The sequence below is a fragment of the Erpetoichthys calabaricus genome, chromosome 1 (assembly GCF_900747795.2).
Source record: "Erpetoichthys calabaricus chromosome 1, fErpCal1.3, whole genome shotgun sequence".
Taxonomy (NCBI): domain Eukaryota; kingdom Metazoa; phylum Chordata; class Cladistia; order Polypteriformes; family Polypteridae; genus Erpetoichthys; species Erpetoichthys calabaricus.
This window is the reverse complement of record NC_041394.2, coordinates 327,666,748-327,738,836: the sequence shown is the minus strand read 5'-3', so window position 1 is coordinate 327,738,836 and position 72,089 is coordinate 327,666,748. Positions and strand designations below refer to the sequence as shown.

The 72,089-nt window shown below is 40.0% G+C and overlaps 2 protein-coding genes across 4 annotated transcripts; one reads left to right on the top strand and one right to left on the bottom strand.

Annotated features, from left to right (window-relative positions):
- Positions 1–11,923: 11,923 nt before the first annotated feature.
- Positions 11,924–21,319, top strand: LOC127527632 (zinc finger protein 157-like). Of its 2 annotated transcripts, none has more exons than XM_051926832.1 (3): positions 11,924–12,026; positions 15,325–15,753; positions 19,200–21,319. In XM_051926832.1, exons 2-3 carry the CDS (start codon positions 15,351–15,353, stop codon positions 20,039–20,041), a joined length of 1,245 nt encoding a protein of 414 aa, XP_051782792.1. In that variant the 5' UTR covers positions 11,924–12,026; positions 15,325–15,350; the 3' UTR covers positions 20,042–21,319. The 2 variants fall into 2 exon arrangements, with proteins under 2 accessions (XP_051782792.1, XP_051782789.1); XM_051926829.1 differs by having other exon boundaries at positions 11,958–12,026; positions 15,304–15,753.
- A 20,668-nt stretch (positions 21,320–41,987) lies between these two features.
- LOC114666404 (zinc finger protein OZF-like) lies at positions 41,988–69,205 on the bottom strand. 2 transcript variants are annotated; one of them, XM_028821264.2, is made up of 4 exons: positions 69,138–69,197; positions 66,899–66,988; positions 66,256–66,723; positions 41,988–44,398 (listed from the first exon to the last, which is right to left on the bottom strand). In XM_028821264.2, the coding sequence occupies exons 3-4, from the start codon at positions 66,644–66,646 to the stop codon at positions 43,269–43,271; spliced, it is 1,521 nt and encodes a 506-aa protein (XP_028677097.1). In that variant the 5' UTR covers positions 66,647–66,723; positions 66,899–66,988; positions 69,138–69,197; the 3' UTR covers positions 41,988–43,268. The 2 variants fall into 2 exon arrangements, with proteins under 2 accessions (XP_028677097.1, XP_028677088.1); XM_028821255.2 differs by lacking the exon at positions 66,899–66,988 and having other exon boundaries at positions 69,138–69,205.
- Between the last annotated feature and the right edge of the window lie 2,884 nt (positions 69,206–72,089).

Below are 72,089 nucleotides of genomic sequence, written 5' to 3'. Positions count from 1 at the left end.
TTCTTTCGATGCAGCACTTTGACACATGCGCTGAATGCGTCTACGTGCATTGTGTCGGTCCATTTGGGCACGTTCCCGTTATCCTTTCCGAATCGTTTTGTACCCGTGACCGTGTATTCATGACTTGTTTCTTTCTCAGCATGCGAAATATGGATAAGTAATAAGGAGGATCGCACTCACTGTTAATATGTATCCTTTTCTGCAGTTGAACGTTTAATAGTGCTTTATTGAAAGGACATCCACTTATGCTGCCTAGTGTGAAGGTGTCGACGTTCACTTTAGAATATGTGGCTTTGGGTGTCACTTCTTATGGATGTGTGGGGGGGATTGTTGTTGCGCGAGCGTCTTCTTTCTTTTTGTGTTCCTGTGACTTGTTTGAATCCCCCTCTTTGTGTGTGTCCCGTCCCTTGCTTGTAGGGTCTGTGGGGTGGTTTTGTGTTCTTTTTTTTTGTCTTCCATAGGCTTGTTGAATCCCCCTCTTGGTGCGTGTCCCGTCCCGTCCCGTGCCTGTCGGGTGGGGGGGGGGGGGGGGGGGGGGTTAGTGTGTGGTGGTGCCTTGCTGTTGTGCGCTCGTATGTTCTTTTTTTTTGGTGTGTCTAGTTTCGTGTGCAATGTGTTTCGTGCTTTCCCCGCGTTTGACTACTTTTTTATGTGCCTTTTCCTTTTTTCGGTGCGTGCTCACTCCTAGTTTCTGTGGTCTTGTCCGCCTCTCGCGGCCCCTCATCCGCCTTTGTCGCCCTCTTTTGTCCGCCTTTCTCCGCCTCTCGCGGACTCTTTTTGCGCCTGCGCCTCTCGCGGACCCTCATCCGCCTCTCTCGCCCTCTTTTGTCCGCCTTTCTCGGCTCCTCAGCCGACTCTCGCGGACTCTTTTTGCGCCTGCGCAGTACGTCTTGGAAGTAAGACATTATTAATTGGTTAGTGGCTTATAAGCAAAGGGGGTATCAGCCTTCATTATATTTAGAATATTCTTGAAGACCAAAGAAGCATTTTGGTCTGAATTATATCAAGAGACACCTGTATGTTAAATAATAATTCATTACATTTATATAGCGCTTTTCTCAATACTCAAAGCGCTATCCACACAGGGAGGAACCGGGAAGCGAACCCACAATCTTCCACAGTCTCCTTACTGCAAAGCAGTAGCACTACCACTGCACCACCTGTGAGGACATGTTGTTAGTGTCAGAGATGGTAAGTCTCTGTGCGGAGTAACAGCATCACTTATATGGTACTTATGTGTATGGAATACTATGTAGAATACTATAGAGTGACTGTCAGTTAGGCATCAATCAGATGTAGTTGTGTGAATAGGATCTGTGTGTGTGTGTGCGTGTGTGTGTGTGTGGTAAGAGTAAGGTGCAAGAGTAGACCAATCTAGTAACAAACATGACAAGTCATTTCTCACTCATCCGTCAATAACACAACGGGGTAGAAAAATACTATTGACAGAAATTAATACTGTCCCAGCAGCTCATCTTTATTATGTTCTATAACAAGGAAGAAGTGCTATATATTAAACGAAAATGAGTATTCTTCTTTGGAAACAAACTCTTTGGCAAAGTGCTTCCTAAAGACATCTTAAAATACACTCTGCCTGTTTTCATTGAATACAAAAGGTGAGTTATTCCAAATAAATTGAGGGCCTACAGTCTCAATTAGAAATTATAAGTAGAAATATTACATAGATTACACAATCAGGAGTCAGAAACTTGACTGAACATCTTAAGGAAAAGGACTAAGAGTTTAAACTGGACTCATCCAAACTCTTCAGAATAAAAGTGTGTTACACAAGTGTGCATTGGAGACGGTTTATGGGCTCAAATATAAGTGTTTCTCAGCTGAGTCAGAGGTCGGTGCTCTCCTTTAATGCATTCTCCTTTTCTCCCTCTGTAGACCATCAGAAGCATAGACATAGAATTGCTAGACACCTCATGACCAGCAGCATCGTACGTCAACGTCGCCACCATATTGCGAATGGCACTGCTGTGGAGTGAAGTAATGGATAAAGATGCCTCACGCATGTGCTGCTTGGGATTGTACAAACCGCTGTACGCTCCAAACCAGATCACAGGGATTACATTTCATAGGTAAAGATGAACAATTGTTTTGGTTATATTTGGCCATTAGAAAATCCCATTTTATAATCTTAATTATAGCTATGCCAAGCTAAGCTAGCAAAGCTATGCATTTATGTGCTCAAGTGAGCCTCCAAACAACGTTTTGGCTAAACGTATTTAGTCACTAACTATGTAGATTGTTGTTAGCTGTTAACATTTCTCAAACTTTGAAAGTTTCCCAAAGCAATCCACCTGAGGAAGCAGTGGGAGGTAGCCCTAGACGGGATTTTGAGAAAGCTGTCCTGTGATGTGTGCCGTGCTAGTTTGGTAACAGATGCTGTACTGGCATCACATTATCAAAGCTACCACTTGCTCACATTAAAAAACAAAGGAGATGTGAGGATTCCTTCTGAAGGTACAGTCAAGGTGGTCAAAGTAGCTGAGCGTGTTATCCGACAGTCGACATTAGGGCAAGCTGTCAGTGTATCTTTGATCAATCAGTTTGTTCTGGCTGAGATTGGTTCAGATGATGTGTTTTTTCTCAAGGAGCACATTGAGGAAACACAGTTTGAAATTGACAACCATCATTTTATACTCCTGTCTTTAGTTGTGTCTCTCTTCCACAAAGTAAGGCTGCACCATATTGCCAGGCTGAATACTCTCAAGTTATAGGATCTAAGTGAGCAAGAAGGAGTGTAAGTCTGTAGGAGATCAGTGAGGTAAGGGGGAGCAAGACTGTGGAGAGCTTTAAATGTTAAGAGCAGTATTTAGTATTGTATTCTGTAGTTAACAGGGAGCCAGTGAAGTTGAGAGAGAATAGGTGTAATATGTTCAGTGGATTTAGAACAGCAAGTTATTATCCTGGCAGCAGAATTTGGAAGTTGTAAGCGATGGACAAGTTTTTGTGGGATGCCAGAAAGAATAGCATTACAGTAATCTATACGTGAGGTGACTCGGGCATTAACCAATACTTCAGTACTGTGTTGCATAAGAACAGGACAAAGTTTAGAAATGTTTTGGAGATGGAAGAAGGTAGTCCAAGAAATGTTACTTATATGGGAGGAATTATTTAATAATAATAATATTATTATTATTATTATTATTATTATTTAATAATTGCCATTATTAGTGTATAAATGGATATAAATAATTGCATTTAAATGATTTGCCAAAATCTGTTGTATGTAAGTGATACTGTTTTAAACGTTATTGTTTTTTCATCAGAAAACCACATCTACCTGTATTAGTTTTAATGGCACTTCTGCCACTCCCAATATGGCAGATGCACTGACGTATCGTGTCAACTGGGCAGCACAGTAAATGCGGTGTCTATCTATATACAGTATGTCTATGATCAGAAGAGCCCAACTCCTAATGTCTTAATTTCCACCTCCCAAGACATTCCAACCTCATGATGTCATTTCCGGTTCCGATCCCTTCAAGATCCCGCCTCTTCCTGTCTTTTTACTATAAATCCACCATCTTTAAACATCATGTCAATTCCGTTTTGAACTCCGTCTGCAAAGACCTGTTGCTATTTCGTATAACTTTTTTTTTCAAGTATACTGGGACAACTCCCCAAACTTTTTTGCTTGTTTTAGCACCTTTTACAATTGTCAACGTGGTTCTTCAGAGCAGTGCCACATAGGAATCATTTTTGGATTTCCAAAAAGACCATCCACAGGAAAGACAGAACCTTTATTTATTTAGATCCATAACAGCTTCTTTACAGTAAATAGGTGATAACAGATTTGTGAAATACCAATGAGTTCATAATTTTAAAAAGACTCTTACTGCATACAATTAAACAGACCAAATTCAGATTTCCTTGATCTTTGAGTATGCTGCTAGTAGCCTATAACACATTAAAATTTCTGTTTTGACCACACATTACGAACCTTTTCAAGGTCCTAAGAACCAATTTCACATACAAAGAAACTTTCTGAGAATGAAATAGTTCTGTAATGGTTCTACAAGGAACCCACACAACTAAGCAAAATGCAGTTTTAAAACAAGAATTTTAAAGAGTGTTTCTGCACAAACAGAAAGTGTGCAGAAGCTACTAAGAATGCTCTTAGGATGTTGAGTTATTTCACGTCTACAGAGTCTAAAGTACAAAACAAGGGTGCTTATGATTTACCTACACACTGAATTTTTAAGATATTATCTGAAATATTGTGTCTCCGTGTTACAAAAATGGACATTTCAGTGCTAGAGAAAATCCTGAGAGGTCTTGGCCTCTTCCCAAAGGCCAAGGTGGGTAAAGCCTGGGACAGAGGAAGGCATTACTTAATTCAGAGAGAACTATTGAAATGTGTAGAGGATGGTGGAGCTCAAGCAGCAAGGAGAATGGGCAACATAGGAGAGTGCTTTGCCATGAGCAGTCACCTGCCACTCTTAAAAATGCTGGTTTTTGAATGCCATTTTATGGTTCTTTACTGGGTTGTGTGGTTCCTCATAGAATTATTGCTTGACAAAGCACCATTTCATTCTGGGACGGGTTCTTTGTATATGAAGTTGGGTCTTTGTGCCTTGAAAAATGTCCTAATATGTAGAAAAAAAATCTAAAATGTTTAATATAATAGAGCACCTAGAATGACACCAACAGGTTATTAATAAAACCTGAATTTGGCCTGGATTATTGTAAGGAGCAGCATAACCCATCAGTATTTCACAGATATGTTACCATCTATTCCTGATTATCTACTGTATTGAGCCTGTTATGAATCTAGATAAATAAAAGGCTCTTTCTGGAACCTTCATCTGGATGGGTATTTTGAAAGCCAAAAATGGCTCCCCTATGGCATAGCTCTGAAGAACCACTTGGCACTTTTATTTAAAACAGTGTGGTCGAACTTTAGTCTGGCAGGCTGTCTTCTACCAAGTCTGTTTCCCAGTTAATACTATATATGACACCTTACTGACTACAGCTAACCTTCATGTCTGGGCCAAGAGTATATTGCCCTTCTGCCATCTATGCACCGGGAGAGGATCCTTGGGGCACCTTCTGAGCAATTGCTCAAAATCCTTTGCCGGTGGTATCATGACTAGATGCTGAAGGCAGTTGTGTATCACACTGACACAGCCATCAATGACACTAATTATTTCCATCAGTATCCCTTTTGTCAAGGCTGGCCAAAAGGCCCACTCAAAGTCAAAAATAAGGTTTGGCCTCCTAAACAACTGACAGCTGAGAGTGGATTTGGGCAAGCAGTTGAGGTTTTCAGAAAATATCACAAACAGACAGTGTACATTGTTTTTGTACACTGTCCGTTTCTGGATAAACACACTCTTTAAAATACTTGTTCTAAAATGGCACTTATAACTCTTCACCTGGACATGATTATGTTCTCAGAGGCCACCTAGCAAATGGTCATGGTGAAGCTCTTGGAGGAAATCAATGGGCAGAAACGTGAAACATTTAGAAGATAAAAGGGTGCACGGTGAGCTCATTGATGGCAGCAGTCAGAAATGTGCAGGGTGCTCACTGTACAAAGCCTTACTGTTGATGGGCATCACGGAGGAGGTCATGAGGAAGGCCAGATGATCCGCTAGTGAAGCCAGCTGGCTCTAGTATTAAGAGGGAAGGTCCTTGGTCAGTTGCTGCTGGTTTTTATTACATGCAATAGAAAAGTTTTTGTTTTATTAAAACACCTCAGCTACATTAATGACAGCATTTACCACATTTTATACACACACACAAGTCTTGCACATATAATTAAAACTTTCACTACTCTTTGTATCAATTTGAGGTTCATGAGAGCCAGAGACTCGCCCAGCAAGATGGAAAATAACCTTGGGCCAGATCAACAGTTTATCACAATGCACACACCCACACCGGGCCAAAGGAAAGAAAATGGCTTATCTAAAGTATGCCAAACTTTTACAGTGCCATGCTGAACAAAAACCTTTCAGAGAGAGGTAATCCAGTTATAAACACAGCGTTACTACAAGATTATGTAAAGAGAAGGGCCCATGATTTAAAAAATCAGTGTACACAACCTCTTATTATTTGGCTAAAGGACTACTGGTACTCAATGAGCCATGTGTGCAAGCAAATGTGAAAAAAAGGCATCGTGGCCATATTGGCTTCAATGTTTAGCAATATCACAAAGTCAGAACAACCAACACATAACATATATTCTAAATTCCTTGTATTATTATGTACATTTCTTCTGCTCTGTGGTACTAATCCCAGCTTGATGTTGTCTGTTTGCTGCTTCTCCAAATGCTAACAATGTTTTTTCCTCTCATATTCCAAAGACATGCAGATAAAATTAACTGTCAACTATGGATGAGGCAGGTGTGTGTCTGAGTGTGCCCAGTCATGAACTGGAACCATTTCTTTTTTTTTTTTTTTATATTTTTATTTTATTAATTTTCATTGTAATCATTCCATACAAATAGATCAATTTATAACCCAACAAAATTGAAGACAAATCAAACCCCACCCCTGAGAAGGAGAGCTTAGCCAAAGGAGAATTGCTTTAGGCTTTTTAATAAGACAACAATAAACAAAAGAAAGGGAGAAATAAATATATATGTAAATAAGAGATGGAGAAGGGGATTAAATGCGGTAATAGTTAATTCTCTTATTCTAAAATAATATTGATTTACTGCCAGGTTTTGAAAAAATTTTGTACAGATCCTCTAACTGAGAATTTGATTTTTTCCAATTTCAAATAATATAAAACATCGGTTTCCCACTGACTTATCAAAGGAGAATTAGGATTCTTCCAATTTAACAGAATAAGTCTGCGTGCCAAAAGTGTAGTGAATGCAATCACCGTTTGCTTGTCCTTCTCCACTTCAAGTCCGTCTGGAAGAACACCAAACACAGCTGTTAGTGGGTTAGGAGGGATTGTGACCCCAAGGTGGTCTGAAAGTCACTTAAAAATTTTGGTCCAAAATGATGTTAGTTGGGTGCAGGCCCAGAACATGTGACCCAGTGAGGCAGGAGCTTGGTTGCAGCGTTCGCAGGTTGGATCCTGCCCTGGAAACATTTTGGACAGTTTTAAGCGAGACAGATGAGCTCGATATATAATTTTTAGTTGAATAATTCTATGCTTTGCGCATATAGAACTCAAGTGAATTCTCTGCTTGCTACCTTCCACTCCTTTTCTGATATATTGATTAAGAGATCTTTTTTCCAATGTCCTTTTGGATCTTTGAAAGGTAGGGACTCTAATAAGATTTTATATATTGCGGAAATGGTGTTTAATTCCTCGAAACTGAGCAGTATATTTTCCAGCATTGTGGATGGTGCGAGGTGGGGGAAATCGGGTAATTTCTGTTTAACAAAATTTCTAATTTGAAGATAGTGAAAGAAATGTGTAGCTGGGAGGTTGAATTTTGAATGCAATTGTTCAAAAGATGTAAATATGTTGTCTATATAAAGATCTCTGAGCATTTTAATCCCAAAACTTTTCCAGGTATTAAAAACTGGATATACTTGCGAAGGTTGAAAGAGGTGGTTCTCTTGCAGCAGTGCCACCGATAAAAGATTTTCCATCTTAAAATGCTTTCTAATTTGGTTCCATATTCTGAGTGAGTAAAGCACAATTGGGTTATTAGTATATTTGCGATGACTTACATTTATTGGAGAGCAGAGCAGGGAATATAAAGAAGTACTACAGGATTTTACTTCTATTGCGGACCAAGCCTGTGTATGTTCATTTATTTGTGTCCAGGTTTTTATGGCTTGTATGTTTGCTGCCCAGTAATAAAACTGAAAATTAGGTAAAGCCATGCCACCTTCTGCCTGAGGTCTTTGTAGGGTCGCTCTTCGGATACGTGGGTGTTTTGAGTTCCAAATGAATGAGGTTATTGTTGAATCTAACTGTTTAAAAAATGATTTATTGATATATTGGAATGTTTTGAAATAAAAAGAGAAGCTTAGGAAGGATATTCATCTTAACAATGTTAATTCTTCCGGCTAGAGTGAGATGAAGGGTTAACCATCTATGCAAGTCTTTCTTAATTTTTTCCATACAGACGGCAACATTTTGTTGATAAAGAGCTTTATGTTTACTTGTGATATTTACCCCTAGGTATTTAAACTGATCTGCTATGGTAAAAGGTAGGGTGTCTAATCTAATATTATATGCTCGTGAATTCACTGAAAAGAGTATACTTTTATTCAGATTAATTCTAAGACCAGATATCTTTTGAAATGCTGTTAGTGCTGTTAAAACAGCAGGGCAGTGTTTTCTGGGTCTGATATATATAAGACCATATCATCTGCATATAGAGAAATTTTCTGTTCCAGTCCTTCTCTGACAATCCCCTTTATCTGATAAGAATTTCGGCAGTGAACCGCCAGTGGTTCAATAGCGATTGCAAACAACAGTGGCGACAAGGGACATCTTTGTCTGGTACCACGTTCTAGTTTAAAGTAGTCTGAGCAAATGTTATTAATACAAACTGAAGCTTCTGGATTGGTATACAGTAGTTTGATCCATGCACAAATATTCGGCCAAACCCAAATTTCTCCAATGCAGTGAAAAGGTAGTTCCACTCAATCATATCAAATGCTTTTTCTGCGTCTAATGATAGTAATATCTCTGGGGTGTTTGATTTTGCTGGTGAATATATAACATTAAACAAGCGTCGGAGATTGGGAGATAGGTGTCGGCCTTTAATAAATCCTGTTTGATCCTGTGATATTACCGAGGGCAGCACTTTCTCCATCCTTCTAGCTAGAATTTTTGAGAGTATCTTAACATCATTATTCAGGAGTGAAATTGGTCTGTATGATGCACATTGTAACAAGTCCTTATTTTGTTTAGGAAAGACGGTGATTAATGTTTGTCAAAATGTTTGAGGTACTGGAACCATTTCTAAGTTTGGTTCCTACCTTGTGCCCAGCTCTGCAGGGATAGGCTCTGACCATCTCAACCCTGAGAGAGCTAGAAAATGGATGGGGTGATTGTTAGTTTAAACCAGAGTCTGTCATAAATCATCTACACTAAGCAGGTACCAGAGCCCTGCAGTTTCCTCAATTACATGTTGTCTGGATGCTCAGTCTGTCATTAACTGGTTCTAATCAGCATTATTGAGTTTTTGATGCTTTGTATTATTTGTCAGCTTTGAGAACTAATGCTATTTTTACCATGGGAAGTTTCTTGCCTTAGATCCCAGGCTGGTATGATGGGCTTCAACCCCAAACCGTGACCCTAAAGGCGATTCAGCAGATCGAATACTAATTGAATTTGGTAGTGTGGGCCACCAGGGGGCATACAGCTGCCCCAACACAACACAAACAGGCCAAGAAGCAAGTCCATGACACAGCACACATTTATTTTTCTATGTGGGAAATGCTTTCTCTTGTTTCCCACCTCCGAGCACAGCCACAATAAGCACAGTCCACAGCACTTTCTTTTCCTTCTCCTCTCTCTCTTTCTCTCTCTTTTTGACTCCACTCCTCCTGGCAAGCTTTGTCTTCTCCCACCCGACTCTGGCTCCCGGTCTAGTGTGCACTATATAAATGCAAATAATAATAATAATAATTATTATTATAGTGTCTGCTAGCTCCTTTCATAGGTCACCCAGAGGTGCTCCAGGTGCTCGTTGACCTACTTCCGGCATCAATTCCAGGTATGGAAGAAGTGCTGAAATCAAGGACTCAGCAGTAGCTGCAGCACCCCCTGGTGGCACCCATGAACCCCAACAGGGCTGCACTAAACTCTAACTCCTATGGAGCCCTGTGGGAGTCTGGGGCACTGCTGCAACTCAGTGGGGCTGCTACCTAGTGCTCCGGGGGAGGTAATACTCTGGATTTGCTCCCTCCTCCTGTCTTTCCATTGTAGAGGTGTCCCAGCCATATGCCACTGTAGATAACATTCTTTGTAACACCAAAAATAAATAAGTAAATAATCTGAAATACATTTCAGGCTTGTAGCCATTTTAGCTGGTCTGGTGTGTGATGCTCATATCCTTTAAAATTACTACATATATAATAAAACAGCTGTCTGCACTTCACTCTGTTGTTTTAAGTACCTATAATTGGTATTGGTTTTAATTTACTTTCCAATCATTTTAATCATCCTTATATGACTGGAGACCACTATGCCCTCCTGAAGACAGTGTTACAGCACTCCACTTCCCCTGCTTTGTTCCAAGACTGCAACATGTGGCGATAGAGGGGTTGGGAGCATGCATTGAGAGTGCGTTTGCTGCACCCACCACATGACAGACTACTTCACCACACTGTTTTTTATGGTGGCTGGAGTGCCAATCCTGCCACACACACCCAAATTTTCCCTGTGAGTTGGAGGACCTTCTTGCAGGGCTGGATGCAGGTTAACTTCATACCCAGGATGGAGTAATTGCCGGTTAAGGACCTTGCTCAGGGGCCCAATGGACTGGAGTCGCTTCTGGTGTTTACGGGATTCAAACCGGCAACCTTCCGATTGCCAGCACAGATCCTTAGCCTCAGAAGCACCAGTCTGCCCCAACCTGTGGAGATGTGAGGCAAATTTTGAAGATTTATCTTGTCAATATACACAACGTGGTTTTAAGAGAATACATGATACAAAAGTAAAGTAAAATTATAAAAGGATTTAGTAAGCTGGATACCAGCTGTTATTTTCTTTTTTCTTTTTAATTAAATGGGGCCCTCTCTCCCTCTCGCTCCAAGTGCCATGTCCGATGCAGATGTTGGTGATCACAGTCTTCCACCTGACTCTTTCCCTTGCCATATTGAAAATCTCATTACAACTCCTGTTGCTCCCAAACCATCTCATTGTGCTTCTCTGCCTTCCTCTCATTCTCTTCCCATTGATTTTACCCAGAAATGCAACACTTTCAATGTCTCCAGCTCTGATGATGTGTCACAGATATTTTAGTTGTTTTTTCTTTGTCTCACTTAGTAAATATCTTTCAACCTGTGCTTTCTTTAATGCTCCTTCATTTGTTGAAGTGGGAGTGAGAGTAGAAAAAAAAGTGAAGGGACTAGTGTTGAATTGCAAGAAATTGTATGGTGTTTACAAATGAGAAAGTTGGTCCAGAATGTCATTTGAAAGTAAAATCTGAAAGCGTCAAGCAAGTGAATCACTTTTGTTACTTTGGTGGCATATTAATACGAGGTGGAGGATGTGATCAAGAAATCAAAAGGAGGATTGCTATGGCAAAAACGCTTTACACAGTTAAAACATATACTTATGAACCAAAGCATAACAATAAAAACAAAGATGAACATTCTAAGGTGTTATGTTTGATCAATCTTAATGTATGCTTGTGAAACACAGACTGTGAGCAAAATAATGGAAGGTAGAATAAAGAGCTCTGAGGTGTAGTTTTATAAAAGAATGATACACATTTTGTGGACAGAAAAAGTAAGAAAAATTAAGGGAGATTACTTTTACTTATTTGGCTGTTGTTTGTATCAAAGATGACTAACAAAATTTTAGATCCACTTAACTACATTTCTTTTGTTTTACCAACTGGCAGTTGAAATGAGTTCCTCATAATCACACAGTCAGTATCAGTACTGGATTTAAACACACATCCTCAGCGTTTAAAGTCCAAAGGTTTAACCACTAAACCGCACTGGCCGCACGTATGAAAACAAACCAAAAAAAAAACAACAAACAAACAAAAAATGTTTTCATCACACAGAGCGCCACGGACCTATGCAATAAATTACCAAATGTGATAGAAAACAGTACTTTGGTGAACACCAAATCTTTAACTGTGTAAAACTAAGGCTAAATGATCCGTTCTCATCACATTTGTTCTTATATTTAACAACTGTGTGCTGTCACTGGGTTACACAATTTGACATATTGATCTTCAGACTAGTAACAGCAATATGACTTCTGTTTTTCTGGCTTTGTGGGAGACTTTTATTTTGACACATTCCGAACCTTCTTGTCAAGCAGTTTTTTTCCTTGTTTCTCGCTTCACGCTGCGACTCCAGCAAACGAGGAAGTGTGAGCGGTTAGCACCTGACGTTGGACCTGCAAGCAGGTGAGTATCGTACAATTATAGAGAGCTACTGGACTAAACAACATGTTCGCTGCATAAAGAAGCCACCGGCGGGATAGACTCGAATACGATCAGCGAGTAGCACCTGAACCCCGTCTCTGTTTCTGCTGTGTGGGAATTTTTCCTCGGGTGAGTGTCCATATTGCCCACGTGTCCGCGCTACTCACTGGTCTTGGGCTGTGATCAATTCAGATATATTCGGAAGCAGCACTTGTGTGTCTGGGCGCTTTTTTTTAAGCGTCGGGATCCCCGACCGCCGCTCCTGAATATAAGATACCAAAGTCCGCTGCTAGTTCGGCAGGTTTTGTTTGCACAGGCGACATTGACATTTGGAGAGCACATGCAGTCAAACTACACATTACATGTCAACAGTCGGATACGATGTTTTGTCCTCTGTGTAGTGATTTGTGTCGTTAACGGCCATCGCACAGGGGAAATGTGCACGTTTTGTTTGCGTGTGACCTTTGCCCAACCCAGCGCGGGACCTCTAGTCGTTTCAGTGGCACACTGCTGGATCTTGAGTACGACATGGAACAAACTCATGTTTTAGAGCGCCTTCATTCTGCGAGTCTGTATCCTAGAAATATTGCCAATCCCTGTCCCTGCTGATTTGCTTTTGTTTTATTGTGCAAACCTCCTGGACGTTTCTCAATGCATACGTCATCAACGTGCGCACTGTCGGGCTACTGTTTATTTTCGTAACCAGGCAACCCAACTTTGGTTGCACTTTTTTTTTCCCCTCACACTATGTAAGTAACCTGGACAAGCGATTGCGGAGAACATTTTGATATGGCTGAAAAAGATACCGATTAGAGTGCAACATCAATAGATGCCCATCTTTGGAACTGTCTAGAAAATGGGTTGTATGGTGCATTATGGGATAACCTGGGAAAATAAAGAGCATTTGTGTTGCAGACCATCCTGTTATTTACAGTTTAAAGCATTGTAAAATAAAAGAACATGCATTAGACAGAGCAGCGGTGTTTTTAGCAGCTCAACAATATTACTGAAGTTGTAGGAATGAGCTAGATCTCTAATACAACAAAATGTAAATGCATCAGTTACTATAGTGAGAGAGGAATGGCCGACCTATGAAATATACATTATTATGAATGTTAATTAAATATTACTAACAATATTCAAATGTAAAAAATTTCTTTTGAATTACCCAGTCTGATGTTGTAAAGTTCAGCAGTTTACTAGTAAAGCATTATAGGAATACATTTGTGCAAGTGTTGTAGCCTGTAGTCAGCGCCCTATACATACGTTGTTAATTTGATGTACAGTGCGTCCGGAAAGTATTCACAGCGCATCACTTTTTCCACCTTTTGTTAAGTTACAGCCTTATTCCAAAATGGATTAAATTCATTTTTTTCCTCAGAATTCTACACACAACATCCCATAATGACAACGTGAAAAAAGTTTACTTGAGATTTTTGCAAATTTATTAAAAATAAAAAAATTGAGAAAGCATGTGTACATAAGTATTCACAGCCTTTGCTCATTAATTTGTCGATGCACCTTTGGCAGCAATTACAGCCTCAAGCCTTTTTGAATATGATGCCACAAGCTTGGCACACCTATCCTTGGCCAGTTTCGCCCATTCCTCTTTGCAGCACCTCTCAAGCTCCATCAGGTTGGATGGGAAGCGTCGGTGCACAGTCATTTTAAGATCTCTCCAGAGATGTTCAATTGGATTCAAGTCTGGGATCTGACTGGGCCACTCAAGGACATTCACAGAGTTGTCCTGAAGCCACTCCTTTGATATCTTGGCTGTGTGCTTAGGGTCGTTGTCCTGCTGAAAGATGAACCGTCACCCCAGTCTGAGGTCAAGAGCGTTCTGGAGCAGGTTTTCATCCAGGATGTCTCTGTACATTGCTGCAGTCATTTTTCCTTTTATCCTGACTAGTCTCCCAGTCCCTGCCGCTGAAAAACATCCCCACAGCATGATGCTGCCACCACCATGCTTCACTGTAGGGATGGTATTGGCCTGGTGATGAGCGGTGCCTGGTTTCCTCCAAACGTGATGCCTGGCACTCACACCAAAGAGTTCAATCTTTGTCTCATCAGACCAGAGAATTTTCTTTCTCATGGTCTGAGAGTCCTTCAGGTGCCTTTTGGCAAACTCCAGGCGGGCTGCCATGTGCCTTTTACTAAGGAGTGGCTTCCGTCTGGCCACTCTACCATACAGGCGTGATTGGTGGATTGCTGCAGAGATGGTAGTCCTTCTGGAAGGTTCTCCTCTCTCCACAGAGGACCTCTGGAGCTCTGACAGAGTGACCATCGGGTTCTTGGTCACCTCCCTGACTAAGGCCCTTCTCCCCCGATCGCTCAGTTTAGATGGTCGGCTAGCTCTACGAAGAGTCCTGGTGGTTTCGAACTTCTTCCACTTACGGATGATGGAGGCCACTGTGCTCATTGGGACCTTCAAAGCAGCAGAAATTTTTCTGTAACCTTCCCCAGATTTGTACCTTGAGACAATCCTGTCTCGTGGTCTACAGACGATTCCTTTGACTTCATGCTTGGTTTGTGCTCTGAGATGAACTGTCAACTGTGGGACCTTATATAGACAGGTGTGTGCCTTTCCAAATCATGTCCAATCAACTGAATTTACCACAGGTGGACTCCAATTAAGCTGCAGAAACATCTCAAGGATGATCAGGGGAAACAGGATGCACCTGAGCTCAATTTTGAGTTTCATGGCAAAGGCTGTGAATACTTAATGTACATGTGCTTTCTCAATTTTTTTATTTTTAATAAATTTGCAAAAACCTCAAGTAAACTTTTTTCACGTTGACATTATGGGGTGTTGTGTGTAGAATTCTGAGGAAAAAAATGAATTTAATCCATTTTGGAATAAGGCTGTAACATAACAAAATGTGGAAACAGTGATGCGCTGTGAATACTTTCCAGATGCACTGTAAATGTACTATTTCTTTAGTTCCAAGTTTGCAACATAGAGTAAACAGAAAAAAATGCATATCACATGGACATAACGTATTAAGTGCATGTGAAGTGCAGACATGCTGGACTTTCCCTGTAGGAGTTGATCTTCTACCAGTGTTTTGTGATGGCTGTCCATGCCCCTTAAGACATTTTCATTCCTGATTGCTGGGCATGAAGAAGATGAAATGCTGTGCAAGTGCTCTAATGTGGCTTCTGTTACCTAATATGACTTGGCTTTTTTATATCTTTTCAGAGGACAAAATAAAAGTTGAAAGTCAAATGTGTTCACTTTTGTGTACCCTTCTAATTTCAGTCATTTCTGGTATTTCTATAGAAAAAAAGAGGACGGTGCTATTTCAGATGTATGGAATGGAGATGCACCAGGCTGTTCAAGAGCGTTTTAAAAAGGAAATTAAATGTGAAAAAGAGGACGCCTCAGAGGGTGAGATTAAAGAAGAGGAATGGGAGAATACAACAGCCCTGCTTTTCATGGATACCATAGAGAAAAGAATCCTCAACATCAAAAAAGAGGATGAGAAATGGGAATGTTTCAGCTTTAAAGAAGAGACTGAGCACAAGTATGACAGCACTGAAATGTATCAACATAACTTTCCAAGCAGTGTCAAGAAAGAAGACTTTAAACTGGAGCCTCTCTCTGCAGACGGGTTAGGCTACACTCCAAGTGGACCCTGCTTCCTCCACGATCATTTTCTCCATGTGAAATCGGAACAATTGGAGTCTTACATGAAGAGCACTGAAGAAGGTGGGTGCTAAAACAAATAATCAGTGAAAGCCTTGGGGCTAAAGGGATCCTTCAAAAAAAGGCTTGCTTTCAGCTGAGAAGTGAAGCAAGGTTTTTTGAACTGAACAAAACCATTGACTTGAGATGATTTCTGTGTTTTTGTTCCTTTGTTGAGTGCAGGGTCAGATTAAAGTTTTTTGAGGCACCAGGACACAAGCATCTTTGGTGTCTCCCCACCCAGTCCCAATTCAGAATGACATAAACAGATGGTGTATCTCTTATAGTAATTTACAGTCAATAGGTGTAGACTGGTGGCTTATTACAAAATCTGAAGACCATGGCTGAGTTCACAGTACATTATCTAAGCTACCAAACCTTTTTAAGTTTATTAGAACATTAGAATCATCTAGATTGTGAATTTCCCCTTGGGATTAATAAAGTATCTATCTATCTAGATGAGAACAGGCCATTCAGCCAAACAAAGCTTGCCAGTCCTATCCACTTAATTCTTCTAAAATAACATTAAATCGAGTTTTGAAAGTCCCTAAAGTCCTACTATACAACATACTACTTGGCAGCTTATTCTGAGTGTCTATAGTTCTCAATGTAAAGAAAAATTTCCTAATGTTTGTGTAAAATTTACCCCTAACAAGTTTCCAACTGTGTTCTTGATGAACTCATTTTAAAATAACAGTCTTGATCCACTGGACTAATTCCCTTCATAATTTTAAACACTTCAATCATGCCTTCTCTCCTTTTGTTTAAACTGTAAAGGCTCAGCTCTTTTAATCTTCTCTCATAACTCATCCCCTGTAGCCCTGGAATCAGCCCAGTCGCTCTTTTCTTGACCTTTTCTAGCACTGCTATGTCCTTTTTGTAGCCTGGAGAGCAAAACTGCACACAGTACTCCATATGAGGCCTCACCAGTGTGTTATAAAGCTTCAGCAGAACCTCCTGTGACTTGTACTCCACATGTCAGGGCGCTATATAACCTGACATTCTGTTAGCCTTCTTAATGGCTTCTGAAGACCGTCTGGAAGTCGATAGCGTAGAGTCCACTACGACTTCTATGTTCTTCTCATAAGGTGTACTCTCGATTTTCCAACTGCCCATTGTGTATTCAAACCTCACATTTTTACTTTCTATATGTAATACTTTACATTTACTGACATTAAATTTCATCTGCCACAAATCTGCCCAAGCCTGTATGCTATCCAAGTCCTTCTGTAATGATATAACGGATTCCAAATTATCTGCTAATCCACCTATTTTGGTATCACCTGCAAACTTAACCAGTTTGTTACTTATATTACTATCTAAATCATTTATATAAAAAATAGCAGCGGCCCTAGCACTGACCCCTGCTGGACACCACTCTTAACATCCGCCAGTTCTGATGAGGTTCCTCACACCATCACCCTCTGCTTCCTGTGTCTGAGCCAATTCTGCACCCATCTACACACATCACCCTGAACTCCCACTTTTTTTAGTTTGTTGCCCAACCTCTCATGTGGCACCTTATCAAATGCTTTCTGAAAGTCCAGATAAATAATATCATCTGCTCCACTTTGATTGTATCCTTTTGTTGCCTCTTCATAGAATTCCAGCATGTTAGTAAAACACGACCTCCCTGTTCTGAACCCATGCTGACTGTTCCTAATAACTTCTGTCCTTGCCAGGTGTTGCTCGATCTTATCTTAATAATTCCTTCCATTAATTTTCCTGTGATGCATGTTAAGCTTACTGGCCTATAGTTGCTTGGATCTGCCCTGTCACCCTTTTTATATAATGGGATGATATTTGCCATTTTCCAGTCCTTCGGAGTCTCTCCAGTGCTCAATGACTTCCTAAAAATATGTGTCAAGGGTTTATATCTGTACTCACTAGCCTCCTTAAGAACTAGAGGATAAATATTATCTGGTCCTTGTGATTTGTTTGATTTCAGCCTATTTAATCTGAACAGCACTTCTCCCTCTACAATTAACAAATCCCTCAGTACCTCCTTAGTAGTCCTGTTTACTGCTGGGAGGTTATCCACTTGCTCACCTCAGACAAAATGTAAGTTTCGGCCATCTGCTATTTCATTGTTGAAAAGTTGAAAATTATAGACATAGAACATCTGTCAATTATGGGACATGCCACAGAGACATTAGTAAAAGAAAAAAAATGAAAATACAGAAAACTGGACATCAACAGTTTTCAGCCTTGTTATTTTTATGTGTGATTTAAATAACTGAAAAGGCAAAAGTAAACATTTACATTATGCAAACAGAACATCTATATGAAGGCATCATTGAAGGTGTTCTTTTGTGTTCAGTTTCTATATGATAGAATTAAAACTGGGAGAATAAATTGTAAATTGGTTCATTTTCTAATTCAAGTTAAATACAAACCGAGGTGTATCTTGAAAGCTGAGCTACAAAGCAAACCGTAAGTGGGGATCAGTTACACCGCTACTACACCTCACCATCTTAAAACTGAACTTGCCAATGTAAGTCTGCTTAAGTGATCAAGTAGAAAGCTGTCGGTGTCACTCACACTGTCAGAAATGGCTGCAAGTACGGATGTCACAAGAACTGATATTTCGGTACCAAGTTAATACCAAACTTCTGAAAATGTAACGCACCAGCTTTTTTTTTTTTTATAGAACTAGGTAGTACTAAATGGGAGTTGGTACTGCGTGAAAACTGCATGTAAAAAATGTCTCATGATGGTAGTGACAATCAGAGCACCGCAACACATTAGAAAGAAAATAGCAGCGGTCAAGCCTAGAAATGCTTTCTGTTCGAGGCAGGAGAATGTTAGTGCACAATCTACTGTAGTCTTTTGTTATTGGCACATTTATCTCATTAAGGAAATAGTTCAGAAATAGATTTCTGCCTGCTTTGAGAACAAAATAACGTGACTGATCAGATGAGGTGTAATTGTTCAGCTTGTTGTGTCAGAATTATGGTGAGATGAATCGCTGTTTAATGCTGTGTCGCACACCGTGCCTTAAAATGACAAGAGGCTTCACATTCATTCTCTAATAGCATCAATCCACAGATGTCCATCCATTTTCTTAACCCACTTCTTCAGGGCAGGGATGCAGGGCAGCTGAAGCTTATCCTTGAAAGCACCAGACGCAAGGCAGGAGCAACATCTGGATAGGACACTTGGCCTTTGCCGTAAAAACACACGCACACACGGACCAATTTAGAAACCCCAATTCACTTAATCTATGAGAGGAAACCCACACAGCCACAGGGAGAACATGTAAACCCCACGCAGGGAGCACCTGAGACATGAACTCTGGTGTCCATATTGTGAGGCACACCCAATCTCTCATGAACAAAATGAAAACTAGTTTCCAGTTTTCTAGTGCCGTTGTGGAGAGTCACCTCTTTTCAAGTAACCTTCTACAGTGCTCTCCCTTACTTACTAAAAAAAATATATTTTGATTAAATTCTGTTTTTGTTTTTTGGCAGATGTACAGAAGAGGAGCAGCATCTCCCCATCTTTTTTTGCTCACATGCCAGAACAGATACTGCCTGATGGAAATATGAAAGAATCAATATCTGGATCAGAAAATTTGATCCTGGCCAATTCGCAGAGCACTCCACTGATGATTGTGGGTCCAACAAAGATTGACACCATCAACACTGAGCAAGTGCATCATGCAAAATCAGCAAGACTGCAGGTCTGTCAGAAGAAGAAGAAAAGCTTGAAAGGCAAATCTTATCATAAAGATCATGAGGAGAGTACAAATATGAAAGGCAAATCAATTCCCAAATATTGTCAGGGGAGTTCTAATAGACCAAGGCCATACTGCTGCACTGAATGTGGTAGTCGTTTCACCGAGAGGAAGAATCTTCTGCAACACAGAAAAACTCATACCGGAGAGAAGCCGCATTGCTGTTCTGTATGTGGCCAACGATTCTCTCGCAAGAGAAATCTTCAAAGACACACACGGATTCACACAGGGGAGCGGCCATACTGCTGTTCCGAATGTGGTAAACAGTTCATTGACCGACACAGCCTTCAGAGCCACACTAGAATTCACACTGGAGAAAAGCCATATTGCTGTTCAGAATGCGGCAGACAATTCACCGTCAAGAGTACTCTTCGGAGACACAGAAGGACTCACAGTGGTGAGAAGCCATACTGCTGCTCCGAATGTGGCAAACGATTCACTAACAAGAGCTCTCTTCATATACATAACAGACATCATAATGGAGACAGGCCATACTTCTGTGCAGAATGTGGCAAATGTTACACTAACAACAGTGAACTTAAGGTACATATGAGAGTTCATATTGTACAAAAGTGAACGTCCAAAGCCATAGCAAAGGTACCTGCTTCTATCACTGGAGAATCCGCAAAAACGACAAGCTCTCCGCACCAGAGAGACTCTGCTGACCAGACTGCATAGCATAAAGTAAGGAGGCTGTAGCCATTAGGGACACATTGATGCCAACAGCTCAGTAAAAGGGGAGAATACAATACAATACAATACAGTTTATTTTTGTATAGCCCAAAATCATAAAGGAAGTGCCGCAATGGGCTTTAACAGGCCCTGCCTCTTGACAGACCCCCAGCCTTGACTCTCTAAGAAGACAAGGAAAAACTCCCAAAAAAACCTAGTAGGGAAAAATGGAAGAAACCTTCGGAAAGGCAGTTCAAAGAGAGACCCCTTTCCAGGCAGGTTGGGCGTGCAGTGGGTGTCAAAAGAAGGGGGTCAATACAATACAATGCAGTACACAGAACAGAACAATTTCTCAATATAGTAAGAAATAAAAAATATAAATTTTAGAAGTACAGAGCAGAATTTAACAGCAGATGATATATCCCATAATAAGATTTGGATTTGTATAGAGTCCTGGAGACCTCATCCTTCAAGCTGCCTCCCCCATTTGGCCATTCCACGGCTGAAACAGTGCTGGGCCAGCCAATCCGATGAAAGGACCCCTCTTTCCCACGATTCCCGCGATCCTCTATCTGGGATGACTTTTCCTTAGGCAGGCAAAACAACTTGGCAGGTGGGCCATGGCACCAAGTGCCACATTTGAGTACCGAGAAGAAAAACAGAATAAGTGAGGGTTAGTATACAATTATAACTGTCATGTTACTTATGTTTAAGTGCTAATGACTAACAACAGAGATGCAGTCTGTACAGTTAATCAGCAGCTCTAGTCAGGATATGCTAAACTGAAGTAGTGAGTCTTCAGCCGGGATTTAAAAGCTGAGACCGAAGGGGCATCTCTTATAGTAGCAGGCAGACCATTCCACAGTTTAGGGACCCTGTAACTAAAAGCTCGACCTCCCACTGTTATTTTATTAATCCTTGGAGTCATAAGCAGACCGGCATCTTGAGATCTTAATGTGCGCTCAGGTTTGTAAGTCATGATAAGTTCAGACAAGTAAGCCGGACCTCGACCATTTAATGCTTTATATGTTAAAAGAAGGATTTTGAAATCTGCCCTAAACTTAACCGGGAGCCAGTGTAAGGATTTAAGAACTGGAGTTATGTGTTCGTATTTTCTTGTTCTTGTAATAATTCTCGCAGCCGCATTTTGGATTAACTGGAGGCTGTATAAAGAACAGTTTGAACATCCAGTGAACACCGCATTGCAGTAGTCAATCCTACTAGAGATAAATGCATGAATTAGTTTCTCAGAATCCTGTTTATTTAAAAAGCGCCTTAATTTCCTAACATTTTTAAGATGGAAGAAACATGTTTTGGACAACTTTGTAATATGCGCTTTAAATGACATGCTAGAGTCAAAGATAACTCCTAGATTGCGGGCTGATTCAGTAAAATTGACTGGGATTCCCACTGAGTTAAATGATGACAAAATATTGTTGTGATCAGCATCATTCCCTCCAACAATTAACATCTCTGTTTTATCTGTATTTAAAGAAAAGTAGTTCTCATTCATCCACTCCTTAAATTCGCTAACACAACTAATTAAAGACAACATTGGAGAAACTTCATTTGATTTAAATGAAAGGTATAACTGGGTGTCATCTGCATACGAGTGAAAATTAACATTATGTTTCCTAATGAGAGATCCCAGTGGAAGCATGTACAGTGAAAACAGTAAAGGTCCCAGTACTGAGCCCTGCGGGACACCATATTGAACTTCTGTGTATAATGATGGAGTACTGTCAGCACATTTCTGTACATATTGGAATCGATTTGATAAGTAAGAACTAAACCAAGCGAGCACGGTGCCTGTAAGCCCAACATCATTTTCTAGTCTGTGCAGTAAAATAGAATGGTCGATGGTGTCAAATGCTGCACTTAAGTCCAACAACATAATTACAGTGGAGTTTCCTTCATCGGAGGATATCAGAATGTCATTTACAACCCGTGTTAGTGCCGTTTCTGTACTATGACCAGTGCGAAAACCAGACTGGAATTTCTCAAATAAATTGTAATGCGTAAGGTGTGTCTGAAGCTGACTGGCGACTACTTTTTCTAGTATTTTAGAGAGAAACGATAAATTTGAAATAGGCCTATAATTATTTAGTATATGTAGGTCAAGGTCTGACTTTTTAAGTAATGGTTTAATGACTGACACTTTTAGTGCATCAGGTACTGTGCCATGCAATAATGAACTATTGATAATGTTTAGGATAGGCGCTGCAAGAACATCCATTGCACTTTTTACTAGTTTTGTTGGCACTGGATCTAGGGAACAAGTAGTGGGCTTCATTTTAGAAATTAAATTTAAGACTTCCTGCTCAGTTACAGGATTAAAATTACTAAAGTGCTGAGTGCAATGTGAGACAGGGTCTGCTAAGCTAGTATTTGGTTTGTACTGTGATGCAGAGATCTGGGATCTTATATTTTTAATTTTCTCATTGAAGAAGTTAATAAAGTCTGTACTGCTGATGTCTGTTGGTATTTTGCACTGTTGATCTGAATTTCCATTTGTTAATTTAGCCACTGTTCTAAACAGTGCCCGAGGATTTTTATTATTGTTATCTATTAATGTAGAATAGTATTCTGACCGAGCTTTAAAGAGGGCTTTTTTATATTTATTAACACTCTCTGTCCATGCAATTTGAAAGACCTGTAGCTTTGTTGTTCTCCATCTGCGTTCCAGTTTTCGACACTCTAATTTAAGAGCTCGAGTGTTTTCATTAAACCAGGGAGAGTTTCTATGTGCTTTGATCACTTTTGTTTTAAGGGGAGCCACTGTGTCCAGAGCATCTCTCAAGGTCACATTATATTGTGATGTTAGCTGATCTAAATAGTTTTCCGTGGTTACATTTGATGTTAACTGATCTAAATGGTTTTCCACAATTACACTCGACTTACTCAAAGTATCTATAAATTTTGAAGCAGAATTACAATCTAGATGTCGCACTGTCTTTGTTTTAATCTGTGAGTGTGTTGGCAAGGGCAGGACTAAATCAAATGTAATTAAGTAGTGATCAGAAATAACTTCATTTAATGGAGTAATAATTAAATTTTGAATTTCAACTTTGTAAGTTATAATTAAATCTAATGTGTGGTTATGATTATGAGTTGGACCTTTGACATTCTGACAAAATCCTACTGAATTTAACAAATAAGTAAAACATTTGCTAAAAGTGTCAGTTTCCACATCAACGTGTACATTAAAATCTCCCATCAGTACTACGTGATCATAATTTATAGCCAAGTCAGATAAAAGGTTGCTAAATTCAGACATGAACAATGTATATGGCCCTGGCGGTCTGTAGACTAGCACTATAATTGTGTTGGAATCTGTTTTAATATTTAAAATGAATGCTTCAAAGGATGTAAAGTTGCCTAAATTTTTAGAAGTGATTTGCATTTTGTTACAATGAATTATTCCAAGGCCTCCTCCTCGACCTGAATCTCTAGACTTATGAAGGAACGAGTATCCATCTGGTGACGCCTCAGCTAGGGGGACAGTGTCACATTTACTAAGCCAGGTTTCGGTGAGAAGACACAGATCAGATTTTGTACTTAATATAATATCATTTACCAAAACAGCTTTAGTGCCAAGAGAGTGAATGTTCAATAAGCAGCATTTAAAATTGTATACTTCTTTCTGAATTGGTGATATACTTTTTGTTTTAATTTGTAGTAAATTTCTATTACAGATGCCCCTGGTGGAGGGTCTGGTTTTATCCCTTGGTCTAATTATACACCTTATTTTTTGGTTATCAATTAATTTAAGGTTTGTATCAAGACTAAATTTACTGGATGCCCCAAGACAAGGATTATGGGTAACATCTTCAGGATAGTAACAGGTGGGATAAACAACAGCCTGTGATTTAAGATCACATGACTGCGGCCTGGATGGTGCTCTAATCAGTCAACCAGGCAGTTTTGCTGCCATATTTTGGGATAATACATAAGATCCCCTCCAGTTAGGATGAAGACCATCTCTTCTGAAAAATCCAGGCCTTTCCCAAAAATCATCCCAATTGTTCACAAACGCTATGCTTTTGTTTGCACACCAGGTTTCTAGCCAGCAGTGAAGGGAATGCAATCTGCTATAAATCACATCCCCTCTATATAATCTTGGTAAGGGGCCAGATACAACTAAATTCCGACATTTTCTTTTAGCTTTGATGCATAGAGAGATGAAGTTCCTCTTTAATACCTCAGATTGCTGTGAATAAATATCATTAGTGCCGACATGCAGCAATAAGGTAGATACTTCATCGTCGGCGACACGGTCCAATGCGGCCTCTATGCCAGAAATCTTGGCCCCTGCGAGGCACTTAACATGAACTGCTGGTTTAACATAGTTTGGAATTCTAACATTCCACACTATGGAATCGCCAATTATGAGCACTTTCTTATTCTCAGTTTCCACAGGCGCGCTGCGGAGTGCTGAGAATCTGTTCTGGGTCCGAATTGGTGACCTGGGTGCCGGGGGACTACATTTTGGATTCTTAGACCCCCGTCTTACTGTTACCCACTCGCTCTGTGGCTGAAATGGTGCTGCTGACTTTGGCCGTGCACTGACTACAGTGGGGCCAGGAGAGACTGAAGCCGAATCAGAAGTAGCTGAATTGTCTGAACAAACCGAGTCGATCCAATTTTCAGTTTGCCTAATCGCTATTAGATTCCTAACGCGGTCCTCCAATTCGCGTATTTTCCCGAACAACTCTAAATTAACTAAACACTTTTGGCAGGTGAAGCTGTCTACACTGTCGGCCGGAAAACCTGAACTGTACATGCTGCAGGACACACAACATATAAACGTGCCCTCAACGGGCAGAGAGCAGATAGAACTTACGTTTAGTAGTGATGTCATCTTCTCCGTTTTCTGTAGTATACTTAAGTGCTTTCTGCTTCAGAGACTGTCGGCTTCAAGTTTCTCACTGCCGGTTATTTAATAAAAATAATAATAATTCATTACATTTATATAGCGCTTTTCTCAGTATTCAAAGCGCTATCCACACAGGGAGGAACCGGGAAGCGAACCCACAATCTTCCACAGTCTCCTTACTGCAAAGCAGCAGCACTACCACTGCACCACCTGTGAGGACCTATTTCTTCTGGTCAGCTGCCGGCTTTACTTCCGATGAACTTGCTCGGGTGTTTGCGAAGGGTTACGTGCCTGTGGGAGATGCCGCTGTTCTGTGCTTCTGCTCGGTGCTTCCGCTCGCACCACCCGAGGAAAGTACAGAGATTTGGAAAATTAAGGACTGTTTTCTGGATGCATTGAAGATGAACATGTCTCTCTGGTGCTGCAGACCCCATGTCCGAAGTGATCCAAGATATAAAAATATAAGGCCAAAACGTGAAGGCACAAAAGCTACAGGAGGGTACCACCAAACTCACCACTGAAAGAGTAGGCAAGAAAGCCTTAGTAGAACCTTACAGACAAGTTTAATTTAGTGCTAGTAATTTTAAAAAGTGAGATAATTGAAAAGATATTTATTTTAAAATGGTCGTGGAATAAGAGCCCGTCCAATTTTCTGATAATTTTGAGCCTAAAATATACACAGTTATTGGCACCCTGATAACGATTAGTGAAATGGGTTGCACATAAAATCAAATTTTGGTGAATTACCTACATCTCCCACTTGAAAAAAATGAGAAAAATCTAACCTTTAATTGAATTAAATTCTGAAAATAAATAATCCCTCATCCAGAAATGATTATTTTTAACCAAACCATGATTATTGACCCACCGTGAAATTCTTACAAATTGTTACTGAAGCACTCTTCCACCTATTTCTTACTCTATTAAGATGATGAGAGTGTCTTAAAATGTATAGGAAGTAATCCATCATTTCCTGTTTCATTGGGGTATAAATATAAGGTGGCATGGAGGTCCAGTTCTCTTATTCATTCTTCAGCACGGCAACACACAATTCAATAGAGAGAAAAGTCGGCTGACCTTTATAGATCTGGGAGTGGCTGTAAAAATAACTGCTCACATGAAAAGGCCTGTTATCTACAGTAAGGCCAATAATTAGAAAGTTAAAAGCAACTAGAGCTGATACAATCGTGCCAGGAAAATGACCCCCACACACAGTGGGCAGGATGGCCAGAGAGGTACAAAAATCCCCAATGATCACTGTTGGAGAAATGCAGAGAAAAGTAACAAATTGTGCTCACCAAGTCTCCAAAACTACCAACAGATTATTTGGAAGGAATGCCAGAAAAAGGGCCTTTCCTGTTATTGAATCACAAATGTAAGAATAAGCAGCTTGTTAAATGCTACTGGAACTTTGATGGGTGTACCATGTTCTATAATCTGCTTGTCAGCAAACACTCCAAGTAGGTTTGGCATAAAAAAGAAGGATAGCTATACTGTAAAGAACCTGATCCCCACTGTCATCTATGGTGGGCATTTTGTGATGTTGTAGGGAAGGCCCTGTGAACCTTTTTAGGGTACACAGCAACATGGACTTCATGAAATACCAGGAGACTTTAAATTTAAACTTTGTTGCCTTTGCCAAGAAACGAAAAGCAGGTCGTCTTTGGATCTTACAGCAGGACAAGGGTCCAAAACCTATGACCAAAGCAACACAAAAATGGTGAAAGAAACCCAAAATCAAGCTTCTGTCATGACTGTCTCAGTCCCCAGACCTAAACCTAAACGTGTGGTGGTAGTCTGAAGAGAGGAGGGCACAAGAGGGGACTCTGTAAAGAGCACTGGGCTCTGATTCCTTGCCCTGTATTCTCCATATTTATAAGAAGATTCAGTGCATTAAATGTGGAGGTGCCAATAATCATTGCATGTGTGGTTTTCTTAAAAATAATTATAATTTTCGTGATGCGGAATTCTTTTTTTTTCTCAGAATATATTTAGTTCAATTAAAGGTCAGATTTCTCTCATTTTTTTTCAGTGTGAGATTAAAGTAATTCACCTAAAATTGATTATTTTTTTATTATCTTTACCATGGATGCAAATAATTTCATTTCTATCACAGAAATAAGCAGAGCTAGATATTGTTATTAAAACAGTCTGTGTGTTTTATGTTGAATTGTTTCTATTGATTGGACAGTAATAAGGGCATCAATTGCTTGGAATGACTGGGGAGATTTACAAATGTTAAAACATATTAATACAAATATTAAACTGAGGATAACTGGCAGTGTGCTTGGTGTGTGTTTGTGTGTATCCTGCGGTGGGTTGGCACCCTGCCTGGGATTGGTTCCTGCCTTGTGCCCTGTGTTGGCTGGGATTGGCTCCAGCAGACCCCCGTGACCCCGTGTTCGGATTCAGCGGGATGGAAAATGGATGGATTTTTTTTTTGTTGTTTTACACTGTGGTATAATTCTTACACATTTTTTAAAGTTGCCTTGTTCTATGAGGTTTTCTGTATATTTTATTTGTAATCAATTGTTAATAAATCCTTCTGTCGATCACTCATGTTTCTTTACTCTCTTTTCTGTTGTAGGTTAAATTCACTTTTTGTATGAATTTTGCTTTTTCCAAAAAGCTAAAAGTTGATAAATTGACCGTGACTTAGCTAGAACGTTAAAACAATCTGGACGAGAACTGGCCCAACAAAGCTCGCCAGTCCTAGCCACTTCATTTGTCTAAAATAACAGCAAGTCGAGTTTTGAAAGTCCCTAACTCACACTACTTGATAGTTTATTCCAAGAGTCTATCGTTCTTTGTGTAAAGACAAACTTCCTAATGTTTGTGTGAAATTTACCCTTAACAAGTTTCCAGCTGTGTCCCCATGTTCTTGATGAACTCATTTTAAAATAACAGAACACAGGGACACAGTTGGAAACTTGTTAAAAAGGGTAAATGGGAGCCAGGTTTGATAAGCATGGCTGAAGTTTTAAAGTAGTGAAAGAGAGAGATTTGGGAGCCACCAAGCTGGGCCCCATAGTAAGTCCAAGGTAAGCAGGACGATCAAACCAGTTAGAGAGAAACCCCACCCTCTGACCCATCACAGATATGAGGGGCCTGATCAGTAGACAGGCCTAAGGAACAGGGGTCTGACCCTCAATACTTGATTGGTTTTGGGGGACTGAATTTATTTAAATAATAGCAAATCCAGAGGAAAATGTCAAAGGGAGAGACCACCATGATGTTAATTAGTCTTTAGTGCTTCTTCTTCTTTTTGGTGATCAAATATGTATGGAATAAAATTCAACAAAGAAATAAGACATTTTCAAAATGTTTGTAGGATTAAATAAATGACAACACATAACCCCTGAGTGGTGCCCTCAGATCTTTAGCACTTGTAGTAACACAACAGTAATTTGAAATCGAAGATTAAATGGGAATCCTCTAGGCTGAGTTATTTGACTATTTTGACCAGCGGGGGGAAAAAAAAGAGGACTGACAATATGTTGACAAAGAGAATTCAGGAGACGGAGGAGGACAGATTGTGTCCATTTAATTAATTTTATAGTAAAACAGTTTTTAAAGGTTAGAATTATCCAGATGGGGCATTTCCAAGGATGAAAAAACTGATACTTTATGTTCAAGGTATGTACAGAAATAGGGGAGACTTGTGCTAGCAAGCGGTTCAAAGGGGAGACTGAGGAGTAGGACGTCCCTGTCTGGTGTCTTAAGTAGTCAGGAATGGCCAAGGCGTGACTGTGATCAATAGAATTATGGCTGCTGGGGTGAAGTTCATATGTTTTAATCATGTTGATGAAACTTTCACCAAAGCCCATTTAGTTCATAACCATCCATTCATGCAAGCTTTCTCCACATCGAGCGAGAGGAGAGAAGTAACAGCCTCACCTAGCGCTTGTACCAAATGATGGATGTTGCCTGCAGAGTAAAAGCAGTGAAAGGAGCCAGTCTGGTCTGGGTGAATTAATTGGTAAATGACTTGTTGGAACCTCTTAGTTAAAGGCTGCACTTTTTTGTGATCAGTTTCTTTATTAAATGGGTAAAACAACCAAATACAGATAAAGAGTGTACACAAAATATAAGTTATAATATGAAATAACCACCCACCTCAGTACCCACCCCAACCCATTTTGCCCTTCAAACTAATACATCTGTTGATTTAGCTAAAGAAGCCCACACTGGCAAGCGAGAAAGGCAGCCAAGCCAAATGGTCCCCAGAGTCCTTAAGGTGCTTTCCTGATCAGCAGTGTTGGCCACTCGAGATCCAGTTCTGCACAACTTCCACCCAGTGCTGCCACTTCCTAATGTTAACCTCTTGCTGTTGATGGATGACTCTTAATAGTGTTAAGACAAGATTTTGGAAAGCTAAGAACAATAGAGTTTATGAATTTCCAACAGGTTATTAAGGTGGATTTAGCAGCAACAGAGTCAAAGGAGAATTTGTGAATGTGCCGGATTGTCACAGGCTCAGAATTTTTCACTACATAGTCCCTCCACGGAGATCCTTTTGTAAATGATGCAAAAACTCCAATGTGGATGGAAACATGGTAGAGTGGATGTAGCCACATATACTGAGGTGTATCTCATTTGATTAGGGTTTGGGAGTCCACAAGATAAAAGCATTTGAGTTCATGAGAGAAACAGGGGGATAGCTGGAGAAATCCACTGGGTCCAAAGCTGGGCCATGGGGAAGCTGGATCCTATCCCAGCCAGCATTGGGCACAAGGCAGGACCAATCCTGGGCAGGGTACCAGCCCATCACAGGGTTAACACACACACACAGGCAATTTAACATTGACAGTCCATTTAACATGCATAATTCTTTGCATTTATATAGCGCTTTTCTCACTACTGAAAGCGCTCAGCAATTGCATGTTAAGGGCCTTGCTCAAGGGCCCAGCAGAGCAGTCCCTATTGGCATTTACAGGATTCGAACCGGCAACCTTCCGATTGCCAGTGCAGATCCCTAGCCTCAGAGCCATGTCTTTGGACTGTGGTAGGATCAACCTCCAAAGGTCATGAAAAAAGACAATTTCCCCTCAGGGATAAATAAAGTATTTGAAAAACAAAAAATCACCTGGTAGAAACTCATGCAGAAACGGAGAGAACATGCCAACATCATGATGGAAGCACCATGCAGGGACTTCAACTCCAGTGTCCTTGTTGCGAGGCTTCAGTACCACCACCACACCACCGTGTTACCCCTCTTTACTATGCTTGCTCTGAATTAAATGCTTGCTCCTGTAAAGGGCAGAATTTGTAATTCACTGAACCTGGGCACGTTATTATGCATCCAATTCTAAGTCCAATGCATTTTTAGCCTTTAGAATTAATGAGAAATAAGGTTGATCCATATCGACTAATAAAGAGAAGGCGGGTATCTTCAATAATCACTTACCTTTCGTTAATAATGGTTTTTAGAATTGTATTCGCACATTTTCACTGAAAACCCCAGCCCCTCCTTTGGTGATTTAAATTCTAAAGAAATGATCTTTTTCCATGTTAATTGGAGAGAATGTCACTACAATATCTTTTATTGAGCAGAAGGATTACCTTAATTTGATGGAAGATTATCATAATTCGCCTGTTCTTGATGGTTTGTTTCGTTGTGGAAACATCTCACGTCCGCTTATTTGCAGATGCCTAATTCAGATATCTCGTCATCTAAATAACATCCCTCAATAAGCTCATTTATGAACTCCAACTTTCTTAATCAGGTTAAGAATCAGCGAGTTTAGAAAATGGATGGATGTTAGTAATGAGCATGTTATAATCCAGGTATGCCACTTACGTATCGCATATGTGAATGCGGCTGTTGGTTATGTATTTATTTAAGCCACATTCAGGACTGTATAGTAAACAGAAGTTAAATTGCCAGCCCGTAGTCCGAGAACGATGCAGGTGTAACAGGAGACGACTTTTAGTTGTTCCTTTTTCATCAGCGAATCAGAATGCATCGCGGAGAAACGTCACTGAGAGAGAGATGCGGGCGGGGTCAAATAAACAAAAGTGAAAGATGCATGCGCAGTTGTGGTGCCGCGCGAGTCTGGACAGATATAAAGCTCTGCTGTTGCCGTGACGTGAAGTTGTTGTATTGATAGTCCATATATTAGTTTCGGTGTTTTGGGATCGTGTTGAATGTACAGCGATCCCTCGCTATATCGCGCTTCGCCTTTCACGGCTTCACTCCATCGCGGATTTTATATGTAAGCATATTTAAATATATATCGCGGATTTTTCGCTGCTTCGTGGGTTTCTGCGGACAATGGGTCTTTTAATTTCTGGTACATGCTTCCTCAGTTGGTTTGCCCAGTTGATTTCATACGAGGGATGCTATTGGCAGATGGCTGAGAAGCTACCCAACTTACTTTTCTCTTTCTCTTGTGCTGACTTTCTCTGATCCTGACGTAGGGGGATTGAGCAGGGGGGCTGTTTGCACACCTAGACGATACGGACGCTCGTCTAAAAATGCTGAAAGATTATCTTCACGTTGCTATCTTTTGTGCAGCTGCTTCCTGAAACGAAATGCTGCACAGTGCTTCGCATACTTAAAAGCTCGAAGGGCACGTATTGATTTTTGACTGAAAAACAAACTCTGTGTCTCTCTATCTCTCTCTCTCTGCTCCTGACGGAGGGGGTGTGAGCTGCCGCCTTCAACAGCTTTGTGCCGTGGTGCTTCTCATACTTAAAAGCCAAACAGCCCTATTGATTTGTTTGCTAGAGATTGTTTTCTCTATCTCTGTGACATTCTGTGCTCCTGACACGCACTCCTTTGAAGAGGAAGATATGTTTGCATTCTTTTAATTGTGAGACGGAACTGTCATCTCTCTCTTGTCATGGAGCACAGTTTAAACTTTTGAAAAAGAGACAAATGTTTGTTTGCAGTGTTTGAATAACGTTCCTGTCTCTCTACAACCTCCTGTGTTTCTGCGCAAATCTGTGACCCAAGCATGACAATATAAAAATAACCATATAAACATATGGTTTCTACTTCGCGGATTTTCTTATTTCGCGGGTGGCTCTGGAACGCAACTCCCGCGATGGAGGAGGGATTACTGTACAGCGACCTGCCGGATATACTGAGCCGCCTTGGAAGATGTGTTGGGACGTATGAGCGTAGCAGTCAAGAGCGCGGAGTTGGCTGTTGTCCTCTTCGTCTGGCAAGGGGAGAAATGAAAAGATGTGGACGTACCTGGGTAGCTGTTAAGCATTTGTTTGCAGAGCCAGGACTTCGTGATGTCAGTGAAGATTTAGGACGGAATACAAACACGCGGATATGGAGCAACCTCGAACTTTGAAATGCTATGTGGGCAGTTTGCAAAAAAAAAAAAAAAAAAAAAAAAAAACAACTGTCAGATCATATTGAAGCAACCTTAGGTATAAAGTTAATGCCATAAACAATGTGGTCACGTTTCACACAAAATCCGCGCACTGTTCTCGTCTTCTTTTTTTAGTGGCAGTTTTCGCACGTTGTGGTACATTGTTATCATTTTCTGTATTAGCGCGCACTGCTGTTCTTGCGGCCCGTTCTTTACAAGCAGCGGCGTGCAGGAGTGGGCGTGGCTCCGTGAGAGTCATGGTGTGCCCTGTCACTCAGAGCTCAGTTTTCAGCGCTCAAATCAACTAAAAAAAGCAATGTGCTGACGTTCAAACAATGCAGTCTTCTGGTTTGCTATTTTAATAAGGAAGCTGCAATAATTATAATGACAATAATAACAGGAGTTACTATTACCCAGTTTGGGATCGTTTGATTCTAGAGAAAAAGAAGAAGGAAAACATATTGTTCAGATAATATGGACTGCAAAGGATAAACATCCACTATGATATTTTCAGTTTGGTTCTTTTGATCTGGCATGATGTATGTACACTGGATGGTGGGTCAGTTGGAAAAAGAAAAACAACAATTTAAATTAAGTTTGGAATCTTAGGCAATAAAATATGAAGAGTTTCAGGGGTGGAATATTTTCTAAAGTACTGCATAGATTTAGTGCTCCTGAGTCCCTTTTTTTTAACAATGTGAGCTGGTCTGGGGTCTTGGTTACACAAACAAGATAACATCTAAAATGTCTGGTTTTTTTATATTAAATTTTTCTTAATTAAATATGCAGACTTATAATAGAGGGCGGCACGGTGGCGCAGTGGGTAGCGCTGCTGCCTCGCAGTTGGGAGACCTGGGGACCTGGGTTCGCTTCCCGGGTCCTCCCTGCGTGGAGTTTGCATGTTCTCCCCGTGTCTGCGTGGGTTTCCTCCAGGCGCTCCGGTTTCCTCCCACAGTCCAAAGACATGCTGGTTAGGTGGATTGGCGATTCTAAATTGGTCCTAGTGTGTGCTTGGTGTGTGGGTGTGTTTGTGTGTGTCCTGCGGTGGGTTGGCACCCTGCCCAGGATTGTTTCCTGCCTTGTGCCCTGTGTTGGCTGGGATTGGCTCCAGCAGACCCCCGTGACCCTGTGTTCGGATACAGCGGGTTGGAAAATGGATGGATGGATGGATGGACTTATAATAGAGTAAATTAAACATGACCATGAAAACGATAATACAAACATACATAGAAACAACCATCCCACCACCCCAGATAGCTGAAGTTCACTTACAAATAGTGAAATTAAATTGACTAAATACATTTTGTTGATCAATAAGACATACCAGTCCATCACAAGGTCCAAACATCCAAATGATATCCGTTATAATTTTGACCACTCTAGCATTATACTTTGCAATGGCAAACAGTCAGATTACCATTTTGTCAGATTTTGCATACGTACCGCAATTATTACACCCCCTTTAAAAACTTTGCGTAGCCCCCTGTTGCTCCAAGTTTTCTTCTTTAACTGCTTAATGAGGTTGGAGAATGCATGACAAGAGATCTGAGATCATTCAGCCAAGTGGAAGTTCTTAAGATCCTTCACATTCTGAGGCCCACTCCTTTTTAATCCATCCCTCAGGTTTAGATCAGGCGGCTGTGACGGCCATGGCATAACCTTGACTTTGTGGTCAAAACCATTTTTATGTTGATTTTGATGGTTGTCCTGCTGGAAGATCCAGATACAGTCCAATTTAAACTTCCTGACAGTGGATGCCAGGTTTAGATTTAATACCTGCTGCTACTTTATGCAGTCCATGATACTGTGTATCCTAACAACATCTCCTGGGCTTTTGGCAGAATCGCAGCTCCACAATATGAACGATCCGCCACCATACTTCATAGAGGGGATTAGGTACTTTTTTTTTTTTACATTCCCACTATGTTAAGCCCACCTCTGATGCTAAAAAGCCAATGTTTTGGCTCATCTGACCATTGAACTCAGTCCCATTGAAAGCTCCAGTATTGAGCTTGATGACAGCAGAAAGCTTTTCCTCGTGTCCCTCTCAAACAGCTTGAAGTTATGTAGGTGGCATCTGATGGTCATTTTGGATACTTTCTGACCCCAAGATCAACCTGAAATCTGTATCTGTGATCCCTTTGGCCATTCAAACTTACTCCGCATGAGTTGAATATAGACACACGTCCTCTTTCAAGCCAATCTTAACATATCTGGTTGCTTTATTAAATATCTAATGTATTTTTCTGTTAGTTGAAATTTTCATTTTCAGCTTTTTCTTATAGCCACTTCCTGATTTGTGCAGCTCATCAACCTTTTGTTTCACATCACTACTCTGTTCCTGGGTTATTTACTTTATAATAGAATCTGGCCCGTGTGTCACTTCCTATTTATACCCCAGTGAAACAGGAAGTCATGAATGACCACATAAGTGTTCCTACTCATTCAGATGTACTTGAAAGTGCAAAATATCAACATGAATAAATAAATAAATCCCTTGGTGAATGTTAGCAGGTTTCACTCCCACTGCCTAAAAAAAAAAAAGGTTTCACTATGGTGTGTTGTTGAGCAGTGGTGCAATCTTGCAGCGGAGCATCCGTGTTCATTTGGCATTGGCTTCAAATACACTAATGGCAGAATGCGGCGCTGTGCATATCCGAACTACTCAGAAGCCATCATGAATGTGTTCTGTTGTGTCAGCTTCTATCGATTGTAGTAACTGCATGCTTTTCAAGTTGCCTTTTTGAATTACCCTCGTATTTCACTTAGATTTAACTCATATGACTTTCTGGTGTGCCAGTAATTGTGGCATACCTATATTTGAGAACAATATTTAGTGCAAGATGACATTTTTTTTTCTCCTTTCAATTATAGGTTTAATGTTTGTTAAAATTTTGAAAAGGAGAAAAACAATAAGGACATTCATTTCATAACTGATCAAGGCTGCCAATGTTAGTAGTGATCACAGTATATAAAAAGAGCCTTTTATCAGGTACCTTTGAGTGAAGTGCAGACTGCCATATGAAAACCTGAAATTAAAACGAAATAACTAGATAAGTAGTAAACATTTATCAGCATAAATAATAATATGAATCTTCTTCTTCCTCTTTCGGCTGCTCCCGTTAAGGGTTGCCACAGCGGATCATCTTCTACCATATCGTCCTGTCTTCTGCATCTTACCCTGTCACACACATCACCTGCATGTCCTCTCTCACCACATCCATAAACCTCCTCTTAGGCCTTCCTCTTTTCCTCTTGCCTGGCATCTCTATCCTTAGCATCCTTCTCCCAATATACTCAGTATCTCTCCTCTGCACATGTTCAAACCAACACAATCTCACCTCTCTGACTTTGTCTCCCAACCGTCCAATATGAGCTGACCCTCTAATGTCCTCATTTCTAATCCTGTCCATCCTCGTCACACCCAATGCAAATCTTAGCATCATTAACTCTGCTACCTCCAGCTCGGTCTCCTGCTTTCTGGTCAGTGCCACCGTCTTCCAAAACCATATAACATAGCTGGTCTAACTGCTGTCCTATACAATACAATTTATTTTTGTTATCGCCCAAAATCACACAAGAAGTGCCGCAATGGGCTTTAACAGGCCCTGTCTCTTGACAGCCCCCCAGCCTTGACTCTCTAAGAAGACCTGGAAAACTCCCAAAAAACCCTTGAAAAGAAAACATAGAAGAAACCTTGGGAAAGGCAGCTCAAAAAGAGAACCCTATCCAGGTAGGTTGGGCGTACGGTGGGTGTCAAAAAGAAGGAGGTCAATACAATATAGACCTTCCCTTTCACTCTTGCTGATATCCATCTGTCACAAATCACTCCTGACACTCTTCTCCACCCATTCCACCCTGCCCGCACTCTCTTTTTCACATCTTCCACAATCCCATTACTCTGTACTATTGATCCCAAGAATTTAAACTCATCCACCTTCACCAACTCTGCTCCCTGCATCCTCACCATTCCACTGACCTCCCTCTCATTTACACACATGTATTCTGTCTTGTTCCTACTGACCTTCATTGCTCTCCTCTCTAGAGCATATCTTCACCTCTCCAGGGTCTCTTCAACCTGCTCCCTACTCTCGCTACAGATTACAATGTCATCAGCAAACATCATAGTCCATGGGCACTCCTGTCTAATCTCGTCTGTCAGCCTGTCCATCACCATTGCAAATAAGAAAGGGCTCAGAGCCGATCCCTGATGTAATCCCACCTCCAACTTGAATGCATCCGTCACTCCTACCGCAGACCTCACCACGGTCACACTTCCCTCATACATATCCTGTACAACTCTTACGTACTTCTCTGCCACTCCTGACTTCCTCATACAATACCACAACTCCTCTTGAGACACCCTGTCATACGCTTTCTCCAAGTCCACAAAGACGCAATGCAACTCCTTCTGGCCTTCTCTGTACTTCTCCGTCAACACCCTCAGCGCAAACATCGCATCTGTGGTGCTCTTTCTTGGCATGAAACCAAACTGCTGCTCACTAATCATCACCTCACTTCTTAACCTAGCATGAAGTTATGGGGAAAGAGTAGTGGAAGCTATGTCTCATCAATTTTATCCCCCTGTAGTTACTGCAGTCCTGCACATCCCCCTTATTCTTAAATATCGGCACCAGTACACTTCTTCTCCACTCTTCAGGCATCCTCTCACTTTCCAAGATTCCATTAAACAATCTGCTTAAAAACTCCACTGCCATAAATAATAATAATAATAATCAACATACAAAAAACACAGCAAAGGAAGGTGTTTAATGTATAAGAATTACACAGCATACAGAAAGGTGCAATCATAAGCCATGTAAACAAAACATGTAAATACAAAACAAGACTAAGCACTAACCTCACATGCTAAAGAGTTTATGAGGCAGCGGAGGAGAATCATGACAACCGTCCTTAGTCTTAAGTTAATGTGTCAGCGTGTAATTTGCATTACATTCACTAAATCATTCCATACAACTGGCGGTGGAATGACAGAGTTTGTCTAGTTCACTAAAACATTTGTATCTACAAAAAATACACAGTTAGCAAAAACATTATGACAATGTCTAGTTTGCTTTGCTCCCATGATAAGGATTGAAGAACTGCACAATAAGAAGCTCAAGTGTTATACCCAGTCAAGGACCATCTACATTAACTCTGTGTTATTCTAACATGGTTCTCTTTGGTCTTGATTTCATGTTGGATTCTGCCGTGTTATATTTTCGTCACTCTGTCTTGCATCTTTATTTAGTTTTGACATGAGATTTCCAGTGGTATGGTTTCTAGTGATCTTGTATAGTTCCTCCATTCTGTCCATGTGCCTGTCTTCAAGATGTCTGTCAGATTTTCCCAGATCTCTTTGCTTTCCATTGGTGGGGGTCTCCTCCCCTTTAGTTCAACTGTTTGGTTGAATTTGTTTCATCCTTGTAAAGATTGCTACTCCTCGTGCTTCTGCTTTCTCCTTCTTGTGCAAGAGGGTTGAATGATTGTTATTATTTTTGACTATGTTGTACAGTATTGTGGTTTCCTTTTTCTTTAATGGTAAGGTACCAAATACTTCAAAAACAGCTAACAAAATCTTGATGCCCTATAACCATTTCCGTATGCTTTTAAGATTCAAGCAAAACTGCAGTAAGCCACTTGCTTGGGGTCTACAATAAGCTTGAGGCAAGACCAAAGACCAAACAGCTATGCCACTGTCACTAGTGAGCCAAGTTGGGGGGTAATACAGCACAAAATAATCTGTTACTGTAATCTAATCACGTCTCATATAATGATTACACTCAATCCTGTCCATTAATGATTTATTTCTGAAACAAATTACTGTATTGAATTTTAAAAATGAGGCGGCACAGTGGCGCAGGGGGTAGTGCTGCTGCCTCGCAGTTGGGAGACCTGGGTTCGCTTCCTGGGTCCTCCTGGTGTGGATTTTGCATGTTCTCCCCGTGTCTGTGTGGGTTTCCTCCCACAGTCCAAAGACATGCAGGTTAGGTGGATTGGTGATTCTAAATTGGCCCTAGTGTGTGCCCTGCGGTGGGCTGGCGCCCTGCCCGGGATTGGTTCCTGCCTTGCGCCCTGTGTTGGCTGGGATTGGCTCCAGCAGACCCCCGTGACCCTCTAGTTAGGATTTAGCAGGTTGGATAATGGATGGATGGATGTATTATGTGAATACAAAGGATTAAATGTGTTTCTCCTTTTTTTAAATGAAAGGCGACCTTCTATTAACCATTCCTAATTCTCTTGCCCATATTAATGATTTGGTGCTGTAGGTGACTCGGCATTAAGTTGGGGGGAGGGAAGGGGGTACCTGTAAAGTCGTTAGTGCATATCGTTGAGAACTAAACAGCAGAGAGCATTATTTTTCAAAAATAACATGTGTAAATGTGTAAAATCACTACTGCAAGGTTGGAATGAATGTCTAGGGAAGGAGTTTCACACGCAGTGAGTTGTCATTTTCATCTCTCGTGTGTTCATACGCCGCACTCGTCAAGATGTTTTTATAGCCAATATGTACAAAAAACTCTGGCAAGGTGATGCTCTACGAGTTATGATAAAAAATATGGTGAACGTTTAAATAAAAAACAAACAAAAAAAATGACAGTAAGAGACCCATTGCCAATAATCCCCCTTGCTTCAAACACACTTATCCCATCGTTCTTGCCATGAAGCAGTTTTCGAAGTCCTCTTTCGCGAGTGTCTTTAGTTGCACTGTCGTGGTTGCCTCGGCGTCCTGTAAGTCAATTAAGATCCAACATCAAGGTGATGATGATTGTGTTTATTGATCCAGGGGGAATTGTGAGAGCTGAGTTTGTACCCACAAACACTACAACAATGCCTAAATATTATAAGGGCTTATTAGAGTGTTTAAGAAACGATGTGCTTAGAAAATGACATGAGAAACAGGCAAATGGCATCCAGCATGAAAACGCTCCGTGTCACACAGTGCTTCTGTCAAATAAAAATTGGGAGTGGTCTCGCCTTTCTCGTATACTTGGATATAGGGATGGATATTTGAAGAGTATGATTATATTTTTACATTTCTATAATATGTATATTAAAGAACCATAAACAACAAATCAAATTAATAATTTACTGAACAATTATTATAAAAGTAAAGTTGAATAAATTGGACTCTGCAGCTGCAAAAGTACCACTTCCGGTTAGCGGATATAGCTCAAAAGTTGATAGAAAATCCACGCATTGTACCCAATACTTGTATGCAAAATTTGGTTGACCTAAGTGAAAGCGTACTCAAGTTATCGTGTTTACACACACACACAATTTTGGACTCAGCCTAAACCGTCGAGATTCATCAAAATCTCGAAATGGAATTTTCCCTATATTTCGCATACGACAAATTAAAAACATTATGGTGTGTTGTCATCTACCTTATTCACCAGATCCCGCACCATACGACTTCTGACTCTTCCCCAAAATCAAAATGACCATGAAAGGTAAACGTTTCTAATCGAGTCTGGACATCGAGGCAGCCATGACTGCACAACTAAAGACACTCAAGAAAACAGACTTCCAGAACTGCTTCAGAAAGTCACAAGAACGATGGGATAAGTGTGCTCGAAGAGAGGGGGAGTATTTTGTGGGGGATTAATGGAAATGCGTTGTTTACTGTAATATATATTTGTATTATCACCGTATTTTTTGATCACACCTCGTATTTTAGCTTTGAATGTATAAATATTTAATTATTATGATATTTGATTAATTCGTTTTTATTTTTATGCCTACAACATCCTTGCAATATCTTTGGTGCTGTTCAAAACATTTAATGAATTTATTATATGTTGTATTTTTGTGCCTTTCTTTGGTTAACTCTTGTGTAGCTTCTGAGAAAAATATCAATTCCATTGCTGTTAATTCATCTGCTGGAGCATACAGGGGCAGTAGATCATAAGTTGTGTTGTTGGGGGGGCTTGGGAACCCAGACGCATGTGTTACCTACCAAACAGTCGGCTGGCGCACTAGCTTGGCCTAAGGCACAAAATAACCTCAGCATCAGCACTGGGAAAATAGGATTTCTGACAAATAGCGGCACTTATGTCTTGTTATGAGGCATCTCTTTAATGTAGTGCTTCATTTCATACATTGTAGCAGCCAGCGGTCAGAGGCACTTATCAGAATGGTCTGTAGGGTTACTGCAAGGGGACAGCACATATGAAACAATGTGGGGCCACCTGGTTGATAACAAATGTTCTAGAACAGGGGTGGGCAAAGTCATTCCTGGACGGCCGCGGGTTTTTGTTCCAACCCATTTGCTTAATTAGAAAACAATCCTTGTCAATAATTATATTTCATGGCTTGTTAGTGCTTTAACTCTGTTATGTCAAGTCATTCTCATATCCTAGATTTTTTTTTCCATTCTAAGGATATCATCCAAATACTTTGAAATGTAAAATGGATGGGTAATTCTCAGTCCTTCACTTTTTTTCTCTTCTCTTTCCTTCCAAGTATTTAATTAATCCAAATAGTGCACGATAAATACACACAGGTGTAAAGGGTAACAAGCAAAATGGATAACTGCTGGTTTCTTTTGTCATTTGCATCTTATTGCTAATAAGGAGACAATTAAAAACCGAGAACGCAGCTGTTTAAGACTTAAATAAGCAATAAGGGTTCAAAATCTTAATGAGGGAGATAACTAAAAAAGTGTTACTAGAGCAGTAAGAGCTTCGTATTAAGCAATTGGGTTGGAACAAAAACCTGCAGCCACTGCTGCCCTCCAGAAATGACTTTGCCCACCCCTGCTCTAGAAGCATCCAGCCTGTTCCACTGCTTTCTCAGGAATGCTGTCGAGGTGTTAGGCATACTGTGATGCGAGTCTCGTAGGACCAATGCAAAATTCAGGAGGTCTGGCAGCAAGAGGTGACAGCAAAGCACAGCCTGCATCTGGATGATAGGAGTGGGATGGAGTAGCTGATGGACTGCGTGAGGCGAAGCGGATGAGGAAGCAGGAGACGAGGGCCTTGACAAGTCACCTGCAGGAAAAGGAACCACAAAGAGAAAGCCACAAGCTGGAAGGTGCGAGACTGAAGAATGGAATTGTGATCATCTTGAACGTCCATGGATTGTTTAGTGGAATTTTTGGTAGCATTCCCTGTTGCCCTTGACAGTGGAGAAATTTGAATTTGTGCAGTAGGGTTTGGCAATCTGTCTGTTCTGTATTAAACAATAAATATGCCCGGCTGTCTGAGGGTATAAAATATGCACATCCTGCATGGTCTCTCCCATCCCTGTGCTCTTTATAACAGTATTGGCATCACTACTATTTGTTTAATTGTTTTGAAATTAAAATAGTTCTTGTATGGATAACTTATGAATTCCTAATATCAAATCAAATAAATTCTTATGGGTCCATAGTAATGCAGCCAAAAGACTGTCTTTGCTGACTTTTCACTTTAATGGAATCAATAGTGGTGGTTGTGAAATCAAATTTACAAAACTTGCAGACAAGACCACGAACCTCCACCCCCGATTAATTTTTACAGACATTAATTGCATTGTCATTTTAGAGAAATGATTAGTAATTTGTAGAGGATTACTTTCTTTGAGACTACCCCAACTCTACTAGCAAGAAATCACTCAGGATTCTGAAGCAGTCTGTCTCATGTCTTCACAAAGAAAGGTTAGCTTCAATTCAGGGCCATTGACTCAGAAGGCACCAGCTTACGCAGCCGAGCTACCTCTCAAGTAAATAAGCAGGCTTCTGACTTCTAATTGTAACTGGGAGGGTGGCACATTACCCAGCAGCAGACTGTCTCTCTCTCTCTCTCTCTCTCTCTCCATCTTTCAGTCTTGCTGCCCCTCTTCTGACTGATCCTGGACAAGCCCCCTAAATGTCACTAGCTAGAAATGGCTGGTTCCTGTTCCTCTTCATTGCATGCTCTCATGTAGAGAAGCTGGTTGCAAACTTGGGGCATGGGCTCAAAAGTTCATTTTCTTAATTGAGCAGAGAGGATTACCTTTAGTTTCGCTTGTGCTTTATGACTTCAAGGTCCAAGTTCACAGCCAGTCTCTCCACCTTAGGACATGAAATGGAAAGAGATGGGGTCCCAAGTAAATGTCTCACCTGTGAGAAACCACATTATTCAATTTGTTCTGTCTCTTGTTTGTCCCATTTCTCTCTCCAATGTTCTTGCATGTCACCATAGATGGTTATTGTTAGGAGGTGCCTTTGTTTGGCTTCTCAAAGTGTGAAATAAGTGGCACTGAATACTACTATCTGAGAATTGTTTGCAAAAGTGAGAACAGGGTTAATTTCTTGATGTGACTGTGCTTCTGCTCTGTCATATCAGGAGTGACCCTTGCTCATTAGTCATGGTATTTGTTTTTGGCACTCATCCTTTTAAAATATGTAAAGAGTTCTGTGTAATAGTCCCTCAGTGTCCAGTAATAACTTTCTTTAGCTCACATAGGGGAATGAATGGTAAGATATCTTATAGGAGTCTGGACATCGTGAGAATTAGTATGGACCCAATTTATTTTACCTCTGGTTTATTCCAGACTGCTTTGCTTCATGTTTTTCATTTCTTATAGTCTGAGACTAATTTCTTCACTCTTTGTTTGCACTCTACCATGAGTAATGAGAGAGGTCCACTCTTGTCCTGACATTTTTTTTTCATTGCTCTTCATTCTTTCCCCTAAATTTGTTGTAAGGCCTATCCCAAGCAATGCCTTTTTAAGTAACTCATACAGAGAGAAGGAAATTCCTGTTAATAAATACCATGATTCTAAGTACAACTGGGGCAATAATCATTTGCTATTTTAAGTTTTTCTTTCTGCTTTCTAAGAGAAAATTAGACACTTTGAGACTTACAATTCAACTCTCCAGCTTTATCCAACTGTTTTTTTTTGATGATTATTATTTTTTGGTTAATCGCAACAATGATTCAGTACAGAGGGATTAGTAGGCTTAACTGTGAAATCTTGCATGTTTTTGAAGAGTGTATTTCTTTGAGAATCGTTTGCCACATTCAGAACAGGAATATGGCTTCTCACCAATGTGAGTTATCATGTGTCTCTGTAAATAGGTGCTGGTGGAGAATTGTTTGCCACATTCAGGACAGCAGTAGGGTTTCTCACCGGAGTGAGTTCTTGTGTGTATCCGGAAATTGCTGCTGGTAGAGTATCGTTTGCCACATTCAGGACAGCAATATGGTTTCTCTCCTGAGTGAAATCTTACGTGTATCCGAAAACTGCTGTTGTCAGTGAATCGTTTGCCACATTCAGGACAGCAGTAGGGTTTCTCTCCCGAGTGAATTCTTGTATGTGCCTGAAGGTTACTAGCCCTGGAAAAGCGTTTTCCACATTCAGAGCAGCAATGTGGTTTCTCTCCAGTGTGAATTCTTGAGTGACTCAGAAGAATGCTACTGCGGGAGAATCGTTTGCCACATTCAGAACAGCAGTAGGGCTGCTCTCCAGAGTGAATTCTTGTGTGTCTCCGAAGGCTGCTGCTGAAGGTAAATTGTTTACCACATTCAGAACAGCAATATGGCTTTCCTCCGCTGTGAGTTCTTAGGTGTGCCTGAAGACTTTTATTTCCAGGAAATCTTTTGCCACATTCTGAGCAGCAATGCAGTTTCTGGTTAGTGTGAACTTTCATATGTCTCTTAAGGCTACCTTTGAAGGAGAACTGTTTGCCACATTCAGAGCAACAATGAGGTCTCTCTCCAGTGTGAACTCTTGTGTGCCTCTGAAGGGTGCTCATTTGTGAAAATCGCTTGCCACATGCAGAACAGCAATATGGCTTCTCACCAGTGTGAGTTCTCATGTGTGTCCGAAGATTGCTGGTGTTGCAGAACCGTTTGCCACATTCAGCACAAGAATGAGGTTTATGTTTCAAATGGCTCCATTGTGGATCTTTATTATTTAATTTCCTTTTAAACCTTTGTTTAGACTCTGGGCAGGTATTCAAAGACATCAGATTTGTATTTTGCACCTGTTGTTTCTTGATGTTTTCCTCATATGCTGGCTGTTGTGATCTTCTTTGAAGACAGAACTGCCCAAATGAGGATGAAGTGAAGTGATCATTGTCTTGTAACTCTGTACAAAAAATATAAATGTACACATTAAAAAGAGATGATTACAGAAAAATTCAACATTTAGAATATATACCTTACTTTTCCAAGTTAAATAGCATTGCCCAGGTGAAAAAGCACTCACTGTGCTGTCGAACAAAATTATTGAAAACTGCAGCCTTCAAGCCAAGGTGTCCTGTGGAATTCAGTGCCGGTACATTAAGGCCTGGTTGTTTTCTAATCTCTTTGTGTTTGCATACTTTGCCCATTATTTGCTTCACTGTTACAGTGCACATATTGATGCATTTTCTGCTGTATACTCCAGGAATGTTCATTCTTAGTTTACAGATGTGTGATGTGTTATTTTCTTTTTTATGGGGTGCTCTTTTTGGAAAGTGGGCAGTACACTTTCAGAAGAAATAATTTTTGACAACTTTCTAATAAAGTGATCAGTGTTATCTTCAGTCAGATTAGTGTGCATGCTGCATTTTAGCAAAAATAAATTCTCTAATGACCTGCTATGCCAGAGGTAGCTCCAGCAATGCCAAAAATAGGGAAGGAAAAAACTTGAGTAAAGAAAAAGATAAATGTTAATGAGTGGGAATGGAAGACATATTTCATAGTTAACGAGCAAGTGTGCGGACCACCACATCACCCACACAACCTGTGCAGTGCCATTTCTCTGTTAACAGATCACCCTGTTGTATTGCATGCAACTCACTCTGACAGTTATCTTCCCTTTGCTGCCCCATAGGTGGACAAGGCAAAAATTATATGGCAAAAACCTGATTTTAGAAGAGTAGAAATTTGTGTGTGAAATTTAAAGACTGTGCATAAACAACAAACAAAACAGAAATTGTGCCTTGTACAAATAGCATCTCCAGGCCTAATAAGCTAAATTTGTTCTGCCAGCGTTGCAAATACAACAAGAATAGAAAATGATGGACCAGGAGAAGATATGTCAAAGGCAAGCAATGCATAACAGAAAAGGAAAGTGAACATTGTAACACAGTGTTAAGAACAGTTATGATCAAAATAAATAGTCACATGAAAAAGAAAGAAAGTACAACCTCTTACAGTTCTATGGTTTTATGCATCAGGACGTAAAAGAACACATCTGGTCTTTACCAGGTTCTAAAGTTATTTAAATCTAACCTCAGCTGTAAAACAACACACATCAGATTCCACCGTGTCATTATTTATTTAACACAAATGAAGACAAAACGGAGAAGCCATGTTTGAAAAACTAAGTACACCCCATGAATAAAAAGCTTGTAGAAGCAGCTTTAGCAGCAATAACTTGAAGTAATCATTTTCTGTTTGTCGTTATCAGTATCTCACATTGTTGTGGAAGAATTTTGGCCCACCTCTTCTTTACAACGTTACTTCAGCCCATTCATTTATGCACAGCTCTCTTAAGGTCCCACCACAGCATTTCAATCAGGTGGAGGTCCAGACTTTGACTGGACCTTGATTCTTTTCTTTTTTTCAGCCATTCTGTTGTAGATTTGCTGGTGTGTTTGAGATCATTGTCATTGTTACATGACCCCATTTTGACAAAGCTTTAGTTGTTGGACAGATGGCTTACATTTAAATCTAGAATACTATTGTATACAGAGGAGTTTATGGTCGACTCAATGACTGTAAGGTGCCCAGGTACTGTGGCTAGAAACCAAGCCCAAATTATCAGCCCTCTACCACCCTGCTTGACAGCTGGTGTGAGGTGTTTATGCTGATATGCTGGGTTTGGTTTTCACTAAATGTGCTGCTGTGTATTATGGCCAAACAACTAGACTTTGGTCTTGTCTGTCCAAAGGACTTTGTGCCACAAGTCTTATAGTTGGCTCAAATGTAACTTTTCAAACCAAAGCCATGCAGCCATGCTCTTTTTATAGAGAAAAGGCTTTCTCCTGGCAACCCTTCAAAACAAGCCATACTTGTTCAGTCTTTTTCAAATTGTACCGTCATGAATTTAATATTTAACATGCTAAATGAGGCCTGTAGAGCCTGAGATGGAGCTCTTGGCATTGCACAGCTCTGAGCTCTGAGATGGAGATGGAGCTCTGAGCATTGCACAGTTTGATCTTGGGCTGAATTTGCTGGGATGTCCACTACTGGGAAGACTGTTTTTCACTTTTCACAAGAATAATCTTTTTCATTGTAGAATGATGGACTTCAAATTGTTCGGAAATGGCCTTATAACCCTTCCCAGACTGACAGAGAAGAATTTGTTGCTGCCTAAGGTCATTACTGATTTCCTCCTTGGTGGTGTGTTAACACACAGCTGAATGCTCCAGAGCAGCAAATTGACAAAACGTCTGCTTTTACTGAGATGGTCACACTTGCTGATGATCAGTTAATCAGGGGGGCATTTGACTAGCAGCACCAGGATGCTACTTACCCTCTTAATTCCTATGGAAGCAGTAAAGGTGGACTTCACTTTTTCACACACTGCTTCTGCATTTGCATTTAGTTTTTATTAAATAATGACATTGTAAGAGCCAATCTTAGAAAGTAATGCTTTAAATTAAATTCATATTATATTTGCTTAGTCATAGACAATGGTATAGAAACCAGCCACATGGGGATTCACAAACCAGTGTGTTTCTTTGTGCCGGTCCCAAGCCCGGATAAATGGGGAGGGCTACATCAGGAAGGTCATCCGGTGTAAAATTTTTCTACTGTTGGCCGAAGAAGAAGAAGGAGAAGAAGAGGGGGGAGACGTGTCTGAAGGCAGAAGGAGAGGAGGAAGATAAAGAGAGTGGAACTGAGGATAGGAACTTTGAATGTTGGTAGTATGACTGGTAAGGGGAGAGAGTTAGTAGATATGATGGAGAGAAGGAAGGTTGATACATTGTGCGTGCAAGAGACTAAATGGAAGGGGAGTAAGGCCAGGTGGATCAGAGGTGGATTCAAATTGTTCTATCATGGTGTGGATGGGAGGAGAAATGGAGTAGGAGTTAATCTGAAAGAACAGTATGTCAAGAGTGTTTTGGAGGTGAAAAGAGTGTCAGACAGAGTAATGATTATGAAGCTGGAAATTGGAGGTGTGATGATGAATGTTCTAAGTGGACATGCACCGCAAGTTGGGTGTGCAATGGATAAGAAAGAAGATTTTTGGAGTGAGTTGGATGAAGTGATGAACAGTGTACCCAAGGGACAAAAAGTGGTGATTGGAGTGGATTTCAATGGGCATGTTGGTGAAGGGAACAGGGGAGACCAGGAGGTGATGGGTAGATATGGCATCATGGAGAGGAATGAAGAAGGTCAGAAGATAGTGGATTTTGCCAAAAGGATGGACATGGCTGTGGTGAATATGTATTTCAAGAAGAGGGAGGAACATAAGGTTACATACAAGAGTGGAGAAAGATGCACACAGGTAGATTACATCCTATGCAGAAGAGTCAATCTAAAGGAGATTGAAGACTGCAAAGTGGTGGCAGGGGAAAGTGTAGTTAAGCAGCATAGGATGGTGAGATCAAGAAGAGGAAGAGAGTGAGGGCAGAGCCAAGGATCAAATGGTGGAAGATGAAAAAGGAAGACTGCAAGATTGAGTTAAGGGGGAAGGTGAGACAGGCACTGGGTGGTAGTGAAGAGTTACCAGACAGTTGGGAAACTACAGCAGATGTAGTAAGGGTGACAGCAAGAAGGGTGCTTGGCATGACAACTGGACAGGGGAAGGAGGAAAAGGAAACCTGGCAGTGGAATGAGGAAATACAGGAGAGTATACAGAGGAAGAGGACAGAAAGATATTGAAGGAGATGATCCACTGTGGCGACTCCTAACGGGAGCAGCTAAAAAAAGAAGACGACAATGGTATAGCCTTTTACTCCCTGTAAGTTAATATGAGATGGAACTTTCTTGCTGTAACTGAGATACAGTGTGATAATTGAGTCAGCTGATGTTTAGAACAGGTCCCAGTAAACAGTAATCTCTGTCTTTGTCTCCCAACTGTCCAACCTGAGCTGACTCTCTAATGTCGATTTTCGCAAAGCGTACGACTCAGTTGATCAAGCTGCCCTGTGGGACATCCTGAGGGTTTGCGGGTTGCCCTCGAAGTTGCTGGACATCATGACCGGCCTGTACACTGATACTGTGAGTGCTGTGTGCAGAGTGCTTTTCCCAGTTGATTCTGGGGTTTGTCAGGGGTGTGTTCTGCTCCTACTCTGTTCAGTGCTTGTATGGACTGGGTGTTGGGCAAGGTTGTGGGGTCCAGCGGCTGTGGGGCATCTGTTGGTGAAGAAAGATTCACGGATCTTGACCTTGCTTGATAATGCTGTGATCTTCACGGAGTCAATGGAGGCTCTGATCAGGGCGCTCGAGAAACTGAGTGAGGAGTCGGAGTGTCTTGGCTTGTGAGTGTCCTGATAAAAACCAAGATCCAGGCCTTTAATGACCTCTTGGGTACAGCCATCAGCAGTGTGTTTGTCCGTGGAGGGAGTGTCGACCTTGTCCAGAGGTTTACTTACCTTGGCAGTAACATTCATGTCTCTGGTGACTCTTCCTATGAAGTCAGTAGACGGATTGGGAGAGCATGGGGGGGTCATGAGGTCGCTGGAAAGGGGTGTGTGGCACTCCTGATATCTATGCAGAAGGACGAAGGTCTAAGTCTTTAGAGTCCTGGTGGTTCCTGTCTTGCTATATGGTTGCGAGACATGGACGCTATCCAGTGACCTGAGACGAAGATTGGACTCCTTTGGTACTATGCCTTTCCGGAAAATCCTTGGGTCCCGCTGGATTGACTTTGTGTTGCTCATGGAGTCCCGAATGAGGCACATTACCTGCATTGTGAGGGAGCGTCAGCTACGGCACTATGGCCATGTGGCACGTTTCCTCAAGGGTGATCCAGCTCGTAAGATCCTCATTGTTGGGGACCCAAGTGGCTGGACCAGGCCATGGGGTCACCCACGTAACACCTGGCTGCAGCAGATAGAGGTTAATTTCCGGAGGGTGGGACTGGACCACATGTCTGCCTGGGGGGGTTGCAAACCGGGATCCCGAGTTGTTTTGTTGTGTAGTGGGTATGGCAACACACTGTACCAGTGCATGCTCCCCAACTTGACTTGACTAGTAATCAGGGACTTGAAAGACCCATTTTCAACTCAGAAATGAGATAGGCATACAGTTTTCTGATCATTCTTAAAGGATTCAGAAACGTTTATAAGTCATTTGTAATGATTAGAAATGAAACAAGATTTAAGCTTTGAAAAGAAATTCTGTTAAACAAAAACTTTTCAAATTTTTTGCTATTTCAATTTTCTCTTTACTGTGTGAACTGTTTTACTTTTAAAATTGAGATATTTTGTCTGTGGAATCATTTCAATGAGTCAGGCCTTTGCTGAATCCCATTTACAAGGTGGAGCTGCAGAACTTTGGTAATTTTGGGTAAACGCAGACACGGCGTAATATGTCATGTGGTGTTGTTCATCTGAGGTTGTATTTACCTCATTTGAAGACCTGTTAAGAACCTGATGGTTTTTTATTATGTCCTGATATGTAGAACTTTAGAATTGAAAGAGGGTGTACTTTTTGTTTCTAAATGACTGTATAATATATGAACAGGATAGTTATAGGAGTGCAAAGCTTATTAAATACACACACCATTGTGATGCACTGAACATTATTCATTTTCACAGCGGCCTACATTATACTCTTTGGCACTAAAGGTGTTTGTAGAATTTCACAGACCATTATTAAAGCACATCTACAAAGACGTGGAGTATATTGTTGCTTTAACGCTATAGTAAGTCTCTTAACACATAAAAATAAACATTCAAAAATAATGGAAGTATTCGTAACTATGGTCTATGGTACAACTGGATGCAAGGCCACATTTACCATGCATACTAGTGATGTACAGAGTCTCTTATTTTGTCAACAGAATGTAATTTTCTATTTTAAAGGTTTCATTCTCATTCTTTGTCTGTACCATGTTCTGATTTTTTTTTTGCATGCCCTAATATAGCTTTTTGTTTGGTAACTCCATTTCAAAAGAAAATCTTAAAGGAAAATATGGAACACTAGCATCAGTTCTCCATATACATTTTCCAAAGTTGTTAACACTAGAATTACCAGAGCCTATGAAAAAACTCGTAGATCTGGCCCACCTTAAATTGCTTCTTAAAACCGTTCTCACCTCTCCACCAGCGTCTTTTGTCATCTAAATGTACTGATAAAGACATGCTGCCAGCAACCGGCTATTCCATCCCCCCAACGACTTAGAACGTAAACGAGCTTTTCCCAGCTCATGCCTTGATTAATTATCTGGGAGTGAAGTGGAATTTTAGAGTAGAAATAATAGATTGTTATTTGGAACACATGCATTTCATATGTGTTGCATTTCTACAGCAATCTGTGTAAACGCATTGTTAAAACAGAAACGTTTTATATATTCTAGTAGCAAATGACAAAATGTAGGCATAAACTATATAATGTATGAAGCCTGAAGTCCAAATATCAAAGAAACACTTTCACAAAAGGTACAAAAAAAAAAAAAAAAGCCGCCTTAGTGTGTGACATTGACATGCATTAGTTATCTCTGCTTCCGTGGCGCAACAGTATCAGTCGCTGACTGGGAATCAAAAGGTCATGAGTTCGATCCTGCACAACTCCCTTTTGAGAAGTGTTCTTATTTTCACTATTTTAGAATAAAAAGATACATTTGATTTCAGTCTGTAACAGCCGGTGTAATTTATGATATTTGTAAAGGTTAGCTTTATTTTTTTTTTAAATTCACTTTTCATTGTCTCAGTCGCGTTCAGGATCCATCCCTACCGCCCCCACCTGACACTGCTGTTTTCACATAAAGACGCGCTATAGTTCTGCAGTGTATCACGATACATACGACCGCATGTTTTTTTCCCCCAATATTGCCAGTCCCCACGTGTTGCTGTATGCTGTTTCTTTTGTACTCCAGGACATGCAGAGGAAAGCATAGTAAAGAGCAGTAACTTCAGCGCTATATGCAATCATCAGACACTCCCAATCTGACACTGCTGTTTTCACATAAAGACGCGCTAAAGCTCTGCAGTGTACTTGTGGCTGCATTGTCGTACCAATGCTTGCGAACTGAAGTGTCTGCATGCACTTTTCGTGGCATTACACGTGTATTTTTTGAGTATGCCCATGTAGCTCAAACACAGGAACATATGTTGATGTAAAAGTATAACAAAACAAGTGCACTTTTATTCAAGACTATAACCGAAGAAAACAGAAAGCAAGTTACAGTAGGCAGTTGATATGACAGCTTGCGTGGTGGAATGCTAAGAACTGCCGATTTCCATTCCATGCTATATAACTGTTAACATTTGAATCTGATGATTGCATATAGCGCTGTCTTATTCAGTGTGCACAAGAACATGCAGGTGGCCAGTTGCTGAGTGCTACAATGCACATTTTAAAAAAAGAAAGAGACAAATATATGTGACATTTTGAAGAAATCATTTTATGACGCGAGTAGTACCAATCAGAAAACATCGTCGAAGTAATGCAATATTATTTGAAAATGAACAGCGTCAGATCGGATTTGAAGTTATACTGGCGCTGTTTGAGTCAGATCAGAAGCTGAATAAGCTGAAAAAGATCCTGTTCTGACTCTAAGTAAAAAGCATGAATTAATCAACAGAAATAACCGCGATTGACATTTTAAAGTTAACGATTTATAGTGCATACCAATTTATAAATTTAATGTCCGTTTGAGGAAATTGATCTGACTCAAACAGAGCCAGTATAACTTCACACCCGATCTGACGCTGTTCGTTTTCAAATAATATTGCATTACTTCGACGATGTTTTCTGATTGGTACTATTCGCGTCATAAATGATTTCTTCAAAACATCACATATATTTGTCTCTTTCTTTTTTTAAAATGTGCGTTGTAGTACTCAGCAACTGGCCACCTGCATGTTCTTGCGCACACTGAATAAGACAGCACTATATGCAATCATCAGATTCAAATGTTAATAGTTATATAGCACAGAATGGAAATCAGCACTTCTTAGCATTGCACCACGCAAGCTGTCATATCAACCGCCTACTGTAACTTGCTTTCTTTTTTCTTCGGTTATAGTCTTGAATAAAAGTGCACTTGTTTTGTTATACTTTTACATCAACATATGTTCCTGTGTTTGAGCTACATGGGCATGCTCAAAAAATACGCATGTAATGCCACGAAAAGTGCATGCAGACACTTCAGTTCGCAAGCATTGGTACGACAATGCAGTCACAAGTACACTGCAGAGCTTTTGCGCATCTTTATGTGAAAACAGCATCAGATGGGGAGTGTCTGATGATTGCATATAGCGCTGAAGTTACTGCTCCTTACTATGCTTTCCTCTGCATGTCCTGGAGTACAAAAGAAACAGCATACAGCAACACGTGGGGACTGGCAATATTGGGGGAAAAAAACAGGCGGTCGTATGTATCGTGATACACTGCAGAACGATAGCGCGTCTTTATGTAAAAACAGCAGTGTCAGGTGGGGGGCGGTAGGGAAGGATCTTGAACGCGACTGAGACAATGAAAAGTGAATTTAAAAAAAAATAAAGCTAACCTTTACAAATATCATAAATTACACTGGATGTTACAGACTGAAATCAAATGTATCTTTTTATTCTAAAATAGTGAAAATAAGAACACTTCACAAAATGGAGTTGTCCAGGATCGAACTCATGACCTTCGGACTCTCAGCCAGCGACTGATACTGTTGCGCCACGGAAGCAGTGATAACTAATGTGTATCAATGTCGCACACTAAGGCGGCTTTTTTTGGCGGTGGCTTTTTTTTTGTACCTTTTGTGAAAGTGTTTCTTTGATATTTGGACTTCAGGCTTCATACATTATATAGTTTATGCCTACATTTTGTCATTTGCTACTAGAATATTGTAAAAGTTTCTGTTTTAACAATGTGTTTACACAGATTACTGTAGAAATGCAACACATATGAAATGCGTGTGTTCCAAATAACAATCTATTATTTCTACTCTAAAACTCCACTTCACTCCCAGATAATCAATCAAGGCATGAGCTGGGAAAAGCTCGTTTACGTTCTAAGTCGTTGGGGGGATGGAATAGCCGGCTGCTGGCAGCATGTCTTTATCAGTACATTTAGATGACAAAAGACGCTGGCGGAGAGGTGAGAACAGTTTTAAGAAGCGATTTAAGGTGGGCCGGATCTACGAGTTTTTTCGTAGGCTCTGGTAATTCTAGCGTTAATGGAAAGGTTCTTCCATAACTGTCACATATATTACATTGTTCTGGAGGAACACCCCAGCTCTCTTAAATGAATACTTTAACAGTGTCAGTGTCCCAAATGAGGCAGCTAGCGGTGGAGCTTTAGAAGCATGTCCTCTATAATCGACAGTTATTTTCCAAGCCCTATCTAGTTTTCTAAACTGACCACACTGGTGACTTGAAGGGACTAACGATAGGTATGATAATGCCCATTCACAATAATTCCTTCACAGTCTCCCCAGTTTTGAGACAAATAATACTTTTTCAGGTGCAGGAATTTCTGAAGATGTCCATTATCCCTCGTCCCCTCACAATTTCTTTCACTGATCTGCACATTACACTGTGCCTCCCAAATGAAAAGGCAACCCATTCACTCCCTGTACACTGTTCATCCCCCTCAACAGGTCACCCACCAAAAATAAAGTTAAAAAAATTCCCAATAATTACAACCCCAACAATACACAGTACCTCTGAATGGAGGGAATTGTCCTAGGGCAGGGGTGGCGAATTCCAGGCCTGGAGTGCCGCAGTGGCTACAGATTTTCATTCTAACCCTTTTCCTAATCAGTGACCAGTTTTCACTGCTTATTAACTTTTTCCCCATCACTTTAATAGCCCTGTTAGAAGCGTTCAGCCCTCTGAATTGATTCCTTTCTTCATTAAATGACAGCCAAGCAGAAATGAGATGTGAAACGAGTTAACAGATAACCAGCTAAACTGGGGCTTCAAACTCCAACCAATTTCATTCCAATCACTTTCGTAATGGGAAGCCAATTCTTGCCGTTAATTAAACCCATTATTTAATTCCATGGCTTGTTGCTGCCCTCATTCTCCCACAGCACACATTTCGAAAACTGTTGTTTTTCTGTTCTTTCTAAGAGCACAGTCAAAATGTTTTAGTGACCTGAGAGATCAACCTTACCGAGACCATCGCCTCTCTTTAATTTCAGATATTGTGTAATGGGCACAGGGGAGCTGGTCATGTGGTGGCTTGTTTTGTGTCTCATTATTGTTTGGCTGCTAATTAAAGAAAAAGAAACAACTATGGGGCCTGAGTCAAGTTAATTAAATGAAGTAATCAGCAGCAAAAATTGGTCACTAATTAAGAAGATGGTAAGAATGAAAATCTGCAGCCACTGCAGCACTCGAGGCCTGGAGTTCGCCACCCCTGTCCTAGGGAATTAGAAATGTTACCTGGAACATTTCTTAAATGTACTTGTCAATTACAGATGTGCAAGATTAGTTTAATTTCTTATGTACTTGCTGGTTACTGATAAACAGGATCTTTGGAGTCAGGATTGTCCTACACAAGATTATACTGGTTCTCTTATCAGTACTTAACCTTGTGCTAAATTAGCAACAGGACTGGGTCACAGATCAAGAGGTTTTAGTTTAAATGCTTTCTAAGAGTGCTAAAGGCAAAACCTAACAGTTACAAAGATGGACAGATGTCCTTCACTATAATCTTCTTTCGGCTGCTCCCATTAGGGGTTGCCACAGTGGATCATCTTCTTCCATATCTTTCTGTCCTCTGCATCTTGTTCTGTTATACCCATCACCTGCATGTCCTCTTTTACCACATCCATAAACCTTTGCTTAGATCTTCCTCTTTTCCTCTTCCCTGACAGCTCTATCCTTAGCATCCTTCTCCCAATATACCCAGCATCTCTCCTCTGCACATGTCCAAACCAATGCAATCTCGTCTCTCTGACTCTGTATATCCAATTCATTATAATAACTATTCGTTAGTAAAATCTGTACTAACCCCTACTCTATCTTATGTTTCCTTTTCCGGTGTCCTTTTGGTGGTGGCTTGTGCCACCACCATCTACTCAAAGCACCATGATGTTCCAACAATGATGGATGGATTAAAAGCCAGAAGTCTGTATGACTATCAGTATCAAGTGACTCCATGAGAACCCTAACTACAAATAGGACTATTTCATTTATGTTAGCTAGAATGCCCAGAGGGGACTGGAAGGTCGTGTGGCCTGTAACCCCTACAGATTTTATTTTTTTCTTCAGCCTTCTGGAGTTTTTTTTTGTTTTTTCTGTCCACCCTGGCCATCGGACCTTACTCTTTTTCTATGTTAACTAATGTTGTCTTATTTTAATGTCTTATTTTGTCTTTTATTTTTCTTTTCTTCATTATGTAAAGCACTTTGAGCTACTTTTTGTATGAAAATGTGCTATATAAATAAATGTTGTTGTTTGTCTCCCAACCGTCCAACTTGAGCTGACCCTCTATCATTTCTAATCCTGTCCATCCTCGTCACACCCAATGCAAATCTTAGCATCTTTAACTCTGCTACCTCCAGCTCTGTCTCCTGCTTTTTGGTCAGTGCCACCGTCTCCAACCCATATAACATAGCCGGTCTCACTACTGTCCTGTAGACCTTCCCTTTCACTCTTGCTGATATCCGTCTGTCACAAATCACTCCTGACACTCTTCTCCTCCCATTCCACTCTGCCTGAACTCTCTTTTTCACCTCTCTTCCACAATCCCCATTGTTCTTTACTGTTGATCCCAAGTATTAAAACTCATCCACCTTCGCCAACTCTACTCCCTTTATCCTCACCATTCCACTGACCTCCCTCTCAAATACACACATGTATTCTGTCTTGTTCCTACTGACCTTCATTCCTCTCCTCTCTAGAGCACATCTCCACCTCGACCTGCTCCCTACTATAAACTGCCTACTGCCCATCAATATATAATCAAACAGTGAAAATCATATTTAATCAGTAAAGATCAACTCTCACAATCCCACTTTTTTCCCTTCTAGAACAACAACAATTATTTACTTCAAGCAACTGATACTCTCACAACATCACCCAAATGATTTTCAAAAATAGGTAGGCGGCAGCTAAATCCATACAGAAATATTTTTTAGCTACGACTTATGTAATCAACAAGTCACATTGCAAGCTGGAGGAATGCAGTAGCATACAATGCCATACTCAGTGCATTACGATTTGGCAAAGAGTGTCCCTCCTCACTCATGTTACTCAGGTTAGTGTGGAGCCCGGCTTTTTGGATCTCAAATCCATCCTGTCAACTTCGTGCATTAATTAACAGAGGATTTTGGAGAATATTCTGTTTTATTCATCTAAACAAGCAGCATTTCATGTAAAGCATTGCAGAAATTCCACATTGACCAAAAATGACTTTTCCAGTCACAACAGCATAAGTTAATGTGTGGTTAGTGAGCTAAAAAATGCATGTAATGCTATATTATTTCATTGTCTATTGTATAATGATTATGTTTTGTTTGAAAGAGGATTGCCTTGTGAAAAAAAATTAACTGCTTGAAAGCTGCTAAGGGTTAAAAACTGACCAAGCTGTGTTACTATAATGGCATACAGGCATCTGTCATAAGACAGGGTGCAGTAAGCTGACCTAGCACAATTTTCTTTTTAGGAATTCGTCCATTAGACACATAAGAGATGACCTTTCCTTCTTTAGGGCCCCATTCGACACATACACAAAGCAGGAACAGTTAGCCAATTTGCACAATGTAAGATGAAATGCTTAGATAAACATATTATGCTTATTGATAAGTAAGGGGAAGAGGGAAGATATTAAAAGCCGATCGAAAAAGGGGAACTTTGCAATGCATGAATCCATCTACTCATCTGTGACTGAATAAAGACTGATTGATTGAACTACTCCAGTCTTCCTTGGAGATCTCCTTCCACAGCCTGCACTCCAGAAGCAGTCACTGTTGTGGATTACAAGGTAACCAAATACGATGACACGTTTATTATGCATGCTATAAATGTTCTTCCTCGGTTTTATGTTTCTACTGATGTTAAAACTGTGGCCACACCAAGGTATAGGTAGTAAGCTAGGCAGCCAGTCACAGTTATCATTACAGTTTTGCTAAAATATGTGGGTAACTACGTTCTATCTTTTGCCTTTTGTAATTAAATAGGAATGTCATCTATTTGTTGTTTCCTAAGCCCCCCAAGCTACTGTTTAAACACAGTGTTCTCTAGTCAACTTGTACTTTCACTCTCTTACTTGCTTGAACTGATTTATTCCCAGCTGGCATTACTCCAAAGTCATCCTGCTGACCTAGCAGTGCTGCTACATCCCAGAAAGTGTCACTCATGTCCCTGCTAGCAGAGACATAAATGCACTACTATAAGCCGTGAATCTTTTGTTGTCAGGCAATGTAAACGGCCAGTTTGGTTTACAGAATACATAGATGCCTGTATCCCCTGATCACGGAACTACTCGATAGCTTGTGTGGAGTCAGTTTGCCTTATAATAAGTGTAAATGTTTAATATGTCACTGTGCTCTGTACAAAAAATTTTTATAAATCTACTCTTCTTTCTACTCACATGTACAGTGGACATAAAGCCAGATTTAGTTCACCATATAAGAACTGCTAGGCAAGCATTTTAAGACAAGAGAAGTTAAGGAGAACTGGGAAATGGGCAGTCAGACTGATGACCATCATATACTATTTCTGTGTGTCAAACTCAGCATGAAACTGTATCCTCTTTTGACTTGTTTGGAATGACATGATTCACCTAAGTGGGGGCCTGCAGATGAAGAAAGAGTATAAAGCCTTGGAACATTGCCCGGTACACCTTTGAAGCTGACAGACGGATGGGAGATAACGTCATCTGATCCTGAAAATCCTTCCAATGCTGCAATGAAAATAGCAGACTCTATACATCGGGTCCCCACTCCCCAACTGGGTTCTTGTCATGGCTTCCTTTGTCTGTTATGCAGCATAAGCCGTCACTAATGAAAGCAAAGTTATTTCTCCCATGTTATTTCTTACTGCTGTGTCACTAAGGGAGGGGTATTGCCTTTATATGTCTATATAGATTTGGGTTATGTAACACGCTGCAAATATAAAAGAACTCATTCTAAAAAGGGAGCTAGCGCCCCCTGTTGGATACATGCCTCACCTAGACCATGTGAATTAGATAATATCAGATAGCAGAAACAAAGCATTCTACAATGGACATTTCTCTTCACCAGATTTATAGTTCAAGAGTTAAGGCTCTTTGTATTATGTTCTGTTAACTGTATCAAGTCAATGTCCACATAAAACAGGGGCATCATCCAGTGCAGCAGCCCCTCGGGGCTCTTCCGCTGCCATTGCCTGTCAACTTTAACCAGCACTACCTGAGGGAAATCAGACTGTGAATGTAACCCACCTTTGTCTGCCCAACTGGCCCTTTGATTAGCCTGTCAATAGCTTTTTCCTGGTTGTGCGTTGTGTCTGCGTTTCCATCTCCCTACCAATCTGCAGTATCATTGTTGTCCGAGTCGAATGCTACACTATACAATTTAACAAGTCACAGGTTTGTGTTTTTAAGGAAACTCTGTCTTTAAAATCAGAAAATGTGCGTTTTACCTTGCTTTTGTCTTTCAGTTTGTACCATACTGACTGCTAATGCAGCAGAATTATTTTCCTATTACTCTGCACAACCATGTGCATTTTCAAAACATTATATATTTAGACACTTCCTTTTTGCCTTGAATTCATCACTCTCACATTTGAAGTCACGGATTTCACTGTGTTGCTTCTACACTTTTATATACAGCTGCTGTAACACCCGCATATTTGAGATCATTCGTCTTCTTCAAATTCAAGGCCAATAGATTTACAGCAATCATCAGCGTCATACTAGGAGTTTTGCCCTCCTTTTTCTGCAGGTCTTAGCAAAACAAACAACTGTCTTGGCTCTTCTCTCGGCACAGCCCAGGAAATGCTTTCTCACAGTGCAAGAATGACAACAATGGCAAGCAATGCATAACAAAAAGGAAAAGCAAGCTCTGTGACATACTAAAAACAATAATAATAAAAAATCTATACCATACATAAGCAGCCTATTTATAGAAGTGCAAAGCTTATTAAAGGAATACTCCACCCAAAAATGATACGTTACATATTGGATTATATCCGAACCAGAGGGGTATCAATGTGTTGGGGAGGTGTATGAGTAGGTAAGCCGAGATTGTATAAATTGGGCAATGAGGGGGAAAGGAGTTTAGGACAGGCCAGGTTTAGAACTGTACATGGAGGAACAATAAAAATAAAATTGCATAGTAATGTAAATTGTAACCCACAGTATAAATGTAAAAGAAAAACAAGTAACATTAAAAATAGCTTACAGAAATGCTAGAAGTATCAAAAATAAAAAAGTGAGTTGGAATTGTATATAGAGGAGCATAATTATGATACTATAGCAATAACAGAAACCTGGCTAAATAACAAAAACGGGGACGAGAAGAACATAGAGGGGTACACATTTTTAGGAAGGAAAGAAAGATTCTTTCAGTATTTCAGCTGTTAAAGAAAAGTCAAGGAGGAGGTGAATTGCATCAGGAATAGTAAAGAAGAATTAAAAAAATGCAGACAGTGAATTAGTGGATGCTCTAAACTTCACAAAGTGAGGAAGTGGATAACCTTCCAGCGGCATATGGGACTACAAAGGAGGTTCTGAGGGATTTAGAAATTGTGGAGGGAGAAGTGCTGCTCAGATTAAATAGGCTGAAATCAAACAAATCACAAGGACCAGATAATATTTACCTTCGAGTTCTCAAGGAGGCTAGCATGTATATATATACTAGCAAAATACCCACGCTTCGCAGCGGAGAAGTAGTGTGTTAAAGAGGGTATGTAAACATATATATAATCATAAACATATATACATATCTACATATACACACATATACATATATATATATATATATATATATATATATATATATATATATATATATATATATATATATACATATACATACATATACACATCCACATATCAACATATATATATATATATATATATATATATATATATATATATATATATACACACACACACACATACATATACACATACATATACATATATTTACAAATCTACATATTATATATATATATATATATATATATATATATATATATATATATAGACATACATACATACATACATACATACATACATATATATATCTATATCTATCTATATATCTATATCTATATCTATCTATATATATATATCTAAATCCCCGCGAAGTACTGCTTTTAAATTTTTATTAAGAAAAAAAGAAAACCTTTTTAAATTGAGGGAAAATATACCAATAACAATTTGTTAAGGATCTGTTTTTTTGTGAAGCAGCCTTAACACAGCTTTTCCGCTGTTTTATAAACGAACGCCATATAAGGTCTTCCTTTTTCCTTGCTTCACCAAGGAAGGAGCCTTTTTATTTAATCCACGGGTTCTTAGCTTTTTTTTTTCTTTTTTTACGATTGTTATAGTTCTGTTTGTATACCACGTTGTCAATTCAGCACTCCGGTTGTAATATGACCAAGCTATGCAAGCTTACTGTTAAGAATGCAACGTATAGTTGTACAGGAGAAAAGCAATCTTGCCTCAAATTAATGGCAACCTTTTGTAGGTCTATGAAGTTAATTTAAACTTTAGGTTCACAGGGTGCTTTATTTTCGAAGTACCTGCACTCATGAATATGTCTGTATGCGTCAGTCGCTCAAATCCCCGCGCTTCGCACCGGCGAAGTACTGCTTTTAAATTTTTATTAAGAAGAAAAGAAAACCTTTTTAAATTCAGGGAAAATATACCAATAACAATTTGTTAAGGATGTTTTTTTGTGAAGCTGCCTTCACACGAGTGATCACTTCGAGCTGACTTGCGTTACCTGGTAGGTAACCACCCACTCACTGCACTCCCTTACGGGAATCGAACCTCGGACGTCAGCGCTAGAGGCGAAGCCCCTAAAATTGCGCCACGGCATGTGGTTCATTTATTTGACAGCATGTAGATCGGGGTAATTACATTCACGGCATTTGTAGTCTGATTCACAATCTGATTGTATGGGTGGTTACCTACCAGGTAACGCTTATGGTTGGCCAGCAAGTCAGCTAACATCAGCCACGGTGCCTTCAGTTGTGAGAAGCAGATCATAGAATGGTTGAAAATAGTTCACTGTCAAATAATGCAAACAGTACGCGACACGTGTTTCGCCGTAATTCTTGGCTCATCAGGCATACACACTCACCTGCACTCATGAATATGTCTGTATGCGTCAGTCGCTCAAATCCCCGTGCTTTGCACCGGCGAAGTACTGCTTTTAAATTTTTATTAGGAAGAAAAGAAAACCTTTTTAAATTGAGGGAAAATATACCAATAACAATTTGTTTTTTGTGAAGCTGCTTTCACACACTCTCTCTGCTGTTTTATAAACGAACGCCATATAAGGTCTTAATTTTTCCTTGCTTCGTCAACGGAAGCAGCCTTTTTATTTAATCTACGGGTTGTCCGCTGTTTTTTTGTTCATTTATTACGATTGTTATAGTTCTCTTTGTATACCATGTTGTCAGTTCAGCACTCCGGTTGTAATATGACCAAGCCGTGCAAGCACACTCTTGAGAATGCAACGTATAGTTGTACAGGAGAAAAGCAATCATGCCTCAAATCAATGGCAACCTTTTGTAGGTCTATGAACTTAATTTAAACTTTAGGTTTACACAGTGCTTTGTTTCCGATGTGCTGTGTTCTACGTGCTGTTAGCTAAGACCCGGCACTTAAAAGTTTCTCGCTACAGCAATTTTTAATCCGTTACAAAGTCATCGAAAGTCTTGTTTATACCTCGTGTCTTCTCATTAAACTTGTATCTCACGAATATGGTATTGCAAATGGCAGCGGGAGCGTTTCTCATTAAACTTGTATCTCGCGAATATGGTATTGCAAACGGCAGCGGTAGCGTTTCTATATACTTAATTTAAACTTACGTTTTACACTGTGCTTTGTTTCCGCAGTATCGAAGTGATCACTCGTGCTGCATTCAGTCAGTTCACGTAAGCCGCTCTCTTGTGCCTTCTCAATTGTGTAATGAATGTTTTCTTCATCGCTCTTTGGGGCTCTTCCTTGTTTTCAGTTCACGTGATTACGTAGGAGGCGTGATGACGCGATACGTGACTCCGCCTCTTCCATTACAGTATATGGACAAAAAAGAGGTTCCAGTTATGACCATTACGCGTAGAATTTCGAAATGAAACCTGCCTAACTTTTGTAAGTAAGCTGTAAGGAATTAGCCTGCCAAATTTCAGCCTTCCACCTACACGGGAAGTTGGACAATTAGTGATGAGTCAGTCAGTCAGTCAGTCAGTCAGTCAGTGAGTGAGTCAGTGAGGGCTTTGCCTTTTATTAGTATAGATATATATATATATATATATATATATATATATATATATATATATATATATATATATATATGGCATTCGAAGTCTGAATCACAATCTGATTGTACGGGTGGTTACCTACCAGGTAACGCTTGTGGTTGGTCAGCAAGTCGGCTAACATCCGCCACGGTGTCCTCTTTCAGTTACGAGAAGCAGATCATAGAATGATTGAAATAGTTTTACTGTCAAATAATGCTAAGAGTACGCGACACGTGTTTCGCCCTAAATCAGACTGTGATTCAGACGATGAATGCCATGAATGTAATTACCCCGATCTACATGCTGTCAAATGAACGAATCACACGCCATGGTGCAACGTTAGAGGCTTTGCCTCTAGCGCTGACGTCCAAGGTTCGATTCCCCGAGAGGGGGGTGCAGTGAGTGTGTACGCCTGATGAGCCCAGAATTAGGGCGAAACACGTGTCGCATACTCTTTGCATTATTTGACAGTAAAACTATTTCAACCATATATATTATATATATATCCTTGACGCATATTTTATATTTTCAGGAATTCACTGCACACTGGGGAAATTCAGAAGGACCCGTCATCCCGTTATTTAATAAGGGTGACAGGGCAGATGCAAGCAACTATAGGCCAGTAAGCTTAACATGCATCACAGGAAAATGAATGGAAGAAATTATTAAGGATAAGATTGAGCAACACTTGGCAACTACAGGAATTTTACTGAACAGTCAGCATGGGTTCAGAAGAGGGATGTTGTGTTTTACTAACATGGTGGAATTCTACGAGGAGGAAACAAAAGGTTAAGAACAAAGTGGAGCAGATGATATTATTTATCTGGACTTTCAGAAAGATTTGATAAGATGGCACATGAGAGGTTGGGCATCAAACTAAAAGAATTAGGTATTCAGGATCTTGTGTGTAGATTGTGCATGGAACCTTAACAGAACAGGCTGGTATTAAGAGTGGTGTTACACAGGGGTCAATGCTAGGGCGTAGTGGACTTGACCCGATCAACTTTCAGACAGTGTTCAGAAGCCATTAATAAGACTAACAGAATGGCAGGTTATATCTTGCCCTGATGTACAGTCCAAGGAGGTTCTGCTCAAGCTTTATAACAGCCTGGTGAGGCCTCATCTGGAGTACTGCGTGTAGTTTTGGTCTCCAGGCTACAAAGAGGACATAGCATTTTAAAAGGAGTTCATCAAGAATACGGGGAGGGTAAATTTCCCATTAACATTAGGAAGGTTTTCTTCACACAGAGAGCCACAGACACTTGGAATAAACTACTCAGTAGCATGGTAGACAGTAGGACTTTAGAGACTTTCAAAACGAGACTGAATGTTTTTTTCAGAAGAATTAAGTGGATAAGATGGCCTGTTTTCATGTAGATTGTTCTAATGTTACTTTCCTCATATAATTCATAGTGATGGCCTTGAAAAATATTTAATCTCATGTCTTCAAGCAGAATGGAGAGAAAAGACTGATATGCTACTTGAGTCACATAAGCCATGTGTCTGTTACCCAGTTGTACATTCAAAACATGCAAAACTCATGGTTTTCTGCAAATATTTTGTTAAATAGATTCCTCCAGAAAAATCAGCTAACATCTTAAACAGGAAACCCAAGTCATATGGGATTGACTTTTTGAATGGATGATCCAGCCATCCCCATTAGACACTGGTCAAGAGTCCTGTCTTTGATTCAGAAAGTCAGTCCTATGTGGCTTTAGTTTGCCATTTATGATGTTCACTGATTTTTTCTGAAACTATTTTAAAATATTTTAGCAAACAAGCATGCATTATCAACATCTTGAAAATATGACTGGACAGCTGACATGAGCATTATACAACAGGAGTAACAGGAGTTTCTTGTTTTTCTATTTTCCTTTGTTTGCCATTGTATCATAAAACGTTTTCTCTCCATCCTGCATTAAAACATCAGATGAATTTTTTTTCTCAAACATCACTATAAAACACATGGGATACTTAATGTATAAAAACATATAATTTTTGGGTGGAGTATTACTATATGTACACATACCAGTGACACGCTCAAAAAATCACAGCTGTCTAGAAGAAAACCAAGGCCACTACATCAAAACAAAACTCCAAATCTAAGAAGCACACTAAGATTCTAAAGCTCTAAAGTCAAAATCACAAGAAATACCAAACAATCCCTTTGTATTTTATCGAGAATCCCTGACACCTTGAATGTGCGGGGACTTTATACCATTGTGACAGTGATGGTGTTCTTCATGACTTCTGGGTGTAACACAGTCGTTACAATGCTAGCAATAGTATACAACCAAAATGTCAGCACTAATAAGAAAACAAAAATTGCATACCAAGAGGTGAGATATTTTTGTGTCACTAAAAATCAACCTCAAACAAAAAAATGCATTACAATTAATGAATGAATAATGTTCTCTGTTTTATGACTTGAAAAGCTAAATGAAAAAAGAAAAACAGAACTTGGATGGTTTTCATAGGAATATGAAAACACGAGAAACAAAAACTGTTGAGTTTCAAGGTGGGCTCTCCTGTGTGGTGTGCTTCAGCCTGACTCAGCATCCTTGCCTCCTGCAGCCCTTTGAGTTTTTATCTTTCATCTCCTGTGCAAGCTATTAGAACAGAGCATAATAAGCAAGCTAGGAGCTCATTGTCTTAAAATCAACCCAACAATTTACAACTCAAAAGTGTTGGCATTTCCTCCTTTACATCAAACTACTTTTAAGCATTGTGACCGAGGAAACCTGTGTGTTCACCTTAAATGGCACCAGGTAGGACAGAAGAAGAGTAGGATGGACCACAAACTATGCTCAAGATTGCAGAAAGTCACTAGAAAAGATGTGGGTAACCAGCCAGTTAAACAAGTAATGACGATGCCAGTGTGATGTAGTGATGCCAGAGAGATCAAAAGTAACAAAAACAGTAAGGAATAAAAAAATAAAAAAATAAATAATAATAATAATAAAAAGAGGATGAACCAGGGATGAAACAAAATCAAAACACAATGTGGGTGAAAACTGGGAAATCAAGCCTATCGATCGTCAGAGTCAAAATGCATAACAAAAATCAGTCAAAAACCAGAATCCTAGATAACTTGCTTCATCACATCATGCATGTAAGTTCCAGCATTTCTTTCAGAACGATTTCACGCCGTCTTCATTGTACCATTTCACTTTCTGGAACTCTTCTGCTGCCACTCTATTTTGACCCTTTTGCACTTCACTTGCAAATTGATTTTTAAGGTGATTAAAAACATAATAAAGCCCATACTGCCCACAATGTACTTCCAATTGAGTATTTTATATCATATCTTTAAATTCAGGACTTTTAAAACCATGTCTCACTTTTCACCATAAAGGTGGGCATTAAAAAACAGTCAAATTTAAGACAAAGTACAAGACAACCTATTAGGCTAGAAACATTGGCCACATTTTAGACTTACTTTCTCCACAAGGACTTGAAGGGGATGGCTGATCTTCCAGTGTATTCCGTGATACTTTCCCTGTGTCAGACATTAATGATTCAGATTTGACATTAACACGATGCTCCTGCAAAGAATGGTGCCTGTCCTGTAGGGAGACTACTCCAGTCATTTCTCCATCTCGACAATCATACTTAAACACAGACTCTGAATTAAGGTCCTCTTCCTTGAGGTTGTCTGTAATTTCACATTTCTGTACATCAATACACACAGAAGTCTGCTCCATGTCTTCTGTAATGCCCACTGACTCCCTTTCACAGTCCTCCGATTTAATACGCAGGATTGGCTGACTGTAGAGGCCGGATTGCCATTCACAGTCCTCTTCTTTAATGTTCATGATTCTGTTCTCCATTTTGTAACTGTCACCCTAGTATCTCCTCTGGCAGATATATCTACAAGTCCATGTTCATGGCAGCAGCACCCATCTTTCTGGAAAAGAAAGTTTCATTCAATCAGAAGTGGGAAAAAAAACACACAGAGACTTAAATGAATTGTGTCCTTGTTTTCACAACTCTGGAGTTAAGGAGTAGGTCAAGTCAAACAGTTCACAGCATCTGCACCTTAACAAGTACACATCAATTCAACAGGCTTCATATTAATTTACCTAGTGTAACAATCTTAGGAAATGTAGTGATAATAAAGCAGCCTGAAATGAAGCTATCTGCCATTACTCTGTGCTGGCAGTATGCAGCACCTAGCAGAAAAAACAATGTTTAAATGTGAGAGTGCAGTATTGTACATTAAACAGATGTGCAAGTTCAAGGACAGATCCAAAAGGTGCACAATAATAGCAGTGTGGCCCAAATAGTGTCATACCTGGGGGTGAGATGGTGGTTAAATGATGTTTGTCAAAAGGGTGTATTGGTTATGGACTAAAGTGCAGAAGATATACAAATATTTTAGGGCAGTTGTGTGCTGGAGGAGAAAGTTAAAGATATTACAGGACCCAAACTGAATGGGGTGCCAGTTCATTACCAGTAAACCTAAGACATATATATCTGAGGACGTGAAATGAGAGTTTCTGAAACAAAATATGCACAGTCAATAACCAGATGCACATTTTGAACACAGGAGGCTAGATTCATAAAGCAGCAGTACCAACCACTGTCCTACCATGCCACTCAAATATATTTTTATGAATTTCTTTTGAGTAGGCATAAAAGACACTGGAACTGGGATACGAAAGGTAAAAGGGGTGGAATCACATTTACTAACAGCACATTCAGGGAAGATGTTTTATTCTGATAATGATAAGCCCTAAACATGGGGTTTATTAGAGGACCCAGACAATACTGAGCCAATGCTTACACACTGGATTAGAGCAGCTAATGCCTTTTCTGCCATGATTATTTACTTTGAAACCTAATTGGCAAGAAAGGTGTGCATACGAGATCCACATGAAATAGGGGTAGTGTCCAAAACCACCTTGTACAAGTTGTGCAACACTTCTTTTCTTTAGTTATTTGACTTGAGTAAGACTGGTGTCTACATTTGATTGTATCCAAATGCTCTCTGATTTATGTTTATCTAGGTCATATATAATTAGCAAAGAAGTCAGCTGCAATAAAATAAACATGCTAAACAACTGTATCTGACATGATTCTGGTTTAAAAGATGCTATTAAAAATATACAGCTGAATTACATAAAAAGATGAAACAGAGGTTTTATAAATATCAAGTAAAATATTTGATGGTCAGAATATATATGGCAGAGCACACAAGGCACATCTGGACTGACCGTTGGCAACAATGTTCTTTTCAGCAACCATCTTGACTGAAAAGCATCAAACACCCTTATATCTTTCATTGCAAGTTAAAGGAAAAAATATAAACATTTGGATGCAATCAGCTACAGTATACAGTATGTATGTAAAAGTGACTTCTGAAATTGCGTCTTTAAGTTTAAGGGTAACACTGACTTGTAACACTCAGTTTGCTATTCTAAAGGCTAGCTAACAATGAGATATTCCGTTGCCTTTACTCAATTTCTGAAGATACCCGAGCTAATATTAACTGCTGTACAGCTGCGTAAAGAGGTTTTCCTGACTGCTCCAGCATCACTTATCCCCATTTCTTTAGGCTGCTCTTCACACAGTCTGTGTTAGCCGAACACCCAAAACAACAGAAGGTACAACACTTAATCACCTCTCGGTATTTTGCCTTATTAAATATCCACATATCAGAAGCACCACCGAACCTCGATTCGTGCATCACACACAGTATTTCCTCCTGACTAGAGCAGGTATAAGGCGTGTCTAAGGGAAGGGGCGGTTAAAACAACGATGAACGTTCATTCCAGCGAATCGTCTTCTCGCTGTACCATGTTAATCAGAAGTTTATTCGCCCAATTACCTAAAGTCTGAAGTTGTCCAAGTTCAACCTCAGTCAATGTTTTTACGGTTCCGCCTTAAATAGGAGTCTATAAACGGTCATTAGATATTTAAAACGTGAAAAACATATTAGGCGTAACTTGATTTAAGTTAAAATGGATATAGAACTAAATGTTCATCACTTATGCAGATTTAAATTCCGTCTCGAGTAGCCCTCACCGTTGTGAGTCAGGTGAAGGCAGAAGCCTCAAAAGATTACGCCATAACACAATTTTTTTTATTTCGCTGTAAAACGTAGTACCGGGTGTCATCGCCTGCACTCACTCACGGCAGCCATTACAGAACTAAAAAATAAGAATTTGTTTATACCTGTAAAATATATATTTTAGATGTCGTTACCTTCAAGCCCGGTAATGCAAAATACACATATTTACAAACAATACATAAAACTGTAATAATGTATAAAAAAATAATAAAAGAAGCGCTGTATCCAACCAAAATTCATCCCATTACCTCACAGCAGGCATAACAGATAAAGCACGAGAAGGGTCTAGCAGCAGATTTCAGAAGCTCCTCTGAACAACCAATGGGATTCCAAGTGTATGTCACATGATTTACAAAACTACGGCAAAAGAGAAGCTTATGGAGGCGGTCCGCAGCATAGACATATATAGATAGACACCGCATTCACTCTGTTGCCCAGTCGACACGATACGTTTGCGCGTACGCCATATTGCGAGTGGCAAAAGTGCCATTTAAACTAATAAAGTTTCTGATGAAAAAACAATAACGTTTTAAACAGTATCGTTTATATACAACAGATTTTGGCAAATCGTTTAAATGCAATTATTTATACCCATTCATACACTAATAATGACAATTATTAAATAATAATATTAATTATTATTATTATTATTAATAATAATAAATAATTCCTCCCATATAAGTAACATTTCTCGGACTGCCTTCTTCCATCTCCGAAACATTTCTAGACTTTGTCCTGTTCTTATGCAAAACAGTACTGAAGTATTGGTTAATGCCCTAGACACCTCACGTATTACTGTAATGTTATTCTATCTGGCATCCCACAAAAACTTATCCATCGCTTACAACTTCTTCAAAATTCTGCTGCCAGGATAATAACCTGCTGTTCTAAATCCACTTAACATATTACACCTATTCTTTCTCAACTTCACTGGCTCCCTGTTAACTACAGAATACAATACAAAATACTGCTCTTAACATTTAAAGCTCTCCACAACCTCACTGATCTCCAACAGACTTACACTCCTCTCGCTCACTCAGATCTTCATCTGCAGCTCTACTTTCTGTACCGCACATCAAACTCTGTGCTATGGGAACTCAAGCGTCTGCCATAGTGCTCCTCAATGCTGGAACTCTCTTCCCTCTCAAATACGTCAGCTCGATTCAATAAAACTTTTTAAAACTACCCTCAAAACTTATCTTTCAAACTGGCATACCAATTGTGAATTTTGCACTGTTACTGCCAATTATCTTCATGTGTCTTTCTTTTAACAGTGAAATGATACACTCAAAGACAAAAATAAACAATTTCATTGTATACAAGTTGGCTTAATAATTTCTGAAAACATTTCACTTATTCCTCTCTCAATCTCTCTCTCACACACACACACGTGCACACGCACACACACAATGTGGTTACTTAAATATATACAGGATAGGATCTAAAATCCTTGAAACAGAACTGTCTTACATAGCTTTTTCCGTGTGTTGCCACTCTGTAATTTGAGAGTATTCAGTCTGGCAGTATGGTGCAGCCTTAGTTTGTGGAAGTCAGACACAACTAAAGACATGAGCATAAAATGATGGTTGTCAATTTCAAACTGTGTTTCCTAAATGTGCTCCTTGAGAAAAAACATATCATCTGAACCAATCTCAGCCTGAACAAACTGACTGATCAAAGATACACTGACAGCTTGCCCTAATGTCGACTGTCGGATAACACGCTCAGCTACTTTGACCACCTTGACTGGACCCTCAGAAGGAATCATCACATCTCCTTTGTTTTTTTAATGTGAGCAAGTGGTAGCTTTGATCATATGATGCCGGTACAGCATCTGTTACCAAACTAGCACGGCACACATCACAGGACAGCTTTCCCAAAATCCCATTTAAGGGCAACCTTCCACTGCTTCCTGAGTTGGATTTCTTTGGGAAACTTTCAAAGTTTGAGAAATGTTAACAGCTAACAACAATCTACATAGTTAGTGACTAAATACGTTTAACCAAAACGTTGTTTGGAGGCTCACTTGAGCACATAAATGCATAGCTTTGCTAGCTTAGCCTGGCGTAGCTAAAGTTAAGATTATAAAACAGGATTTTCTAATGGCCAAATATAACCAAAACAATTGTTCAGCTTTACCTATGAAATGTAATCCCTGTGATGTGGTTTGGAGCGTACAGCGGTTTGTACAATCCCAAGCAGCACATGCGTGAGGCATCTTATCCATTACTTCACTCCACAGCAGTGCCACTCACAATATGGTGGCGATGTTGATGTAAAATGCTGCTGGTCATGAGGCGTCTAGTAATTCTATGTCTATATTCCGCAGTGTCACTACCCGATGTCAAGACTGTAGCATGCACAATAGCTGCAGACCTCCAGAGCGTCACACTGTTGAGGAGGTTGTCACTTTATATTATATGTCAGAGGTTTTGGCTACCTCTGCAATAAATACAGTAGCACTAAAGTTCCCGTGCTATTAACCTACGCAGTCTGTTTATCTTAAGTTTAAAATACTGGATGGCTGTAAACGTACTTAACCTCAGTTACGCGCTTGATTCGAAATGAAAATGGTTGAATAATACAATGTTTTTTTTTCATGGACTTTTGTTTCAAATGCTGGTTTGTCAATGCAAATTTTAAATGTTTAATGCAACATTTTACATTTTTTTAATCTTCAGTTTAATTGAAATAATTGATTTATATTTATATTTGTAAAATATCTGATCAAAAAACTCTGTAACATTATTCTATATTCTCATTTTTAAACAGAAGAGAAAGCTAGTCTCATTTTCCATTGTGAAGAGAAGACGTTGAGCTGCAGGTTTGAAAGGCCGTGTGGCAGTAAGAAAGCTATTGCTATAATGGCCTAAAGTTTTAAGTTTGAGAACACCCCAATTTTTCCCTGTTTTGTTAAACTTCATGCAATTTAATGTCACAATGTACTCTGAAATGAAAGTATAAAAAGTGAGACTTACTTACTTTGAACACTGCTATGCTGTGCTTGAATGCAGGCGCCTATCCTGTAAGCTATTGACTTTTAGATGCTTATCTTCCTATTCTGCTGTAATTTTGGTTCTGTCAAACCTGCTCTTCTCCCAGTTCCCTTTAGTTTTCAAGTTTCTTTTGATGATGTAGGAAACGGTACTCACTGAACCTTGGCTTTCTTTTAAAAGTCTATAAAGAAAAGATCAACACTT

Bases quoted from the DNA above. Each gene is read 5' to 3' on its own strand.
- LOC127527632 (XM_051926832.1), top strand. From the start codon at position 15,351: ATGTATGGAATGGAGATGCACCAGGCTGTTCAAGAGCGTTTTAAAAAG. The intron at 15,754-19,199 runs GTGGGTGCTAAA...GTTTTTTGGCAG, and splicing joins CATGAAGAGCACTGAAGAAG to ATGTACAGAAGAGGAGCAGC.
- LOC114666404 (XM_028821255.2), bottom strand. From the start codon at position 66,646: ATGGAGAACAGAATCATGAACATTAAAGAAGAGGACTGTGAATGGCAA. The intron at 44,399-66,255 runs GTAAGTCTAAAA...TTTTTTGTACAG, and splicing joins TTCAAGTCCTTGTGGAGAAA to AGTTACAAGACAATGATCAC.